Source organism: Lycium barbarum, chromosome 3, assembly GCF_019175385.1.
Source record: "Lycium barbarum isolate Lr01 chromosome 3, ASM1917538v2, whole genome shotgun sequence".
Taxonomy (NCBI): Eukaryota; Viridiplantae; Streptophyta; class Magnoliopsida; order Solanales; family Solanaceae; genus Lycium; species Lycium barbarum.
Window position 1 is genome coordinate 10,461,952 of NC_083339.1, and position 72,089 is coordinate 10,534,040.

The window sequence follows — 72,089 nt, forward strand, 5'->3', positions numbered from 1 at the left end:
CATACTAAGTAAAATTAATTCATCTCTTCTCCACCATACATCACCCACACGGCCACAATTCTACACACACACCCACACGGCCACACACAACACACATTATTTCCATGATTTTCATTTATTTCTATATACTACAACATACATAAACCTTCCATAACATATAAAAGAATGTGAATTCTTACCTTTTTCCTTAATTTCCCACTTGACTAGAATTGTGGACTTGCAACAAAGAGTAGTTTTCTTGCTCCAACAATTATACCACGTTAAAGAGGACCTTTGAATTAGTAAGAATACTAGAAGAATATATTTTTTGGATCAAAATTGAAGGCTTCAAAAAAAAAAATCTTTCTTTTTTTCTCTTGGCCGAAGCCCTTCTCTCTTTCTCTCAAGTTCTTCTTTTTCTTGAATGTTCTTGAAATGTGACGATAAAATAATAGTGGCCCTCTCTTTTTATTTACTTGGATTAAAATTCTCAAGTGGGCCTTGGCCCATCCCTTGGCCGGCCACACTTGGGCTTATTTTCCTTTTTTTTTTTGTTTTTCAAGCCCAATTATTTCATGGCTAATTTTTGTAATTCATGAAACTATTTTTCAAATTTTCAATTTTTCCCTTAGCCTTCCTCAACATTTCCGCATCAATATTTTCATGAACAACTTATGTATTAAATAAGATCAAAAATATTGCCTTATCTCTTACTAGTCACAATTATCTCAAATTATCCAAATGTGCAAAATACGGGATATAACATCCTCCCCCCCTTTAGAACATTCGTCCTCGAATGTTAAACTAATCTTATAGGGTCTTGTAAGCATTCCGGGGGAGTTTCTTTTTATGGACAACACATATAATTCATTCACCAATCAATATAACCAATTAAGGAATTTAGATTACTTGTAGGCATAAGAAACAAGTGAGGATACTCTTCTTCATTTCTTCTTCAGCTTCCCAGGTCATTTCCTCTCGGTTATTGTTCTGCCATAAGACCTTAACAGAAGGCACATCTTTGGTACGCAGTCTCCTCACCTGACGATCCAGGACGGCTATCGGCTGTTCTTCGTAGGACAGCTCCTCTGTTACCTGGATATCTTCTATGGGAAATATTCTAGAAGGATCGCCAATACATTTGCGGAGCATTGATACATGAAATACCGGATGTACTGCTTCCAGATCAGATGGTAAGTCTAACTCGTAGGCGACCTTGCCTATCTTCCGAATAATCTGATAAGGCCCAATATATCTCGGATTGAGCTTTCCTTTTCTGCCGAATCTCATTACACCTTTCATAGGTGACACTTTCAGAAATACCCAGTCACCAATCTGGAACTCCAAGTGTCGACGTCGATTATCTACATATGATTTCTATCGACTCTGGGCTGCTAATAACCGTTCCCGAATGAGGTTCACCTTATCGACTGCTTGCTGGATCATATCTGGACCAATTAATTTAGTTTCACCCACATCGAACCAATCAATCAGAGATCTGCATTTTCTACCATATAGGGCTTCATACGGTGCCATCTGAATGCTGGAATAATAACTATTATTATAAGCGAACTCAATAAGCGGCAAATGATCATCCCAGCTACCCCTGAAATCAATAGCACGGGCCCGTAGCATATCTTCTAGTGTCTGAATAGTACGCTCGGCCTGTCCGTCGGACTGAGGATGGAATGTTGTGCTAAGACTTACCTGAGTCCCTAATCCTTCCTGAAACGACCTCCAGAAGTTAGCTGTAAACTGTGCACCTCTGTCGGATATAATAGACGTAGGAACTCCGTGAAGCCTTACTATCTCTTTAATATACAACCCGGCATAATCCTCAGTCGAATAGGTGGTCCTGACCGGAAGAAAATAGGTTGATTTTGTCAGCCTATCAACAATAACCCATATAGAATCATACCTTCGTGGAGTGCGTGGTAAACCTGTAATGAAATCCATATTAATTATTTCCCATTTCCAAGCTGGAATTTTCATTTCCTGTAACAATCCACCAGGCTTCTGATGCTCGATCTTAACTTGTTGGAAATTTGGGCACTGAGCAACGAACTCTGCAATGTCTCTTTTCATACCATCCCACCAATATAAACATCTGAGATCATGGTACATTTTTGTGGATCCGGGATGAACAGAATACCGAGCATAATGTGCCTCTCCCATAATCTGCCGCCGCAGCCCTACAACGTCAGGTACACATAACCTGTCTCTATATAATAATACTCTGTCAGGTTTAATCTCGAACGGAGTCTTCTCCTTAGCAAGGGCTGCATCTCTGTACTGTACCATAATTGGATCCTCGTACTGACGTAATTTTACTTCTTCCGTAATAGATGATTCAGCAACTTCTCGGACAGAAACCCCAATATTCCCAGAATCGGCCAAACGGACTCCAAGACTGGCTAGTTGATGAATCTCACGAACTAATTCTTTCCTCTCTGGCTATACGTCGGTCAAGCTTCCCATAGACTTGCGGCTAAGTGCATCTGCTACAACATTGGCTTTTCCCAGATGATATAAAATGTCAACGTCATAATCTTTCAACAACTCGAGCCATCTTCTTTGCCGCAAATTCAGCTCCTTTTGCTTAAAAATGTACTGAAGGCTTTTGTGATCTGTATAAATATCAACATTAACCCCATATAAGTAATGTCGCCATATCTTCAAAGCATGAATTACCGCGGCTAGTTCCAGATCATGAGTAGGTTAATTTCTCTCGTGCGGTCTGAGCTGCCGGGAGGCATAGGCTATTACTCGACCATGCTGCATTAATACACAACCTATCCCAATACTGGAAGCATCACAATAAATGACATACCCGTCTGACCCCTCGGGAAGAGTTAAGACTGGAGCTGTAATTAACTTTTCCTTCAGCAACTGGAAGCTGCGTTCACAAGCATCGGTCCACTGGAATTTTGCTGCCTTCTGAGTTAGCTTCGTTAATGGTGCTGCAATTGAAGCAAAATTCTCCACAAATCTCCTGTGATATCCTGCTAGCCCCAGAAAACTACGTACCTCAGTCGGCGCCGTAGGCCTAGGCCAATTCTTTACAGCTTCGATCTTCTGTGTATCAACCCGAATACCATCTGCTCCGACAATGTGCCCCAAAAATGCCACTGAAGTCAACCAGAATTCACATTTGGAGAACTTAGCATATAATTTCTGTTGTCGGAGCGTCCCGAGTACTGTCCTCAGATAATCTGAATGTTCTTCTTCTGACCGCGAATAAACCAGAATGTCATCAATAAATACAAGCACGAACATGTCTAGAAACGGCCTGAATACCCGATTCATCAAATCCATAAACACTGCTGGGGCGTTGGTTTACCCAAAAGACATTACCCTGAACTCATAATGCCCATATCGGGTCCTGAAAGCAGTCTTTGGAATATCTGCCTCTCGTACCCGCACCTGATGATAGCCCGAGCGCAAATCTATCTTCGAAAAATATTTAGCACTCTGCAACTGGTCAAATAAATCATCAATCCGGGGGAGGGGATATTTATTCTTTATAGTCACCTTATTCAGCTGTCTGTAATCAATGCACATCCGCAGTGACCCGTCTTTCTTCCTTACAAACAATACCAGCGCTCCCCAAGGTGACGTACTGGGTCTGATGAAGCCTTTTTCTAACAAATCTTTCATCTGCTCCTTCAATTCCTTCAATTCTGCAGGTTCTGTAAGGAGGAATAGATATAGGCTGAGTATCTGGCAGCACATCCATCGTGAATTCTACCTCCCGTTCAGGTGGAAGACCTGGAAGCTCGTCCGGAAATACATCTGGAAATTCATTGACAACCGGGACTGACTGGAGAGTAGGTGTTTCTGCTTTAGTATCATGCACGCGAACCAGATGATAAATATACCCTTTCTGAATCATCTTACTGGCCTTAAGGTATGAAATAAACTTACCCCTCGGCGATGCTGTATTTCCTGCCAATTCTATAACCGGTTCCCCTGGGAATTGGAAGCGAACTACCTTTTTCTGACAGTCAACATTAGCATAACAAGACGCTAATCAATCCATGCCCATAATAACATCGAATTATGTCATATCTAATTCTACCAAATCGTCCTTGGTGCAACGGTCACATATAATTACAGAACAATCCTTATATACCTGCCTAGCTATAATAAAATCCCCGACCGGTGTAGCTACCTCGAACGGTTCTATCGGTTCAGGTGTTATCCCAATTTTACTAGCGACAAGGGGAGAAATATATGACAAAGTAGAACCTGGGTCTATCAATGCTTATACGACTCGAGAGAAGACCAATAATGTACCTGTGACTACATTTTGCGACGCCTCATGATTCTGTCGGCTAGCCAAGGCATATATGCGGTTCGAGGGACCGCTAGAATCAGAAACTCCGCTACGGCCTCTACCGCGGCCCGCTGGTGCTGGCATACCCCGCCCCATAGGGCGCATCGCTACAGAAGTGGAGGACGAACTAGTAGCTGATCCCGTCGGCTGAGCTGCACCACCAGAACCACCCGCCAACGGACAATCTCTCATAATATGGCCTTGGCGGCCACAAGAAAAATAGGCACCCGTGGCTCGATAACACTCTCCTGGGTGCGACCTCTTACAATAAGAACATCGAGGCATAGGTGGGCTCGCCTGGCTGGAACCTCTGCTCACCTGCGAACCCGAGGCTCTGGAACTCTGGCCTGCTCCTGAGTGCCCTGCACCATCGAATCGTCTGCCTATGGACTGTGGATGTGTACCCCGACCTGGCTGAGGAGGATATCTGCTATACTGCTGCTGAGGCTGCCCGCCACGAAACTCTCCAGAATGTCCAGCTAATCTAGCCCTCTTGGGTTGCCTCCTATCACGATCTCTATCGGGCTGGCCCCCTCTATACCGGTCCTCCATTCCTTGTGCATATGCCTGTAACCGGGCAATGTCCATCCCAGTCTGCGATGTCATCGCCATACATCTATCAATCAAGTAGCGATCCAACCCTATCACGTACCGATGCATCCTGTTAGCCATATCAGCTACAATGGTAGGTGCATATCTGGCCAGAGAGTCAAACTCTAGACTGTACTCCCGAACACTCCTGCCTCTCTGTCTCAGCTGCAAAAATCTGTCAACCCTCGCCCGCCGCATCTCGGGAGGCAGAAAATGGCCGAGAAAGGCGGCTGTAAACTCGTCCCACACAGCTGGAGGAGCATTCTCGCCTCTGGACAGCTCCCAGGACTCGTACCAATTAATCGCTACATCCCGCAGTCTATGTGAAGCCAGCTCGACAGACTCAGTCTCAGAAGCCCTGACTAGTCTCAGTGTACGCTGCATCTGTCGAATAAAATCCTAGGGGTCCTCCTCGGGCTTAGACCCGTAGAACTCTGGGGATTACAGGTCAAGAAATCACGAAGCCTCAAACTGTTACGTCTATCCGCATCATCACCCCCTAGCCCGCGTCTGCGAGCCTGTCCTGCTACTAATCTCGTCAACAACTGTACCGCATCTCTCATCGCCCTATCCTCCGCCCCTGGCTGGGGAGCTGGAGGCTCGGGCGCTGGGGCCTCTGGAGCTAATGGTGGAGCTGCCCCCTGATCTATGGTGGCAGCGGCTGCTGCTCCAGGCTCCTCTAATGGTGGGGGTGTAGCAGAACCCGCTGACTGGGGTGCAATATCGGGCATAGTCTAAGCACGAGCCCGAGTGACTCTCTGTATCTGACTGGTCTCTCCTGTCACTGCCTTGCCCTTCTGGGCCACCGTCGCCTTCTTCGGAGGCTTCACTGTAAACATAATAATCGGTCAGAAAGAAATTATCCTAATAGTACCGCTCTATCACACGATCTAAGATCGAAAGAAAGGTAACACCCTAAATGTCCTGTAGCCTCTTGTTTATAGATGTGGTGCACAACACACCGATAAACAAGACTCTACTAGACACGGCCTGTAGACATTCCGAGGACAAACCGCTCTGATACCACTTTTGTAACGACCCAACCCCGTGGGCCACGACTGGTGCCCGAGCTGGACACCCATACACACTCATTTACCAAATCGACATATCAAGGAATTATCCGTATTCAGCATACATTAAGTTATACAGATATTGAAATCAGATGTCGTCTTAAGCGGTCACATATAGCAAAGTACCATACGGAAGCCGGCAAGGCTGGCGGAAAACACATCGCCCAAATATATACATCCATACACATACATATGGGCCGTTTCGGCCATCACAGCACACAGGACCGCTTAAGACACAAATCACAGACATAACCAAACAATCACGACCCATGACCCACATATATGTCTACAGGCCTCTACAAACAACAACAGAAACATATGACGGGACAGGGCCCCGCCGTACCCCGAATAGTCATGTATATATATACAGAAACATATGCAACAAAAGATTTGTACCAAAAGTATGGGCTCCGGATCAAAGGAGCACTCCAAAGTAGCAGAATATGTATCCTACACTGGCGGGTCACCAGAACGAACGTCTGCACCTGCGGGCATGAAACGCAGCCCCCGAAGAAAGGGGGTCAGTACGAAATAGATACTGAATATGTAAAGCATGGAATACACTATCCAAAATCATAACGGAAATACAAAGTATGGAAAAGGAGTATAAAAATCACTATACCAATAAGCTTGTTTTAAAACACAAATGATGCATATATAAGAGTCATGCATAGGGCTCAGGAACGTGGTCGCCACTCCGACGCTGGCGCCACAACACATCATACTCCAGAAGGTTTCAAATCTCCGTACAATCCCGAACATATCGTATCATCATAACATATCACAACATCATAACACATCATATGCCATAACACATCATAACGTCGTATATAAGCGGTACCCGGCCCTATGGCGAGGGACTCGGGAACCGTAACACATCATACTGCCGAGTATAACATAGTGCGCACGATGACAAAACCGGCCCGGGACCCGGCGAACGATATAATAGTAGTATGCACGAGCAGAGTAGTGAGAAACCATATGCACATAAATCAAGACTCGATGGATATGTATACTCACCGACCCCTGAAGTCTCAGAAACAAGTTTCGGGTCAATCCGACTTAGTATGAGAAAGTTATGAGCGTTTGAAGTACAGAACGCTCTATAAGCGTTTCAGAAGCCATTTTTGGGAATTCAAAGTCATAATCATGTCAAGTACCTTTCGGATATCGTTATGGATCAAATCAAATAGAACTTTTGGAATCATATGTACGTATCAAAGTATGTCAAAGACTCGATGAAATAATTGATCGTGCTAGCATTTGAAAGTTCAAGACTTTAGTCAAATCATTCATTTCTCGAATGTCATTCGGAAACATATTGGCCAAACTTCAGACATCATAGACATGCATTAAAACCATACGAAACCGCTTATGTAAATCAAGAACGCTAGCCATCCTAGTGGCTCTAAGAATAAGAATCTTTCAGAAGTCATACATGTACATCATATACTTATTTCATAAGGATCATGCCAAAGAAGAAAAAGGGTAGGCTTTACATACCTCGCTCGCCTCCTAAGCTAATCCCAACTCAAGTCTCGGGCTCCCCAAGATCTACAATAACGTCATTAATTACCAAACGTTAGCTACAAGTACTTAGAAATTCAATTCTAACTAGCACTTGTCTACAGAAATTTCGGCAGCATCTCTCCTGTAAATACGACAACCCCGAGAATTCAACTCGGCCAAATTTATCAACAACCATACCAACAATCATTTCTACAATACCAACAATCAATTTGAAACATATTCTAACATTAGTAACCCGCACAACATTCAAAACAATTCCACCAACTCTATTCCACCCGAAACTCTACAAATGCAACGAAAGCTACAACAACACATTTTTCTTCTTTCAAATTCATAAACTACAACAACAATTCATACTTTAGTAACTTCATTCTCATAACTACATAAAACCATATTAAAATCACATTAATTCCTACAACAACCCACAACCAATTTTAATGCCGACTTGAACCATTACGCTTTCATTTGCACCATAGAGTCCACAACAACACAACTAACATACTAAGTAAAATTAATTCATCTCTTCTCCACCATAAATCACCCACACAGCCACAATTCTACACACACACCCACACGGCCACACACAACACACATTATTTCCATGATTTTCATTCATTTCTATATACTACAACATACATAAACCTTCTTTAACATATAAAAGAATGTGAATTCTTACCTTTTTCCTTAATTTCCCACTTGACTAGAATTGTGGACTTGCAACAAAGAGTAGTTTTCTTGCTCCAACAATTATACCACGTTAAAGAGGACCTTTGAATTAGTAAGAATACTAGAAGAATATATTTTTTGGATCAAAATTGAAGGCTTCAAAAAAAAAATCTTTCTTTTTTTCTCTTGGCCGAAGCCCTTCTCTCTTTCTCTCAAGTTCTTCTTTTTCTTGAATGTTCTTGAAATGTGACGACAAAATAATAGTGGCCCTCTCTTTTTATTTACTTGGATTAAAATTCTCAAGTGGGCCTTGGCCCATCCCTTGGCCGGCCACACTTGGGCTTATTTTCCTTTTTTTTTTTCAAGCCCAATTATTTCATGGCTAATTTTTGTAATTCATGAAACTATTTTCCAAATTTCTAATTTTTCCCTTAGCCTTCCTCAACATTTCCGCATCAATATTTTCATGAACAACTTATGTATTAAATAAGATCAAAAATATTGCCTTATCACTTACTAGTCACAATTATCTAAAATTATCCGAATGTACAAAATACGGGATATAACACCCTTCGCGTAGAAACCCTCAGGACCCAGACTCCGGCATAAAAATAAAAAATAATTTCACAAGGCAAGGCTTGAGGAAAGTTATGTCGGATCCGGCATAAGCGCCTTAAGGCATAACTAAAGTTATGTTGGATCCAGCATAACTTTAGTTATGCCTTAAGGCAACCTATGTAGCATAAGACAGACTCTTCTCAAAGCCTTGCCTTGCGAAATTACTTTTATTTTTATGTCTGAGCGGGGTTTGAACTCAGAACCTCAGTATTTTCGGCCACCTTTTTAAGCGAAGGGCAAAACTTAAACAAATTGAGGGGCAAAATTTAAAGACCACCCAAAATAAGGACAATCCACGCATAAAAATAGAAACGAGACTTTCACATAATGAAAGGGGCAATTCGCAGAATTGCCCTTCTTTTGGGGTGGTCTTTAAATTTTGCTCCTCATATTTGAAATCTTTAAGTTTTGCCCTTCGGCTAAACCCCATGGGTTCCAGGTTCGAACCCTCACACAGTCAAAATTTTTAAAAAAAATCGCAAGGCAGAGTTTAAATTCGCTATGCCCCAACCGGCATACACTTGTGAAGGAATTACCAAAGTTATGCTGGACCCGGCATACTTATGCCTTGTTGGCAGACTTGGCATAAGTATGCCGGGTCCGGCATAACTTTGGTAATTCCTTCACAAGTTTATGTCGGATCCGGCATAAAAGTTTGCCCATTAAAAGTATGCCCCCAACGGCATAAACTTGTTAAGGAATTACCAAACTTATGCCGATCCCGGCATACTTATGCCTTATGGGCAGACTTGGCATAAGTATGCCGGGTCCGGCATAACTTTGGTAATTCCTTCACAAGTTTATGCCTGGTCCTTGTCACGCCCAGAATCATGGCCTGGACGTAACACGGCACTCGGTGCCTGACTGCATGTGACCGAGCGAACCACATGGCTTGCTGAATCATCATGATACATAACATATGCGGAATATAACGTGAATGCATGATAAGCCTTTATAAAACATGTTAAGTCATAATACTTAATAAAATACTTGTTTAAACATGAGTGAGCCAAAATGGCTATACGACTCCAAATGTCTGACATGACATAACTGACTTGTCTAGTCTATGAAACCTCTATCATGAGTCTGACTGGAAAACATACTTACTGGGACAAGGCCCCCAGCATACCTTTAGATGCATAATTAATCATAAAATAAACGTTGACTAAACCCCGAATGAGATGGGGCTCACCAATAAGCTGATACGAATGTTGTCCTACTGAGCAGATGTGTCGTCCTGTATATCAGTACCTGCATCGTGAAATGCAAGCCCCCGGGCAATAAAAGGGGACGTCAGCACATTGAATGTACTGGTATGTAAAGCAACCGAAAGAAACAACATGGGACATGGAATAACATGATAAGAACTGAAACTGAAAACCTGGACATGAACATGGGCATGAGTGCATATGTATATATATATAACATAAGTAAAAACATGATAAGTAGGGAGAGCAATAACTTATAACCGATCCATGGTCTGGTGCTTGCGTCCCGCCAGCAGAACACTCAGTCCTTGCCAGGGAACATGAGATTTGATAAAATATGAAAGGATCCAATCATTATGAGAGATCGTCCGGAACATGGGTGGAGCGATCCTCATCCTACGGTGGCTACGTAGTTTCAGGCTATCTGAAGCCCTCCTCGGTAATTAATGCAACTCCCAAAACATGAACATGAAAAATAGTGGCACTTGCTGCCCATGGTATATCATGAATCATAACTTGCTTGTACATAGTGTTCATGAATCATAACTTGCTTGTACATGGTTTTCATGAATCATAACTTGCTTGTACATGGTTTTCATGAATCATAACTTGCTTGTATAGTTTCATAAGATAACTTGTCATAGTCTTGCAAAACATGTTTTCCGTTCATGAGTAATAACAATAGTTCAAAATCATATATATATATACTTGTCTTGAAAACATGCTTGTAACTTGCTGGATGAAATCATAAAGTTTCATATAAACATAATGAGAACACATGAGGAAGAATTCATGATTCATGGATTAAGCTAGGATTTCCTAATAACCGTAATGGAAGATTAGGAATGCAATAACGAATATAGATACAAAATTCATGCACATAAATACATAATTACGGGCTACCAATATGTTGGGTTTAATGCCCTAGGATTTGAACTTCATGGATTTTACGAAACCGATCATGGGGAAGAACATAGAGATTCCCACATGTGGATGGAAGTTATACATACCTTAACTTCCTGCTTTTGAGTGTATCACAATGTCCTTCAATCCCTTCAACTTTAATCTATAGCAATACAGGTCATAGGGACTCTATATTAGCAACAATATCCATGTTTTGTTCATCTAAGCATTTTATCAAACACTTGGTGGGCATGAAGCTCCACAACCTTCATTAATGGTGTTTTCTTCCCCCAATCCCCATTCTATTACTTCTAGCTGATTCTACAATCTCAATTAGATGTAATTGACATCATTCTTCATCACCCATATGAATACAACAATCCCAAGTCAACAATCCAAAAACCCTAGCATAGTTCATATAATTTTCTTTATCAAACCCATTTACTATTCTCCCAAGAACTTATCAACACTTTAATCATCAGGAAACATCATAAAACTTACCTTAGTTATTGTAGGAATAAGCCTTGAGTTGAAATGCTTCACTTGAACAAAACCCTAGTTCCACCTTCCATGGAATTTCTTGACTTGAATGGATTTGATGTGTTTCTCATACTTAGTTTTGGTGGATTGATGAAGTGGATCTTTTGTTTCACTTGGATTCTTGCATATGAAGTGTTTGGATGGCTCTAGAGAACCCTTGAGTCGTGTAGGAGAAATGGGAATGAAAAAAAATGGGTTTGGGTCTCTTATTAACATCTTAAAATCTGACCCATCGGGCAATTCTACGCCCATTTTTACGTTCCGTATAATGGTTTTACGGACCGTATAACTCACCGTAAAACCATTCCAGTGATTTGGATATTCTGTGCTCATTTTACGGTGTGTTTTACGTCCCGTATAATGGTTTTACGGACCGTATAACTTACCGTAAAACCATTCTAGTGATTTGGACATTCTGTGCTCATTTTACGGTGGTCTGAGTCAATTTTACGGACCGTATAATTGTTTTACGGACCGTAAAATTGAACCGTAAAACTGACCAACGAAATATCATTCTCTGTGACCATTTGACGGACCGTATAAATATTTTACGGACCGTCAAAATATTTTACGGACCGTCAAATGGTCCGTCAAAATTCTTCTGCTCGGACAGTCTGTCGTATAATGGGCATAACTCTTTGCAAAGATGTCCGTTTGAGGCCCATAATATACCGTTGGAAAGCTATTTCAAAGGGCTAAAACTTTCATCAAGAAAGTTTTCCCAAATTCCAAATTAATAATGGGGTTATGATCGTTGGAAGTAAGGTCATCTATAAACTCACTTGCAAACATGCCCCGTAGAGTGGTTTTCAACTTTGTTTTGCCCAAAGACTCTTCTCAAGTCTTGATTGGGTTTCAAACACCATTTATACACTACTAAAATTGGGTTCATTATACCCCCATCTTATAATACAAATCTTAACCCGAATGCACGAGGTGTTACAGGCATAAAAGTTTGCCCATTAAAAGTATGCCCCCACCGGATGAGGGTACCTAGGAAGAATTTCATTGTCCTCCTTCCAATATTATTACAGAAATAAAAGGCTTCATGGTAAAAACTTTGTGCGTGGCCTCTTCCACTCATCATTATGCAAATGTTGTCAACAATTATCATAGTGTTAATACTCATGAAAAACTAGGCTTAGATATAATGGAACAAAATCACGACAACTACTCTTTTCTAACACTACCCCATAATATATTAACAAGAGCAGTTATAATATATCCAATACAAGAAATGTAGCAAAGAAAGTCTTTAGGCCACATTGACACAAAAACCACTTGAATTTTAATAGAGCATTTTGATGTCACTAAAAATCTGTAAAAAGTTGACATGAGATCTCAAAGTTATGCCGGACCCGGCATAAACTTATGAAGGAATTACCAAAGTTATGCCGGACCCGGCATACTTATGCCAAGTCTGCTCATAAGGCATGAGTATGCCGGGTCCGGCATAACTTTGGTAATTCCTTCATAAGTTTATGCCGGGTCCGGCATACACGCGACAGTTTTTGGAACTAAAGTTGACGATTTTTCCTTTCTTTTGTTTGGTACTTCCAACAAATTTAGTACTATGTATATTTATGGGTTTTATGACTGTTTTCTTCTATAGCTATTACATTAACAGAAAATTTATACGACTTGGAAGAGTGTAACAAGTAACACAACTTATCACTCGATAGAAGAAGTATAAGATCTTGTTTGAATTTTGAAAACTAACCGTAAATGTTGCGCCCTCGTTATATCACTAGCCACTTGTATAATTTTACTCGGTTTTGCGTTCAAGACTTGCATTTGCTATGAATTATGGGTGGCAATGTACCCCTCTTATTTCTTAAATTTATACCTATGACAATTCCCAAGAGTAAAATAGGGCGACCAGCGCACAAAATATCCAGCATTCAGCAAGATCCGAAGAAGGGTTGCATCCTAAGAGTATGTTATGTAAGCCACCTATCTTGATGCAAGTATCAATAGTTATTTCAATTCTCGAACTCATGACCTATAGGCCACACGCGTTGTGCCATCCTCCCCTTTACAACAGTTCCCAAGAGTATCTAAAATTAATAGGTTACTGCAAGAAAAAAGATATTTAGTGATCAACACCCCCCTGACACCTTTATTACAATTCCATACAGGATACCCAACCAAAAGCATATCAGGTTCACTATATCAGTTTGATAATGGCACACATATTTCTCAGTATGTTCAGAGAAAAGAGAAATGGCCTTTTGTCCATTGTGACAATAAGCTATCACCATTCTAAACCAGAAATCATTTAAGCTTGTGCATTAACACCTGAAACCAAACAAGAAGGGCACCTTAATTTATCCCCATGTCACAAACAGATGCATGAATAAACCAAATAGCTATTATAAGCAGAAAATATTCTGCGGAAGAGCAATTACAATCGATATGAAAACATGACACTATTGAAATCACACATCTTTAGAACAGAGCAATTATCACCGATAGGAAGTTCATGTCCTCATTTCCCTTATTAGCGTTATCCTTTCCTACTTGGCATTATTCATGTTGAACCCCAACCACCACCTCCTGGGGTCAGAATCTGAAGTATTTCTCCAGTCTGCACCTCGATTGTGTTTTTACCACCAACATACACCTTCCTTTTATCTTTTGTGATGAGGAAATTAGCACCCCGGGCCCCATCTTTTCCACCCATCAGACCCCTTGGCGCATGCACACGCCTTTCTGATAGGATACTTACAACGACTGGCCGCTTGAATTCTATCTCCCTGATAATGCCATCACCTCCTTTATGTTTTCCAGCACCACCACTATTCTCTCTTATTCCAAACTTATGCAATATAACCGGGTATCTTTGCTCAAATATCTCTGGATCTGTCATGCGAGTGTTTGTCATATGGCACTGGACTGCACTCGTCCCATCCCAAGTAGGTCCCGCCCCACTTCCACCTCCAATTGTTTCATAGTAACCAAAAGTGTCATCCCCAAAGGTTAAATTATTCATGCAACCCAGTGAACAAGCACAAGCTTGGAATGCAGTGAGAACGACGTCCGTGACCCTCTGTGATGTAAGAACATTACCACCCACCACTGCAGATTTGTCACTCGGAGAGAGAAACGAACCCTGAGGTATATAAATCTTTACAGGAGCCAAGCAACCTTGATTAAGAGGAATATCAACGTTCACCAAACAGCGTACACAGTAAATGACTGCAGCAGCTGTTACTGCTTCTGGGGCATTCCAATTACCATAAACTTCTGGACTCGTCCCGGAGAAATCAAAAAATGCTTCTCCCTTCCGAGAATCTATAGTAAGCTTTAAGTGTATGGAAGATCCATCATCCATGTAGTCTTCCTCTTCAATAGTCACTAAGTCTCCCTCTCCAGACCTTTTAACTCTCGCAGCAACAGATTTGAGCATTTCTCTCACGGCTTCTTCGGCATTAGCCTGCACATAGTTCATGTATGCCTGGACAGTTTCCAGACCGTATTGCTCAATAAGCTCGTTGATAAGTGTAATTCCTCTCTGATTTGCAGCTACTTGTGCATGAAGGTCGGATAAATTATCCTGAAGCCTGCGCGTTCCTGGAATGTTATGAGTTGATTCTTCAGAACGGGGGTAACAAAGAAGTTTGGTGATTCCTTCTTCTTGAAAAAAACCCTTCTCAACAAGCTTGAATGTTTTTATTGCTGCTCCTTCCTCCCATATAAATTTTGAGAAAGGCGGCATACTTCCTGGAGTAATACCACCGATTTCTGCATGATGCCCTCTACTTGCGACAAAGAATATCAATCTACCTTTGTTAAAAACAGGTGTAATAACAGTTATATCAGGCAGGTGGCTACCGCCAGCAGAAGGATGATTAGTGACTAAAACATCTCCCTCATTTAGATTATCGCCCCAGTGCTTCAGCTGCCATCGAACAGTGCTCGACATTGCCCCCAAGTGCACAGGAACGTGGGGTGCATTTGCCACAAGCCCACCATCAGGGCCAAAAAGTGCACAAGAAAAGTCTAGCCGCTCTTTGATATTTGTTGATATAGAAGTCCTCTGTAAGGTGCGCCCCATCTGTTCAGCTATTCCCATAAACCGGTTGTTGAAAATTGAGAGTTGTACAACATCTGCAACTTTTTCATCTAACTTTGCCGTATTGGATGTCGACTCTATCTCTATTTTAATGTTGCCATATTTAGTAATAATAGCCTTGCAGTTAGGTTCAACAATGACAGTGCTATTGCCGTTCATGATAATTGCTGGGCCAGGAATAACATGCCCATATGCCAAATTTTCAAGTTTGAACAAAGGAGTGTCATTCCATCCGCTCTCAAAGTATACCTTGTAGTGACTTTCAATTTTAGGGGCACCAGGGGCAGAATCTAGGGCTCGAGGCTTCAGTATGTTGGTGACTCCAACACCGCGAACTCTAACATCACATATAACTATACTCCTGTTTTGAAGTTTAAATCCATATTCCCGTTGGAACAACTTGACAAATTCAGCAGCATAATCACCTCCTGATCCATCATCATTGATCGGTCTTTTTACCATGATTGCTGTGTCTGTTCCCTCATACCTTAAGTTTAAGTATGTTTCGCAGGTGATACTTTCTTCTCCGAACCCTTGCTCCTGAAGCTTTGTCTTCACCTGGTTCAGCAATATAGTTTCTCTGCGAGAGGCTTCAATTACGGTATCAGGGCCATAAATAGCTGAATATGGCTCTTGTGTCTCTTCTACCACATCAGCTAACCCCATACCGTATGCACTTAAGATACCACACAACCTGTGAATGAGAACTTCCTTCATTCCAAGTGATCTAGCAATGGCACAAGCATGTTGAGGACCTGCACCTCCAAAGCAAGCAAGAGCATGGTTGCTTGTTTCATGGCCCTTCATTTCGGTCAACTGTCGTATTGGGCGACACATGGTTTCATTGGCAACATTAACAAAGCCTTGTGCAATCTCCTCAACCGTCATGTCCTTCGCAGATGAATCCTGGCTCTTTCTGTAGGAATTGATTTGCCTCGCTAATTTTTCAAACTCTCCCCTGGTAGCATCAATGTCTAGTGGCTGGTCCTCATTTGGACCAAAAATGGAAGGGAAAAAACCAGGAATGACATATCCTAAAATAAGATTTGCATCTGTAACTGCTAGTTGCCCTCCTTTCCGGTAACAAACTGGTCCTGGATGTGCACCCACTGAATCTGGTCCCACCCGGAAAGAACCAAACTGAAATTTCAACTTTGATCCACCACCAGCAGCGACCGTGTTTACATCGAGCTGAGGAGCTTGAATTATTGCACCAGCAACCTGGGTTTCTATAACTTGTTCATAGCTACCAGCATATCGGCTAACATCAGTAGAGGTACCACCCATGTCAAAACCGATTAGGGCTTTGTCTGTTTCAATCCCAAAGAGTGTTTGAGAGTAACCAACTACACCACCAGCGGGACCAGACAAAATTGCTTTGTGGCCTGAAAATCTATGTTCTGGTGCAAGCCCTCCATCTGATTGCATAAACAAAACATTCAACTTCCCTAGTCCTTCATCAAATTTAGACATAAAACCTGACAAGTATTCTTTAATAACTGGAGTCAAATATGCATCTACACTTGCTGTAAATCCTCGAGGAACAGCTCGAACCATAGGAGTTAAAGCAGATGATATAGATACATGCCGAAAGCCCAAACTAAGAGCTAACTTTTCCAAAAGTATTTCATGCTCGGGGAAAGTATAAGAATGGAGCAAAACCACAGCCAAGCAACTAATACCCTTTTGCAGCAAAGCATTCAGCAAAGGTTTCAGAGCTTCCTCATCGAGTGGCTTTACGACCTTGACAAGCTCGCCCGAAACACCTTGAACAAGTGATGGAGAAGAGTCCAAATCTACTCCATCCTTATCAAGAACAAGCTCAACTCTCTCATCAACCTCTACAACCTCCTCATAAAGATTCAATGGTTTTGATACAGTGAGGTCAAATATATGTGGACGAGCCTGGTTACCGATCTGGAGCAAATCCCTGAAGCCTCGAGTGACACACAGTGCAATTCTCTCCCCTTTCCTCTCCAACAATGCATTTGTTGCCACGGTTGTACCCATCCTCACCCATTCGATCTTATCAGTAGGAAGCTTCGAACTACGGGGAATTTTATTTCCAGTAAATTCCTCCAAAATCCTCCTTATTCCTTCAACTGGAGCATCATCATAATTAGAAGGATCAACTGACAACAACTTCATGACACGTCCTTCCGGTTTTCCAGGAATATCTGCATAGACATCAGTAAAAGTGCCCCCTCTGTCGATACAAAATTTGAGTTTTGCTTCACTTTGACTCCCCATGCTAAACTACAGGTACTGCAAGAAATGACTTGATTATACAGAAGATATTGCAATAACCTGGTCCTGTAAAAGAGAGTAAAGAAAGGGCTTTGGTCACAAACATGACAAACTCAATTACCCAAAGAGTAGTAGCAAAACAAACACAACATCGCTGCAGGCTATGCACCACAAGAAATTGCAAAAAAGAGGAGCATCAAAAACTGTTCAGAAGGGAAACAATATATGTACTCAAGTCCTTGAATGTTAATATACTTGCATCTAAATATCAATAAATCCAGATTTCTTAAAACTAACGAAAAAAGACACAAACTAACGCCACCAGCTGCTGAGCTAACATAAAGAAGACTTAGAGAAAACTTTTCTTAAATTCGCCTGTTGTAAAGAGAAAAATCCCCACTTTCTTTACTTGGCTTTTGGCGTCAAAGTGCAGGGATACAGCAAACAAAACAAAAAAAAAAAAAAAAAGCACAGAGAAAAACTAAGATCGTAATAATCTAGTTTAAGAGCCTGTTTGGATGGGCTTATGCCTATAAGCTGTTTGCAGCTTATAAGCTAAAAAAAATAAGTTGGGGTAGTCTAACTTATTTTTTGGCTTATAAGCTATTTTCAGCTTATAAGCTGCTTTAGATAAGCTAAGTCAAATGGACTCAATTAATTTTTTGAGCTTATTTTAAGCACAAAATAACTTTAAGCTGGCCAGCCAAACACTCAAAAAAGCTGAAAACAGCTTATAAGCAACTTATAAGTCAATCCAAACGGGCTCTAAAGGCATTTAAGGAAAGTACATTTACAGCGGGAGGTTCAACTTCTTCCCAACTTTCCTGTTTGCACCAGCAACAAAGAAGTATAATGCATCTCAGCTTTCATTGTATGAACAGATCTCTATTTAGTTGCTACAGATCCACTTTCGTAATCCCGTGGCCACCAAACACGATTTATTTGAAAGAAAAGTTCCAAACTAATCTATGTTGCTCGAACTCTCCAAAAATGATGCCGCACCCGTGTCGGATCCTTCAAAAATACACTACTTTTGGAGGATCCGACACGCACCCGTGTCCATTTTTGAAGAGTCCGAGTAACATAGAAACTAATATACTTACCTTAAAATTGCATAGGTTAGGGCTCAAATTGCACAAATTTTGCACAGATTAAGGCTTGAAATACAATTTTCCTTCGATTGAACTTCAATTCTTCGAGCATTAGAGCATTAGATGAGTCCTTTAGTTATCTAGGGATTTTGGAAGATGAGGGGGTTAGTGTCTACATATCGGCATTAGTTTAACTGTGTCTTTTCTGTTATATGTTGCACTAAAGCTATCCATGATCTTTTATGTTCAGCTCTATACATAAAGGATCAAAATATTTCTATGTTCATACTTAAAGGACTATCCTGGTTTTTTGCATTAAAAAAAAAGGAAAAAGAGCATCAAACACTATAACTGAAGGATAAGATGATGTACTTAAGTGTTTGAGTGTTGATATTCTAGGATGTGAGAATCAACAAAGCAAGCAACCCAAAAACAAGAAAGTGAAAGAAAAAAAGAGAGACAATGGTAAAAAAACACAACTTTACTATCACTTTTTTCGCAAGTTTAGCACCTCAGTTCCCTTTTCCTACCTAAACTATAACCATCTATATATCAAAATACACCTAATTAATAGTTCAGGTAGAAAAAGGAAACAAACAAGCTTCAAGGTGCGTTTTAATACATAAATGGTGATTGTTCAGGCGGGAAAAGAGAATAGCTGAAACTTGAGGTGTGAAACTTGAGGTGTGAAACTTGAGAAAACCTGATAATTCAGGTCTGTTTTTGACCATTAACTCAACAAAAAGAAAGACCACAATAGTTATGACTTTTTTATGAAGACCATCAAATACCATTAACTAAGGGAGAAAAACAATAAATAATAAATTCCCCCCTACCCCCCCCCCCCCCCACACACACCCATAAAAAAAACATAAATTACTATAACTGAAGTGCTTGAGTTTTGATATTTTTGAATCTGAGAATGAAGCAAACCCAAGAAGAAGAGAAGAAACGAACAAAATCAATATACATGGGTTTGCATCTATTTAATTGCTGAAGTGTTCATTTAGTTGCAAAGCAACCCAAAAACAAGAGACCACTTAACAAACAAACAGATGGGTCTGAAATACTAGCTTTTTATTTCAAGATAAATACAACCCAACAATTAGTTCTCAAATCTGAATCAAATTCCAGATGTAAAATGAGATAATTATCATTGATAAGCAAAAGGTACCTCTTATCAAATTCAACGAGAAGCTGCTTTAGTTCATCAACCTACAAATCCAAAAAATGATTCGATATAATTGACTAGGAAAGAATATGATAAGTGTTGATATTCGATAACTATATGGAACTTAGCCGAAAATCGAGTAACATAATTAGTGGATTAGTTATGATGAGGAAAAGGCATATAATGACGAGGCCACCTTGTAGAGATAATCACAAAAATATATAATCTTTGCTGCAAAAATAATAGGGAATTATTTTTCCAGAAAAAATATAAAAATAATTTCGTATTATTTTTGCTGGAAAAAAAAATTCGGGTCGTTTTGAGTTATTTTAGTGGATAAAAAATTATTTGAGGGTAAAATAATTTTGAAGGGCTAAGATGATGCCACGTGGCAGCCGTTAGACATAAGGGTATAATTGACCCTATAGTATAACTGTAAGGGTATAATTGGCCCTAAAGTATAACGAAGGGTAATGACGAGGACACCTTGTGGAGATAATCACAAAAATATATAATCTTGATTTATTAATTAAATACTCAATATTTCAGCAGCTTTGTACTTTTGAATTCGTTAAAAATAAGTACTCCCTCGATTCACTTTTACTTATCTAATTTTTTAAAAATAAATTTTCACTTTTAACATTTCAAAAGAAGACAATATTTTTTTTCTGTTTTACCTATAGCATTAATTACTAATTTTAAATTATTTTTTCAAGTTGATTAAAATTATGCACCAATTAATATGGATATGATGGTAAATTATAAATTTCATTTATTATTTTTTAAGGGGAGTAGTACTTGGACTGTCTTTGTCTTCGTCAAATATTTAATTGATTTTATGTGAGAAATTTGAGGGGAATAGTGAAAAAACAAAAGTGGGAATTTATACTTGGAGGCGTAGTTTTTACTATTTATTGGTATATTTTTTGTTTTTCTAGAGTCCTATAATTTTCTGAGCTGTAAGTTTTGCCTATTTTGATCAATTATTGGTGAGTAGTGCACCTCTTTGTATTGCCGTTTTTAGAATTTGATCAAACTTTCTTGTAGTTTATCACTAATTTTTTTTCCACAACAACATAATCAATGTAATCTCACAGTTATTGTCAAAAAGAAAAAAAATCTCACGGTCGAGATCTGAAAAACGCAGAGTGTACACAGACCTTACTCCTAGCTCACAATTTTTTTGATTTTCATATTCGTTTAAAATTCTGTTATATGTAAAAGAAAAAGAATTGAACAAAAAAAATAAAAAATTAAACGAACAAGCATAATACTCATTATTAACCCTTTGTCTTAATTCTATCATTTTTTTGTGCGGATTGCCCTTCTTTTGGGGTGGTCTTTAAAATTTGCCCCTCATATTTGTGGCCTTTAAATTTTACCTTTCATATTTGTGGTCTTTAAGTTTTGCCCTTCGCTTAAAAAGATGGACCAATACCTGAGCTTCTGGGTTCGAACCCCGCTCCGGCATAAAATAAAAAAATAATTTCGCAAGGCAAGGCTGGGGGAAGTGTATGCCGGATCCGGCATACATTCCTTAAGGAAAAACTAATAACTAAAAGTCTGTCCCATAAGACAGAACTTTTCCTTAAGGCATAGACTTTGCCTTATAAGGCAAACTTTTAGTTATGTCTTAAGGAAAAATTCTGCCTTATGGACATACTTTTAGTTATATCTTATGGGGTACACTTTTAGTTAAAGCATAATTAAAAGTATGTCCCAAAAGGCGGAACTTTTTCTTAAGGTATAACTAAAAGTTTGTCTTGAAAAGTAAAATAAAATAAAATATATGCCTCAAGGCAAAGTCTGCCGGAAGGGACAGAGCGAAATTCAAACTCTGCCTTGCGATTTTTTTTAAAATTTTTTACTGAACGAGAGTTTGAACCCGAAACTCTTGGGTTTTAGGCGAAGGGCAAAACTTAAAGACCAACAATTTGAGGGGAACCATTCTATAAGAAACTAAACGGGTATAGCCCGTGCTCAACATTTTATATTACCATGTGGTGGAGCTTTGAAGTCATTTGGTGAAGCGAGATAGCAGTAAAGAATAAAAAAAACATAGAGCTAATATTACACAAGCTTATACAACGCAGGTACAACACTAAAATACTGTCTAAGAAAGAATGTGAATATCCCATTTTTCATTCTGCAAAACAAACTGAAAGGAGGATATCATTTAACTGGTAGTTTTAGTACATCAGTATGTATGCAAGAAGTTATCCTTTTTTCCTGGTTGTCTATTTGAATCACTAATGTCAAGAGAAATGAATTGAACTACATGCAAATTTAGCGACAGTTTTCCACCTCTCTCTTCAACCTTTCCAACAAATATAAGAATTGTTTATATCATCAAGTACAACAGAAGCAACTCCAAAAGCAAGCTGGAGTCCCAAGATTAATAGCCAGCTTTCTGCATCCCAAGAACTACAACATTGAGAGATTTTGAGGTACCTGGAGAAACAGATTAATACAAATCAACTAAGTAAATTGGAGTTTAAAGAATGTATATATATGAGTTATGAAGTAAAAGGACGAACAATGAGTATGTAAGTATAAAAAACTTTGTATATGCATATAAGACCTTAAATTGTCCATTCATACAGATCTGCATAAATATTAAATTACATACCTAGTTAATAATTTGTTCAAGCAATAGAAATTACTTGAGAAACTTATGGATGAATGGTAAAAGGAAACAAATAATACATGGACAAAAACTTCTTATCAGGTTTTCTGATGCCCCTCTCCTCATTCATAAGAAAATAATGACAAAAACAATCGTACACTACGTCTACATACACTAAAGTATAATCTGAAATCTCTAAATGTTAAATCAATCTAGCAGGAAAACATTAAAAGAGAAAGATGATCTTAGATATACCTGAACTTCTTGGTGGATTACCACAAATATGCATTAGCTGATTCGGCCATATGACTCTGAAAGTTTTCTTCTATTTTCATATTCTTAGCTTTTAAAAGCTTCCCTACAATACATTAGATCACCAAAGGAGTAACAGTGATCACAGAAACCTCCACTACCACCAAGATAAAGTTGAGACACCATACAGGAAATAAGACAAACATAATGTGAATATTGTCAAATTACACTCAACTTAGACATGAAAAAAGTGATCCATTGGATGCATGGAAAAAGAGCTCTGATAACTCGAATTCTACATATCAAAATTTATCAACTTCAAATTTGATGTAAAGATTCATTAACCATCTGAAGGAATTTCACTTATATTACATAGAAGTATAAACTTGCCTTTTGAGCACATGCAAGAAGAAGTTGCATCTAGAATCATCAGTGACGCTTCCCTTCAGATTTCAACTTTCATTTCCATTATAGAGTTGGAATTTGGAAGGGCGCGGTGCCGAAGGATTAGCATCTTGGAAGTTACAGAGACAAATCTCAATGAGGACAGGTGGGAACATATCAAAGTACCACGCAATGGTACAAATGTTAAATTCCGATTATAATCTTGTTCGTCCCTACTTTGATGGTGCAACTCATATTATTTTTAGTACAATGATTCAGTGCAGCGTTCGTCCCATACAAACTCCCATTTCTAAATTAAATTAAAAAAAAAATAGTAAAGTAATAGTAATTAAAGGAGAACGTTAGGATGGACGCTTAATAGCATTGTACTAGTGCTACTACTACCAATGAATTACGAGTATCAAGAAAGAAAACAAAAAAAAAAGATTGATGCTTGTGATCAGCATAATAATAGTCATTATTTTTATTTTTTATTAGCAATTTATATCTTTTTTTAAACTCAAAATTTATGTATAGAAAGAGTTCTTAATGAATTATATATTCAATTTTAAACAAAAGTAGTTCTTCAAGATCTTATTGAGTTGTTGAAATGTCTGGAAAATGGTAGTATTGGTTTAGAGGTAAGTGATACTTTATAAGCTTGTATAAATCCACAAAGTTATATCTTTCATCATTTACATAGATATATTGATGTTGAATGATATCATCTAAATTCAATTAGGTTATCTATTCATCTATCACAAAATATACTACTAAGAGTAATTAATTAGAGGTTTCTAGATTACATCACATGGTCTTGAAATATGAATCATATCTATTCACCCTCTCGTGCAACAGTGCAAGATATATGTTGTGTTTTTGTTAAGTTGAATGGGAAATATTTCTGAAAAGATGCAACTAAACTGAAAAGTTGCAACTTTTGAGTTGCACCTTTTCACTAAATCAGACCAATGGCTATATAAATCTGTTCAGTCCTTCAGATATTCCTTACAAATTTTCTGATTTCTCCTCTCTTCTTCTTCTTGCACATCATTAAAATTCTTGTGTGGTTTACTATCATCGAGTGAGTTCGCCGTTCACCGGGGTTTGAGGTACCGCTACGCTGGTGAGTTAATTCGTTCTATCTTGGGAGGATATATTCCATAACCTCGGGTACTTGAGGGGAATAATTTCCTTAAGGAAACAGAATTAAGTGGGCTCAAATTTATTTTCCTTTCTTTTCAGATTATGTTTTAGATTGTTTCCTCTCTTTCCAGATTCAATTTTAAATTATTTTCCGAATATAGATTTATAACAATCTTAAGGAAATTATTAGTTTTATCTATTCTGTATTCTGTCAATCTACTAGAATCTTACTCTTTTGACAAAGAAGAAAGTAATTATTTTTTTAGAAATAAAAATACTCTTTTCTGAGTTATAAAAGTATTCTTTCAGAAATAAAGTACTTTTTCAGTTATTTCTACCCCAGTTTTGGAGACTAAACCTTGATAAGATTGGAGAAGAAAGTTATTCTTTTCAGGAGAGGAAAAAGTACCCTTTTCAGAAGAAAAAAAAACTTTTCAGAGATAAAAAGTACTATTTTCATAAGATAAAAAGGTACTCTTTTTGGTGACTAAAACCTTTGTGGTTTTCTGCTCCCCTGTTTGGAGATTAAAATCTGCGTGATTTTCTACTCCGAGTTACTATTCGGTTTAAAGAAGACAAAAACTTTACCGATTTAGTAACTTTTAATTGGCTTGAAGATATTAAATCTTCGCTGATTGTTTATTCAGTTTGAACAAGATAAAAACTTCACCGTTTTATAAAATCTGTTTATGTTAGAGATTATTAGGTTTGAAGATATAAAAATTTCGTCAGTTTATTCTCTGATTAAGAAAACAAGTAGATAAAAATCGAAATTTAATTTCGATAGACGACATCAAACAAAATTGTTCGGCCATGGAACAAGTTTCTTCATTGTTGTATTAATTATTGTACATGACTTTGGTGTGGCCAACCACATCAACAACAACAACATACCCAATGAATCCCACAACGTGGGGTCTGGGGAGGGTAGGGTGTACGCAGACCTTACCCTCACCTTAGGTAGGAAGGCTGTTTCCGGAAGACCCTCGGCTCAAGAAAAAGCAACATCGTCGAATTAATTTTATGACACCAACAAATTACGTTGATGGCATTGGTTTAATCACCAACTAGTTGTGTCGTTTGAGAAAAGGGTGTCAGGCGTGTATCTTTTGTTTTGTTTGGGTATCATATTTTTCCATGATCAATCTAACCATTAAAGTGGTAATTGACATAGAGTACTCCTGCAAGCCATTTGTGCGTTTACTGCACATTTGGAGAGAGTACTACTCTTTACATAAGAGGAAAGTAAAGAAAATGAGAGTGACTCTCCGGTCATGAATTCAAGGTTTTGAAAATTGAGAATTAATTCATTTTGATAAGGGGTCTTCATGATTTGTTGCGAAGGAGAGTTGTTATTTGGTCTAATCAAATTTGTGTTTTCAAAAGGCACGTACATATATTAATATAAAAGTGCAAATCCATTTGTGGTGGGGAAAAAAAATTATTTCATCAAGTTTAAAAAATTTATCGTCCCTCTGGTCTAAAGTTCGTGCAAATGGAGCACATGTCACAGAAACATGTGCTTTGCTTCAAGGATGAATCTATTCAAGAAGAAAGCTGCAAAAATCGGGTTCTACTTTCTTTGCTCTGCTCATCTTTTAATTTTCTACTCTATATGATTTATGAAATTCAGTTTTTATAAATGTTAGGGTAAACGTTTATTATTTGATGATCTCAAAATGTATTCTATTTGTGTGCCACAAAATCAATTAGTTGGTATACAATTTGGTAGCACGCTTAAAATATGTGGAATATTATTTCAAGGTAGTAAGACATGAATTAGGCTTACTTTAATACTTGAAAGTTGTTCTATAGATAATATATTACTTTGGCTCAAAGATTAGATGAATTTCCCTGAACAACTTTTGTAAAGCAAATTATTTTGTTTTTGGGCGTATGCCAAAATTTTGAAATCTGTCCAGAACTATGTTTTAAGATGAAGAAGAACGAAACATCTTCTTTGATTCCTAGACAGTCACTATCTTTGGGGTTAAATGTCTATACATAGACTATTTCATCACATTTACAGAGAGTATTCAGTGATGGATGGAAGTTGAATTTGTCTGAAAAATTGCAGCGGCATTTACAAGTGAAATGAACAATAGGCATTTTGTTTCATACTTATGTTAAGGGCTACCATCTCAATTAAGTATACTGATAGTGGGTAATATGTTTTTTATCTATTTCAAATGTGTCAGTGTGAAGGGTATTTTGACCATGTCGAATGAAAAATAATATCATGCAATTTTTAGCAAAATTTGGTGACTTTCTAACAAGTTTCTGCCTTACTTTTATATGGGTAATATAAGATTTTTTCTTGAATCTATTTGATAAAATAGAAAGGTTGAATTATAGTTGGCAGAACTATAAAAATAAAAAAAATGATGGCCTCATGCCCTAGTTGGCAGAACCATAAAAAGAAATGATGACCTAAATGCTTTTAGCAATTGATTTAATTGTTCCAATTTGACAAGTTGTTGTTTGACATTTGAAGCTGGAGAACTCTATAACATCATTCTTGCATATCATCTTGCAAATGAAATCAATCACGAGATAAGACACTTCAAAGGAATTGTTAAAACTACAAGCCACGTTTGGTAATAAGAAAATTATTTTGTGTCATACTTTGTCTCGTATAATTGCAGGATGTTGCTCCCAAACGCACACGCAAGTATACGTGGTCGTACAAGTAATATAGACTGTTAAGTCCAGATATCGATCCCACAGAGACTTAGATTCTACTGTTAAACTAATTCAAATTCGAATGAAACTATTCAAGAAAGTGAAAATCAAGATGTTTGTTGTACTAAACTAAAACTGAAAAGTAAACAATTTGTGATGGGTGTTTTTGTGACTGGGACTATCTTGACAAAAATTGTAAGAATTTTCAGATGAGAGAAAGATCTAGGGTTATGGCTTTCGACAATCCAGTTGATCTTCAGACAATTCCACCTATTTTATTTCCGGGGTTACTAGTTGACGGGTTGATTATGCTTTATGATATTCTCTCGAACTACTCACAAGCCTGTAGATGTTACCTTAATGCCTATATCTCTATGGTCATCAGATGTAACAAGAACGCCTTTATTCGACCGTATTCAACTAAGTAGGGCTAACGGGTATATCTCTATCCTAAGTAGCAAAACGATTAAATCGAACAAACTCTATTTATTCTTATTACGTACGTGAATTCCCTTTCTCAAGTTTAATCCACGCACCACAGATAGTGTCTAACTATTGGCCAGATAATCAAACAATTAAAACCAAGAATAAATAAGCAACCCACAATATGAAAAATCAATAGATAATAATTGTCATCACATCAACTTTCAAGTCTTTCGCCACAACCCTAGAATTAGGAGATTAGCTACTCATGGTTCGATCATAGACAAAAGAAGCCATGAATAAACTAGGGTTGAAAAAGATGAAAAATAAAATAACCTAGAAAGAAAAAGGAGAACGGTGGCTTACAAATCCTTGAATAATCACAGAATACCGTTCTCAGCTATAAAAACGTGTATATATAGGCTAGGGTAAAAATAATAAATAAGGAATCCAAATTCTAGTCTAATCGGGAAGCTGCGCAGAACCCCGCTTTCCTTCCGCATCGCGGAAGGATCGCGCAAAGTACTGCGGCCTCTCGCTTTCCTTCCGCATCGCGGAAGGATCGCCTGATGGTTGCTGCAATCTCAATTTTTTTGCTTCGGTCGGTGGCTGCCAGGTGTGATTCCCTTTGTTTCTTTTGTTCTTCACTATGCACTTTGTTCTCTTACTTTTTCAATTCTCGTGCTCTTTTCATTTATTTATTCCACCATTCCTTGTATGTATTCAATGATTAAATTATTGTAATCCCTCCATTCAACTGCTTGTTTCTTTATTTATTTTGTTCTCAATTTCAACACTTTGCATCTAATTTTGATCCAAGTTTCTTCATCTTCACACCGTTTTATTCCTACAAAATAAAATATAATATTAAGAACAACTCATTACAATTAATACTCAAAAGACAATTAAAAGTACTAAAATGTGAGACAACTAATAGCTAAATATATGCAACTTTAGACCAACATCACAGGATAACTGAAATGGCTTGATGAAAACAAAAGTTGGGTGTTTTGTGATGTTTTCTGAAGAAAAAAAAAATGTTTGACACCAGTTAAGAATGATTGCTTAGCATGAAGTTTGGTTAATAAGATTCTAACGTCAAAATGTTTGGGGGCATTTTTTTAATATGCATGTTGACTTAGAATCATTAATGTGCATTTTGATTTGATGCTATGGAGAGAAATTCTTCATATGCCCTTTAATTTTGAGTTGCCCAAGAACAGAGTACTTAATTATTTGAAATGTGGGGGCTTCCTGACTTATGATAAAGTCAATATTAGATTGAGTGTTTAATTTAGAATAACAAGAAATATGAAAAATGATGGCATTCTTGTATATTACTCCAAACGAACAAAATCTTTAATGGATTTTTGATATGGTGGTCATTGAGATTAACTAGTACCAAATTGATAATTTGTTATATACTTGTTCAGAAAAATTATGTTCTTTCATGAAAGGGTGTCACTAGAAATGTCGTGACTTTTCATGAAAATATGTGTATTTCAATACAATTATCTGTATTGACATGGATGTTGGTGAAAGGCTACCCGTTGTCTATTGTTTGATAAACATGACGTTCAATTAATCATTGATAAAATGAATGTCTTGTTAATAAGTTCTTGTTTCCCTGTAGAACTTGTAGGGGGAAGCTATCCTTATGATTACCAAAATACTCAATCGAGTGCCTATAGAAAACACAATTTATTCCATATGAAAAATGGAAAGCCCAATTTGAATTACTTCAAAGTGTGGGGGTGTTTGGCTAAAGTGTAAGTTCCTAAACCTAATAGGGTAAAAATTGGAAAACTATTAATTGTGTTTTCGTAGGATATGCCACAAATAGTAAAGGATATTGGTTTCTGGTTCACAAATCATAAAACTTCGATAGAATCAGAAAATGTTGACTTATTAACAATATTGTATTATGTCAACCCCACAATATATGTCCTTTTTGGTATTGACATGGTATGCCTTTGGTGGTAGTGAAATATTCACATAACTCGTTCCATCTTGGTAAGGACTAGTTGTTCGAACTACTAATTTGATGAGATTGATCGTATGTCTTTCATTATAGGTCGTGTTCATTAATTTCGTGAACGGATGTCATTTGAAAGTTTGTGAATTTTCATGATAAAATGTATATGCTGAGAGACAACTCTTTGAAAAGACAAGACGGTTCATTGAATGTATAAATTCATTGGTTTATAAATCGAAGAACCAATTGATGATAATGATAAAAATCGGCAGTAGCTTGCATTTTCACATCGGTGAATGTGCTATTAGTTGGATATTTGAAGAAGTAGACTTACAAGAAGTGGAATGGTTGAGAAATATATATATTCTTAAAAGGTTGTGGCCACAACTGATGTCAACCATCCACAAATATCATGATGTCACTTTAAGTGTACTCAGTGGTCTGCGATATATCCTATTTTATAAGTTTTGTTTTGCAGTATAATAAATATCCCACGGTTATTAAGGGGTATAATGATGCAATTGAATCACTGGGTCAGCCAAAATTAAATCCACAAGTGGATATGTTGTTACCATTGGTGGAGGAGCAATGTCTTGGAAGTCTTCCAAACAAACTTGGATCGCCCGCTCCACAATGTAGTCTAAGGTCATAGCTTTAGACATGATCGGTGAAGAAGCTGAATCGTTCTGAAATTTCTTGAAAGATTTTTCATTCTGGCCCAAACTGTTGGTACCAATATGCATACATTGCTATAGCCAAGCAACTATAGGAAGGGCGGGGAGCATTATGTATAACGGGAAATCTCGTCACATACGACGAAGACACAATACCGTTCGAAAACTACTCTCTAGTGGAGTTATCACTATTGACTATTTAAAGTCTAGAGATAACGTCGCGGATCCGCTTACAAAAGGCTTAACTAGAGAGGTAGTTGAAAGATCATCGAAGAGCGACGTTCCGCTTACAAAAGGCTTAACTAGAGAGGTAGTTGAAAGATCATCGAAGGGAATGGGTTTAAGGCTTAGGACAAGTCATTATGGCGGTAACTCTACCTAGCAGACTGGAGATCCCAAGAGCTAGGTTCAAAGAGATCAAACAAAGTTATGAATGACGGTTCGACATTGTCAAATAACTCAATCCATTCTCGTGATGAAGACAATGTTCAGGAACAAGGATACAACATTAAGGCTTTTTAACGAGTTAATAAAGTTTAAGTTGTTTAATGTTTGTAAATCACTCACTCATCCGTGCATTCCTTTTTCTTATAGCCATTCCCCATTCATGTGGGGGATTGTTGGGTTTTAGTTAAGTTGAATGGGAAATATTTCTGAAAAGATTCAACTAAACTGAAAAGTTGCAACTTTTGAGTTGCACCTTTTCACTAAACCAGACCAATGGCTATATAAATCTGTTCAGTCCTTCAGATATTCCTTACGGATTTTTTGATTTCTCCCCTCTTCTTCTTCTTCTTCTTCTTCTTCTTCTTCTTCTTCTTGCACATTATTAAAATTCTTGTGTGATTTATTGCCGTCGAGTGAGTTAGCCGTTCACCAGGGTTTGAGGTACCGCTACGCTGGTGAGTTAGTTCGTTCTATCTTGGAAGGATATATTCCATAACATGGTACTTAAGGGGAATAATTTCCTTAAGGAAACACTGTGAATTCAGTGGGCTCGAATTTATTTTCCTTTCTTTTCAGATTATGTTTTAGATTGTTTCCTCTCTTTCCAGATTCAGTTTTAAATTATTTTTCGAATACAGATTTATAACAATATATTCATTTTTTCGAAAAAAAAAATCAATTAATCAGCGCTTGGCCATAAAAATTTCAAATACAACTTGAAGTGTTATTTGAAATTTAGAAAACACCTCAAAACCTGTTTTAACCTTTTTTTCATCTCACTTTTTGTTTTTCTTTTTTCAAATTGTATCCTATATTTTTTTGCTTTTATAAAAACGAGACCATTTCAATTTAATCAAGTGTTGGTCACCGGTTTGGGTATTGGGATCGGGTCAGATCTGATCATTTTAATTGAGTTTTTATTTATTAGATAGATTAAAAAAAAGAGTAAAAAGTATATTAATAATGACATTTGAATTAGAGAAGCATTTTTTTTTTTGTACTTAAAAAAACATATGACATTATGTGATTATTTAACAACAACAACATACCCAGTGTCCCTAAATCCCACTCTGTGGGATTACACATGGGTCTGTTTGTTATTGTTGTAGAGCAGATTTGCTTGTATGTTTCAGATAAATTAATCAAGTTGGGTGATTTTTGCTAGTTTTTAGAAATTGAAGGTATAAATCTTATTTCACCTTTTTGTTTTTAGGAAAAGCACACTCAAACAACCAAATATTTTTGCAAAAAATATAACCAAACACAACTTCAACTCCATCAGCAAAATGTATAACGAAACACTTAAATGAAGTGAAGAATATTTGGTATCCATAGCCAAACTTCCACTAAATATAACACAGAGGATCCTAGAGCTCTAACATCAAGTGGCTGTAGTTTAGTGGTGAGAATTCCACGTTGTGGCCGTGGAGACCTGGGCTCGAATCCCAGCAGCCACACATCACCAACATTTTTTTTTCCTACACCAAAATTTCAAAACGACGTCGTATCACAAACCACTAGGTTAAATAGCTCCAAAATCCGATCTAAAAGTCTTCACTGCAAGGAAGAAAAAATCGGAGATCGTACCTCTTTTGGGTTCTTCGAATTCTACACCAATTTTCCGTTTCGTATCACTGTAAGTATTGACCTGATTTTTAGAGGCGACTTATGTTTTTTGGGGGGTCAATTTTTTTCTTCTTCTTGTATTTCTTTAGATAATTTATTGTTGTTTTGTGCTATGAATGCTTGATCTATTGCTTCCTGTTGTTTGTATTGTTATTCCTGAGTGAATTCATTATGTCGATTTGGGTAATTCAATTACATACATTTTAAGAGAAAATGAATTATGTAGATGAACTAGATAAAGAAAAATATATATACACCCTTTGTCCCAATTTATGCGGCACAATTCAGATTTGGAGAGTCAAACCTTATAATTTTGGCCGTGTATTCGGAGAAAGAATCTTTTAAGTTTTTTTTTTTTTTTGAGATAAAATGTTCATATTTGAAAACAACGCAGCAGTGAGTACTATAAGTCACAATAAATGACATTTCAAAATATTTAAAAGACGTGAAAAAATTGTGTTGTTTGAAACTTTGAATATCAAAATCCGAAGGTGCCACATAAATTGGGACGGAGGGAGTACCCGACTATAACTTTCGTTCCTATAGTGCTTAAGAAGCTCTGCAAACAATCGGAAGGCTTAGGGTTTTGTTTCATATGATGTAAAACAATGCAAAATGTTTACAAGGGAGGATAGTTTCTAAATTATTTTCTGTTGTTTGCTTGACATGAAGTTTCATGGCATGTAATAGTTTTTTGTTGATAAGTAAAAGGGGAACTCGGAGTAGTTTGGTGGCGTACAATGATGATGTAGAGTTGGAACTGGGGTATGTTGGTGGTGTTCTATACTCCCTCCGTCCCATAATAAGTGTCACCTTAGCTTAAAACACGCATATAAGAAACTAATAGTGCAATGTGAAGTTTACCAAATTACCCCTATATTACTTTTTCTTCTTGATTAGAGCATGCACAAGTAGTAGACTCTTTGACATTGGGAATCCAACAATACCATGTTACTATGTGACTTTTCCAATCATCATTTAGATGTTACTTTAACTTGTCAATTTTTGTCTAAGGGTAGAAACTAGCCAATTTATGTCTTGATTTCCTGAGGTGACACTTATTAACAACAACAACAACAACATACCCAGTTGGATCCCACAAATTATTATGGGACAATTTTTTTTGGCTAAGGTGACACTTACTATGGGACAGAGGGAGTACTATCTTTGTGTGTTTGAAAGAGTCAAAATATTGGTGAAGTGAGTGATATTAGTATGAGTGAAGAAATCTATTAGAGTATACTGGCTCTATGTACCTCAAAAAGATAGAAGCCATGTTTTGCCAATTTGGGTTGATTATTTGGCATTTCTACTCATGAAAAACTTTGAGCTAAACCAGTTTTGCCAAGAATGTTCTCATCATACCAAACTGATACTTTGTGATGTGGAAAAGGTCTTTGCATTTTGCTCGATATTTTAGCTCAACCTGGATCATACACCTCTAATTGTTTGTATAGCTTTAGCATGAATCAAGTTTTTCGTAGTACGTGCAATCCCCTATGGGTCCAAGGGGATGGAGACAATCGGATCAAGACGGGATTTCAATTTTTTTTTATTCCAAAGGACAGGTGTCACGGTTCATGTGAGAAGATCCTAATTAACAGCTAAAATCAACTAGTGTTCAAGCAGGTTGCATCGGGTTCAAGCTTAAGAATTAGAAATCCATAGGATTAAACCCTCCATCCCTGAAGGCCCTGAAATTATTCCAAACCAATAATGTCTGGACTAAAGATATAAGAATGGAGACCCTGCAGGATAAAAGAATAGAGAGAAGAGGAAGAGGGAGGGACGAGGAGTATTAAGTAGTTGTTTTAGGATTTGATTGGAAAGAGACGAAGGTATGTGTAATGTGACAGTAACACTTAATGTAATTTGTTCATTAGCCTAAACAAATATACTTTACAGACAGCTTCATTAAAGGATGTTATGGACTTCATTTAAGGGAAGGAAAGAAAAGAAAGGAGATGAGAAGAACTGCTAAAAAATTGTGCTTGGTGTTTTTATTTTGTTGTCCTTGTTTTTTTTTATTCCGCATTTCTAATTTTGGCCTTTTCTTCTGCTGCCTTTAGCGTTTAGTAGTTTCTGTTGAACAGCTTGGCTGACTAATTATCTAGTTGAATAATATGTTTTCTAGATTGATAGAAAACAGTCATTACTTGGAGTTTGTGGCTGCATACAACCTGTAAATATGAATTCTAAAGTTGGAGTGGTTAAGAATTTTGGATTGGTAAAGTGAAAATGGGTAATCAAGAAAGAAACTTAGCAATAGTCTCCATGATGTTTTAACTTTCAGTAAGAATGACGTACTAGAACAGAACCTTCTCTTTTTACCTATCCTTTTCTAGAGTGTTATTGTCCACATTTTAAGCGACAAATATGTCGTTGATTTGTCTGATATGTTTTTCTTTTGTGCATGAATGCTGCAGATGATTGATGACCAGGACCTCGGCTTCTTCGCCAACTTTCTTGGTATCTTTATCTTTGTGCTGGTCATCGCTTACCATTATGTGATGGCAGATCCAAAATATGAAGGCAACTGAAAGTTGCTTATTCGAAATGAGCTTCGGCAACAATAGTTATGTTAGTTGCTTATTTCAAATTAGCTTCGGCAACAATAGTTATGTTCATTTGCCTTTGGCCGCTCTATATGATAGATATTGAGTTTTGATGTGGTGAAAACATTTATTACTGGGCATTGAGTTGTATCTGACTGCTTCCGGTCCATAGATAGCTTGGCTAAAACTATTGATCGGTACATTGCTGTCTCTGTGATTTGCACCTCTAAAGGACTAAACGTTAGTGGCACTAAAGATTTGGAACTTCCAACATTAATAAAGATCCATAGTTGCCTGCACTTTTTTCGACCAATAGCATGTGGCTTGTTAGTATTAAGATTCAAAAAATATTAAAGGCTAACGACATTTTGGTTGTTTAAAGTATGGTCTGTTTGAATATTCGCCTTGGGATTTTCTATGTTTTGATGTTATATTAACCATTTGATATATTGGGTAATTCATGATCTTAGATTGTTAGCTCTACATAGTTTACTTATGCCATCACTTTTACAGCCATAATCATCACTTTTAATGTTATAACTTATAGCCATAATATAATTCATAGTTTAAATTGCCTAGATGATTATATGCTTAATAAAATGTAGACAAGATTCAGAATAACATATTATGTTACCTTTATCAAAAAAAAAAAAAAGATTCAGAATAACATATTGCGTTTGAATTTGAAGGAAAACTAAGAGGAAAAAGTAAGAGAGAAACAACTATAGATGATAAAATGCTAAAGCCCTACTTTAGATATACAACTTTATGTTTTGTTACCATTATTCTATAGATTTGCTTATAGTAACTATAAGAAACTTGTAGCAGATTCTTATGAACGAGTGGGTTCACCCAAAGGATCTTCCCATCTCACCAAATCCTTTATTCCTATGTCGATGTCTCTTACTTCTCTCTCCAAAAAGCTCATGCAAAACTCTAAAGAACACAAACAACCAACGATCGTTCCTTTAAGCTCCATACCTGCAATGTCCCTCACTTTACCACAAACCTCCGTTGAGTTCTGAAGAAAAGAACGCACAATCATCTCCATTTCTTCATCATTTCTGGAAGAAATGATACACTCATCTGGACGTGATGAATTCCCTGCTTCGAGATCATTCAATATATTCTGCTCTGGCTGGATTTGAGAAGTTTTTAACAGTCTGATAGAAATGGTTTTCTCAAAGCAGCTCACTAAAGAGCTTAGGGCATCCTTAAAATGCTCTAGTTCCTTGTTTATGTATTGTTGAAGCTCCCTTTTATCAGGATAATACCTATCGAACGCTTGAGAGAGGAATTCGATTTCATATCCCATGAAGAACAGAACATCTGCCATCTTTGACAAAGACTTTTGGAGCTTCTGGTAACAAGAAATTGGAAAAGGAGAAAACCAGAAACTAGGTTCCAAGACTGCATCTTTAATGAACTTTTCCAAATCATGGACTTGAGATTTCAGATTCTTTTGCTTTTCCATTAGCCCGTTCTCCTTCGAATCAACTACCATGTGTTTAGCGCAATCCTTAAGTGTTCCTTGGATCAGATAGAGATGTTTTTTGACTAAATTGGCTGAACTTGTAGGTTGCAAAATAAGCTCAACGACAACGTAACAAGCTAGTCCAATGAAGGCCTCGGTGAGTCTATAAATGGCAAATTCACTAGGTGGACCATAACTCTTTCTGCCCAAAATCAGTAGTGAACCTATTAGTGCTGCTGTTCCCCCTCCTTGAGTGAACATTCTACTATGCCTTAGAAATGTGGTGAAAATAATCCAAGGGAGTAACGATAAGAACCTTATTTGCGCGACTTTTTGAAAAATAGTGCAGCCAAGTACACCATAGACTGATCCTATAGCTGTTCCTTGTGCTCTAGCATTTGCTTCTGTGAAAATTGCTTGTTTTCCTGTAACAAAGCTGAGGGCTATTGTGAGGCCTGACCAGTATCCATTTTCAGTATTAAATAGAAGACCAAGTAGCACGGCTAGCCCCAATGAAATTGAACACTTAAACGCGAATACCACCATTCTTTCGTTGATCATTGGCATAGTCCAATTGACACAGACTCGTCTGTAGCACGATTTGTTACTACTACTTTCCGTTGTATATATTGATTCTTCGGTTATAGGTGTGATCGTGTCAGAATCACTCGCACACATTTTAAAACAGGATAAGAAGAAAAGTGCTGGTTGATCTTGTTTTGTTGGTAAAATTGGTTCAGGGTTCTGCCTAGAAGACTCCTTCTCAAACTCCATTTCTGTTGCTGAATGATGTGGTAAAGAGGATCTATCTTGCCCCATTTTTTCACCAAGAAACATCATAACATGATGGGAGACTTTAAAGAGCTCTTTATCTATCATTCTTGTGGGAAAAGAAGGGCAAGAAGTTGAGGCCACTTCCAATCCTTTCATTGAGATCTCCATGTTTTGGAAACCATGTCCTGGATCTGCGAAATAGGGATTTAAGTATCTCAGCCAAGGTTTCTCCCATTGCAAACCTTCCTGCTCAAAGTAAGAGGTTCATTTAGATTACTGAACAAAAACATGTACATTTCACGTATAGGCACTGAACTTTATTTACTTGTCAAAACTACGGTTTATCACATGAAATTAAGTGAAAGTCAACTCACTATAACAACTAAGTGTCACTATTTTTTGCCATTAAATAACTGAACATTACCCACTATGATATTAACTCCACATAACTATTTTTGTCGCATTAAAAAATGAACTTTGCCCACTATAACAGTAAGGTCACCAAACTACTTTTTTATCACGCTAGAGTGATTGAACTTTACCCACTATGAGAGTAAAAACACAAAATTTTACTTATTATAAAGTACATTGTAGGTTTTTGTTTTGGTATAGTGGGTTAAGTTTGGTGACTTTACTGTTATAGTGCATAAAGTTTTGTTACTTTAATGTCAAAAGAAATAGTTTGATGACTTTGTTGTTATAATGGTTAAAGTACAGTAATTACTTTAAAGTGCAAATATGATTCTGTAACTTTACTGTTATGGTAGATAAAATTCAGTGATTGTGTGTGAATTTAACCTGAACAAGAATTCATGTTAAGACTAACACGCATTCAAAATCTGAGAACTTTTGGGGGGATCAATGAGCTTACCTCCAACAATTTGATAGTGTCAAGAAGCTTAGCTCCTGTATCAGTAAAGGGCTTGGTTTGAGATATTAGCTCCATGGTTATCTGATCATCTTGAGTATGGATGGCTTTCAAATATAAATTTATTCTACCTGAAACACTTTCTGCATAAATTTGGTATAGTTTTCTCACCTGTTGGCAATGAATATTTACAATATACATTAGAAATCAAATTTGCATTACTAAAGGACACAAAATATATTACTCCTACCCCCCTCAGATTCAAATTAGCAGGCACTTCAGCTTTAAAAAGTTGTCCCAATAATTGTTATTTAGAAATTCAAAGATTGAAGTTGACAATTGATTTCAATTATACCCTTAATATTTTAAAAGTATGCACAATACTTAAGACTAGAAAAAAGCAATCACTTTTATTAAATAAAGGTAATTTTATAAACTATATATACATTGGCTAGTTGTTTAACTACCGGACAATAAGTTCGACAGGGCACAACTTGAGATTGACTAACATCATTTTCTTTATTTTGTGATTTACTTGGACATAAACAATCTAACATCAAGTTTGGTCCAAGACTGTGGTCCTATGCAAAAGGCAAAATCAGGATTTGAAACTTATAAGTTTACAATTTTAGTCCTTTTGTGTTACTAGGTTTTAAATTTTAAATTTGTACATATTAAACAAATGACTTTCTTATGACAAATACAAAAATTTAGATCAAAATTATTGAGTTCTGCCGAACCTGCTTGTTACATTCTAGCTTCACCCCTGGTCTTACACCTTATAGGAGCTGTATGAGGTGAAAATCTTACACATTTTCTATAATAGTGACATGACACGATGATGTTTTAAATTCAATTATCAAAACATTGAATGAAGCAGGCAACAACTATATGTACAAACCCCACACATATTTACTCCAAATGTGCCTCATCTCTTTCCCCATGCTTACTATTTTGATCAAACAGACTGGAAACATCTGTGAAGTTTATGGACCATGCATAAAACTTAAAAGAGAACATACCAAGCAAATTAAATAATATAATCAATCGAATTGTCATAAGAAGAAGGGCATTTCTATCAACCACACAGTAAGTTCAGTATGCATATGTCAAGTTGAACATCAAGAAATTTTAATCTTTACGTAACGAGTTTTTCCCTTTTCTGTTGCACTATGGTTAAGTGATTCTCCAAAGGACTTAAGACCCTTGCCTTGAGTAAGAGAGTTAAGTTTCATTCACCGACAATGTAAATAATATTTATATAATAAGGTTATTTATAAGGCAACTAATTACGGATAAATTTCTATGACAAGCCTTATTTGGTAATTTGATAAAATAATAACAAACTACTATTGTAGCTCACAAGTTAGACTACATCGAATGTCTACGTTGCTAGTGTATATGACTTAATACCAAACTCGCGTATTCTGCATGAGGAGAAAAAACAATTGTCTCCAAAAAGATTTGTTCCAGGTTGAAAAAGCAAGTATTTGAAGTTAAAAAAATATTTTGTAGTTCATGTGAGTGAAACCCATCATATTAGTTGAAATACTTCCCAAACAGATTTTTTTTTTTAATTTTAAATTCTTTATTTCAATTTGAAGCTAAAATAATCGAAAAATTGCAAAAACAAACACCAATTTGCATATAAAATGTATGTCCAAACGCCGAGTGGACATTTTCCTAGAAGATCCAAACTCTACTTGATTGTCATTTTTGTCATTGATCTACCAGACTAAGTCTACACCGATGGATTTTCTAAACAAAAAGGAAATTACTAAATAGACAAACTAAACCATTGAACAAATTAAAATAATATATCTAAATGAAGAATTTACAGTTAAAACAAGTGCTTTACTGACTTTTCAACAGCTGAAAACCTCTGTTACATCGAAGGTATAAATACAATTTAAATGGTCAAGATGTACTGTACATATTAAAAGTATCAATTTCTATACTCTTAAAAATTAATTAACAATATAGTATATTCTGGTTTAGAGATCTTCATTTTCAATTAATGCTAACAATCGGTGTGTAAATTCAGACTTGGGTACGTCTTCTTCCTCCTCGAACTATATTTTGTTTATTGGTTTTGTCTCTCTTCATAATTTATCAGTAAAACAAGTCATCTGGGGAGGTTTTACTAAAGAGTTTAACTTTTATATACTGATTTTGTGAAAGAATTTTTACACTATGATCATATCACAAAAAAGATATGAGTTTAACGTAATTTTACACCATCAAAATATCAAATTAGCTTTACCAATTGTAGACTTGTACAAGTTAACTTGTCTTATTTTAAAATTATACACATTCATTTTTTCAGGACGTTTTGTATACGGTAAAAACCGGATGCGAGGCAAACCGGTGGAGCGTGGGGACCGACTGATCTGCCTTCTTCGTCATTGGAACGACCAAGCCCGGTGACCCGAGCATTCGTGGCCGTTGGTCCGTATAGCCGTTGGTCCGTACGACTGTTGATCCGTATAGCCGTTGGTCCGTACGACTGTTGGTCCGAGTAGCCGTTGGTCCGTGTGGCCGTTACACGCGAGCCGCGTGCCAGTAGCGTCCTGTCATGGTCAACTACCCACCATGCGTGTGTCAGACGGCGCCGTCAGTCTAATCCCACCAAATCTGTGCAAAGCTGTCCTTATTATTATTATTTTATTAATTCATATTGGATGAAACCCATGGAAGTCACACTATAAATGGGGCATATCCCCCTCCTTTGTAAGGGTTGGCTTCTTTATTTTCCAAGAACACTTGCAATAGAAAAATATATATGCAATCTCTCTCTTAATATCTGATCCGGCCAAGGCCGTTTGTTTCCATTTACGTTGTGTTTCTTCCATTAAGTATTCAACATGGCTTCTAAACGTTCATGTCCATAGCAAATTAAGCAAATCACCGTTACTAGCCGTTTTATTACCAAATACTCACACGCTTATTTTCCGCTATCAAATATATATCAAGATCCAAGCACATATCCTATACCCGCGTACAAATTCAATTAGTTTCCCAATTTCGAGGTAAACACGTTTATCTGTAAATATCATTTGGGTGACCGATTGATCGGATAGTGTAAACAATCTCGTACATTGACATTCTATATAGCTTAAACTCAAAGATGTATAAGAGTTTAACTTATATATATTGGCAGTAACTTTTTTTACACTATTAGATGCTGACACTACGAGAAAGAAGACATTTGGCAACAATTTTTTTTTGTTGCCATAAATAAGTTATTGTTATAAAAAGTACTTTTGGCTATAATTTTTTTTTGTTGCATAAACTTTTCTCAACGGCTGTTATTGCAATGATGTGCAACAACTTTTTTTTTTAGTTACTAAAAGTACTTTTTACAACAATAGTCAATACTATATGACAACAAAATTAAATTTTTGGTAACAAAAAAAAGGTTCATTTTTAATAGATTCATCATATATGCCAACAATAAAATTAAGTTGTTGCTAAATATTGACTGTTGCCAACTATATTATTTTTATTGCCAAAAAAGCTGTTGCAATTTCTATACTTTCTTGGGATGTGAAGATGACCTAATAGTATAAAGATCGTTTTGCGACCATCAATGAAGATTAGTTAAACTCAAAAGATAACCACAAGCAATCATTTATATATGTGAAAGAGGTTTTACAAGTTTGATACTTGATTGAAGTTCATACATACCTCATGATAAGCTAGCCAAGGATAGGGCAGCAACAGAGCCAAGATAGAAGCCAAAGCTCCAAGTACAGTGCTAAAAGCAATTCTAAGAGGATGCATAACCGGAGAATTGGCATAAACCCCATGAATAACAGCATCAACATACACTATAACAAGCTGTCCAAAAGCAATTCTCTTACACATCAAGTCCGTACTCTCCGGCAACGCCACCAAAAATGCGCTCACTGCCATCATCAGGGCGGCTATCTCAGGCGAGAAGTGGTCATCGACGACATAGTCATGAAGCCATAAGCCTAACATGGAAAGTGGCATGACTTGAAGTGTGGCAAGACATGCATGCCAACATCCCTTTAAGGCATGTCCTAACGTGGCATCGGACATTATGAATATCGATGTAACGTAAGAAAAAGAAGGAAATGCTAGTTGCTTCGCAAGAGAAGGTGGACTATATAGGGTGATACACCCCACTATGGTGCATGCCAAAGCTGTTCGAATGGCCGAGTGTAGCCTCATCCACCACATGGCTCGAGCTCGTTTCGCCACCATGGTAGTTGGCATGATTAGCTAACTAGCTAGCTAGAAGATTCACCTGCTAGTAACAAGACAACTACTCTTTGCACGCCACTAAACAACTAATTAGAAGATTCATCTGACAGCAACAATATTACTTCTCTCTGCACGCCACTAAATGACTAGCTAAAATTTCACCTGCCAGCAACAAGACTACTATTCTCTGCAAGCCACTAAACGGCTAGCTAGAAGTTAAATTCACCTACTAGCAACAAGACGACTACTCTCATCACATCACTAAACGGGTAGACATAAATTCACCTGCCAACGACTACTCCCAGCACGCCACTAAACTAATATATAGACATTTATCAGCTAGTAACAAGACAACTACTTTCTGCATGCCACTGGACGGCTATATGGAAATGCACGGCGCAAATGCAATGCTTCAGAAAGGTATATAGGTTGTAAAATCAACAAGAGGAAAATAGAATGAATTTATGTTAAGCAGGCTCACTAGTTTATAGAATAGAGAATGGTATTCTAATTTTAGGTTGGTGACAAAGCTAAGTATAAGAAGTTGGTCTCTAGGCTTGAGTTGGAGAAGTATTTATAGAAGCTAAAGTCACACTCATACATCTGGAAATCCAACTTTTTAGCTCAATTAAAGAGTAAAATTAAATATTGCTCAAGGAATAAATAAAAGAGAGTAAAATATTTCTAAAACTAAAAAGTTTCAGCAGATGTTTAATTGTGACCTTGAGATGTAAGTATATGTCCCTCTTCAAGTTCAAGGGAATATTCATTTTATCTGAGTTACTTAATTATCTCTAATGGAAGAACAAAAAGAATATAAAGAAAATAATGAAGTTAAATTTTCATCTGTATTCCTTTTTCTTCCATTGGTTTGCCAAGGGGCCGGGAGGTATTGGCCATTATTTCCTCTCTCCTTTTCTTTTCTTATTTTGTAGTATAGTATTTAATTACTCGCTTTGTGTCCGATTTTAATTTTCTTTTTAGTCTGTTTAAAAATATTACTGATAACTCTTTAATCTCAACATATCATGTGACGTGTTCAGATAGGGTCAGATTTTAACAGTAACATGCGGGCTCACAGAAACCCGATAGCCTTTGCCCGTATTCTGTATATGTATTAAAATATATGTATATATTTGATCGTGAATTCAGTTATTATTGTATGATAACTTGAGATCATTGTAAATTCATAAACATCAAATCTTGCATTTGTCTCTGTGTTTTAACTAAAATATTCAAAAGATATTTTGATATTATTATTAAAACCACAAAATAATTAAAATTGTTCCATATCTTTCTTAAACTCTTTCTGTCTAGCCAAACTAAGATACATAAAATAAAGCGAACAAATCCCTCCATCCCAATTAAGTGTGTAAGTTTGACTAGGCACAGGTTTGAAGGAATAAAAGAAACTTTTGAATCTTGTGGTCATAAATTAACGATGTGCATAATGTACTAAAATGTCCGTTGAATCATGTAGCTTTAAACTTGTTATATAGAATGTTTGAATTGTCAACTTACTAAATATATAAACAGATATTTTTTTATGATAAATTAAAAAGAAATGTAAGACACTTAAATTGAAACAGAAGTAAGACGCTTAAATTGAAATTGAAATTGAAATTGAAAGAGTGGACAAATTACAAGGAAATGATTAAATATAAATGTTGATACATATGTCAATCAGTAATAAGTATGTAGGCCCTCATCAAAACTTGCAGGGCTCTCATATCTACCCGTTCAGTGAGGGAACCTTTAAGCTTTGTGAGCCTCTCACCACTCACCACGCGTACGTGGGCGGTGAAAGAGTACTAGAAAATTGTTCACCTCGTTCAGGTTGCAACTTTAATTAAACACACTTATTTTTCATTTAGATCTACATTAGATTTAATATACTAGATATTTCAAAAACTTAAGAAACACTATCCACACTGCTAAGTTATCTTCGAAACTGTTGAGTAAATCTTAAATTTTCTTGTTAGTTATATATCCTTGAGGTTTGGCATGGTACTTCAAAACTAGGTACATAGACAATCTTAGCTATCCTTTGTATAATGTTGGTTATACCTACAGATAAATTTAGAATTTAAAGTTTATAGATTTCTACATGAACCTTAAATTAATATACAATAATAATTGGATTCATAATCAAATATATTTAATGAATCTCTTAATTCATATAGGGGTCTCGGGAATATTAGAGTTTATGTGAACCCATATATTACACGCTAGACTGCCTCTGGCTATATTATATTACACTTGGAAATTGGACGAATTCAATTTATTTATACACTTGCATCGTACTTTGTTTTATATAAAATTACTATAGATTTATTGGTTGTAACAGGTCAATTAATACTTTTTGCATGTTACAGATTGATCTGTGCATGATGTAAAAAGTTACTTTTTCCATAGTTAATCAAATATTTCGGGTTCAAATCATGAGAATGAAAAATATCGTAATAAAGCATGCTTCCTCCATTAATGGCATTACGCGGTGCAATTTTAAATTAATCAGAGTCCCAAAAGGATATTAGACACCCGTAGCTGGGTGGAAAATAAAAACAAGAGTTTCACAGGGTTTTCATCAAATTTATCTTAGAATAACGATTTCTAAATTCTTGAGTCATTAACCTCCTTAAATTTTCACAGGTTTGTAGTCCAACCCAAAAATGACTTGAGAATAAACAAACCATTTCTAGTTTTCTACGGTACGAAGCTGACGTATACAGAAGAGAAAAAGAAATTTTGAAGGCTATTAATTAAGTGCATCAATGACGATGATAGCTTTATTTACATTTTTTTTTTTTTTGGTTTCTTCGCATCTTTGGCATTGTACTTCTAATTTTGATAAAATACAAACAGAATGGCCAAATACACTGGACTGACTCAACAAAGAGTAAAATAAATTATAGTTCGTCTTAAAATAAATTATAGTTCGTCCAAGAGTCTTGGAGGATTATTAAAATAAAAAAATAAAAACTCTAAAATATTCGTAAAAGTAAAAATAATACTGTGTGAAGATGACATTCTATTTTAATTTGAAAGAAAAAGTCTTTTCCTAATTATAATGATAGAGAATTGAATAAACCAAGAAAAGAGGAAGTGCCACTTATTACTATAATATAATAACTTTCTTTTTTGGGTTTGTGAAGCCTAATTAAATGTAATCTCAATTTTTGTATTCGTTTAACTCTTCCTTTGGGCAATCAAATAATTGTGATACGACAACTAATCACCAATTAGTATAACTAAGCTTTACCAATTAAATTCTACCAAAATTAAAATGAAACAGGCCGACTAATCAGCCGCTAAACAAAGGTGTCGAAATTATGAGAATTGTTTATTTTTTCAGAATATAGAAAATTAAGTAATCTGATACAAACACAAAAAAAATATTTTGTTAGCGTTCACAATCATGTCGAATTATTTAAAAGGGAATTCCCTTTTTTGCAAGGCACACTAATAGAGCAGACGAAGATGTCGATATATTCAACTTGTGTCACTATTATCGAAGAATTCTGTCTGCACCATGATTGTATTTATTTGGAATGTGGTCATCTAGTTACACAATCAACTTTTTTTTTTTCTGGTAAATTTAAATTTTTACTCATTAGCAAAATATGCGAAAAACTAGTTATATATAATCAATAGCTTGGTAAAATAGTAAAATAAACTGTACTGCTTATATAAAAAATGTTTTAACTATTAAGTTATATATGAATCCTATTCTTAACGAATAAATCCATCTTAATATGATATTATATCATAGCACAACTGTACAATTATCAATTCTAAACAATCTCACATTAAAGAAATGAAGATTCAAAATCTCCATAAGGACCATTCAGATCAGGATAAAGTAGCATAAATAGAAACGTATAGTTGCATATAGAATCAAATTCTAGTCCTTATTTCTCAGGACAGATGGTATATACTGATGAAAAACAGAATGTTGTGATAACGTCATGAAGAAAACCACAATTTTATTTTATTTTTAATTCTGTGTAGGTATCAACTATATTGCCATATTTAAATGGACTTTCTAATGTCCATAAGATAGGAAAAACAAAAAAGCAAACTACATATTCTAGTTTAATTTGGTAAGTGTGTGACACTAACACGCGAAGAAGAATGCATGCGCCGTATGATTATATTAATTTTCCACAATTAAGTGCTAATTAATTGAAGTAAAATCCAAATTAAATTACTTGATTGAATGATAAAGCATATGTAAAATATACATGTCATATATTTATAAGTTTGATGCATTTTTTTTTCTTAATGGAAATGGAAGATGTTGGATACTGAAAAGGGGAGAGAAGTATTGTCTCCGAAAAATATTTACTTGGTGCGTGTAAGTTTAGAGATTTGGAAGCCCATCGATATATAGATACAAATAATAAAGTGATGTTCTATTCTCAAAGATACAACGAACCTCTGAAATCTTTTTTTATGTGTACTCCAATACAAGTTCCAGAAAAATTCCCTCGTGTTTATGAGTTTGTTGAACACATCGTAATCAATCTCCATATTAGGATCTGTAGAGTTATCGGATAACACCTCTAGCACTATCAGTATTGCACCAGTGGCCCCTAGAATTAAATGTAGAACATTTACAGTGAACTTAATTGCCATTCAATTGTCTTCCCTCTTTGCTTGGGAATGTTAATTAAACCACATAATCTTATTATGCTGTCATTTTTCTTCTTATAGATTCGTACTAGTCGTGACGTTGGAGTATTATTTTGCTGCATTTAAGAAGACTTGGCTTCTCGAACTTTTTCCTCTTACCTAGTGGTCACTGAATTAATGTTTTATCCATCGCAAGTAGATCCATTTATCTTTTTCTCTTTTATATTTCCTTTTTTTCTAGAGGGAATGTCATGCACGACTTGTTTACTTATAGACCCAACATTTTTCCAGTAGGGAACAAAGAATTATGTATATCTTTATAAAATATGCTCCATCTTTTTAGATAATATATAGTTTTGTGGATTGATTTGTGTTCAAACTAATTGCTATACATGGCGGGCTTGCTAAGTTAGAAGAGCCAGTCGCCAAGGCAGAAATGTCATCGAGAGGATTCACAAAAAAAGTGCTCTCTCGTGTCTAGGAGATTCAACGATTGACATATACGCAAAAAAGGAATTTCACCTATATTCCCAATGCAATTTTCTTCCAAAAGAGAAATTCAATTGGACCCTCTCCGGTAAACATTGCTCCACAACTTAGTATATAAGAGCACCATGGCCTCAACCTATCAGGTTTAGAGTTTTGCACCATGGAGACAAACAATGCTATGTGATTTCTTCTCATATGTCTGAGTTTTGATGGGTGGTATACGATACCTATGCAGGTGGTAGGTGGCAAGTATTTGTTGAAATGGTTGAACCACGTGAGTTGCTCAAACCCCGTCCACCATTATCTCAGCATTGTTAGCCACTTTTTAGCTATTAGTTTTGGACCCGATACCTATGCAAGTGACATGTACCAAGTATTTGTTGAAATAGTTGAACCACGTGAGTTGCTTAAACACTGCCCGTCATTATCTGATCAACATTGTTAGCTGCTTTTTAGCAATTAGTTTTGGACACGTGCATCATGTGTGTTCCACGTCAATCAGTACAAGCTTTTAAAAATGAAATAAATGTAATTAAAATATATTTGTAAATATAACACGCAATTTGAAGGAACATATATAAGCTCAAATTCATGAATTATGAGCTTATCTGACTAACTTGACAATTGCAAATGAAATGGTCAGAAATAGTATAAAGCTTTGTAGCTAAACAACTATATTTTGTTAGCTAAATACGATGTCGATGTGTAATGAAAAAATAAAAAATGGAAAAAATCCATAGCCCCTCACATACTCCAATTTAATCCAAACGTCTGTTCCAGTCTAATAATTTTAAAACAAATTTTTGTTCGTATTTCATTATGTTGGTCATTGTATCAACTTTGTCCACTGAGGACACCCTCAACTTGGGCGCATCAACCAGAAAAATAAGCACTATATGCTTGAAAAAAGCAGTTCTAATAAAGGTTGTGTTTCTTTCCAACACCAAATAATCTTACTTCAAACTAATTATTTAAAGCCCGATCTTTTTTAGAAGCAGGGATTGTGTGTGTGTTTGGGGGGGGGGGGGGGGGGGGGGGGGCGGCGAGAAGTATTGCTGAAGATTTATCTAATATTCATGGGACCTCTACTAATTTTATAAAGGGAAAAGGGTCAAAAATGCCCCTCTACTCTAGGAAAAGGGCGCAAAAAATCCTCCATTACAAATTTAGGTAAAAAAATATTCCTCCCGTCATTAAAGTTTTCAAATATACCTCTTTTTAATGGAAATCCCCAATATAACCTGATTTCATTTTTAAACCCGCTCCATTGAAACCTGACTCAACTAAATAAAAAACCCACATGCGACCAACTTGTTCCCGAGTCCTACATCTGGAGCCACTAGGCACAGGACCGTCCACCATTATCTCAACATTGTTAGCCGCTATTTAGCAATTCCTGTCTGAATTGTTGACCATCACCTGACCTCACACAGGAGGCCCCAAGCCGAGTGATTTTACCCAAAACACTCTACATGACCTCAGATGGGAGGTCTTGTGCTGAGTGATTTTTACTACTAGAAAATCACTATTTTCCCATTGAAAAACGTTCAGTGGCTATTCCCACATAAATCAGTGAGAAAAGAAAAAATAGTATTCCCTCCGTCCAATTTATGTGATATAGTTTGACTAGGCATGATATTTAAGAAAGAAAGGAAAACTTTTAAAACTTGTGGTCTAAAATAGGTCATGATATTTGTATGACTGTAAATCATTTCATTAAGGGTTGATATGATCCTAAGGAGCTCATTGACGATTATAAAGGCTAAAACCCGCGTTAAAGCTTTGAAGGTGTATTTCCATGCCAAACACCCTAGGATGAGGAAGATAGGGCCTTTGGAGACCATTGAAGAGCAAGCCACAAGGGTGTGGATGATTGCTTGGAAGAGACATGGAGATAAAGGCCCAATCATGGAAGCCTCGCAAAGTGGCTAGGAGCGCAAATATGGCTAAAAGTGCAATTGTGGCCTCGCGTTGCAAATCATGGCTAAGAACCCAAATTCAAGGCTAGGGATGCAAGTTGGGCTATAATTGCAAGGCAATTGATACTTAAAGATGAAGATCCCATGTTGGTTTATTCATGCAAAGGGGTAATTTCCGAATTCAAGCCATCATCCAAGAAGACCAAACAAGGCTCTTACTTCATTAAGGGTATTGATGTAATAACTAGTTTAGTCTTCTTTAGCTTGTTAGTATAATTACTAGCCTTAGTTTATTTTATTAGTTAGCTTGGATGAATATTGAATGAGAGATTCTCTTAGTTTCAAGATTGTAGTGTTAGGTTAGTGCTAGGATTAGTGTATGGATTAATCCTTTTAACTCTTCAATTGGACCTCTCTTGAATGAATCCAAGTTGGTGGATTGAGTCAATCACTTGATTTCAATCCCTTCTTTCTTCTATTCTCCCCCCTCTATTTCTTCTATCAACCCTATCTTACTTTGTGTTGTTTAATTTCCGCATTTTGATTTGATCTGGTGTTTCCCTCAAATCGATTCGTATCAAGGGTAAAAGAGAAAGTTTAAAGTAAAATTATTTCTAAACATAGAAATCTATCATTTTTTTAATACAGACTAAAAAGGAGAGTGTATCACATAAATTAAGCCAGATGGAGTAGCGTTTTCAAACGGAAAAATTATGAAGTTTCCCAGCATTTCACACTACTAAAAAACTGGCAAAAACCGACAGAATCCGTCGATTTTTCAATAATTTTTTTAAATCTTTTTTTTTAAAAGAAAACGGACGGACTACGTCGGTTATTTTTCTATGATTTTCAAAAATAAACTGACGGACTCCGTCGTTTTTTTTTTTTTTTTTTTTTTTTTATATAAAAAAACAAACGGACTCCGTCGGTTTTTTGGAGCCAAAAAAAAAGTATAAATTAAATCAATGTAAGTATTTGAATAAAGACATGAGTGGTCTAGTGGTAGAGCCCTTTAATGCCAAGGAACTTACCTGGGTTCGATTTCAAGTTGCTAAATTTAATTATTTTATTTTCAAAAAAAAAAAAACCGACGGAGTCCGTCGCTTTTGCCTGTTTTTTAGTAGTGTCAATGAGAACCTATTTTCACCATGCGTTTTTCTAGTGAGCTGGTTCGACGAGATTGAGGTGAGAAACATCATTTTTAAAGAACAAATTTCTCACTCATTAGCGGTGGAAAAAACCTTTATTTCTAATTGTGTCTAGCAAAAATAACTGTTCATGTGATGTTTTCGAAAACAGAAACATGTGATTTAATTATTAGAACTCATTGTGGATGCAACCGGGGGACAACTTTTTTTTTTAAAAAAAGATTGGTATCATGTGAACAGTATGTGAGAAAAATAGGAGATGCTACGTCGTCCTTAAAGGTAACAACAGGAATGATACAAAGAGATGGCTGCAGTGTCTTCTTGATATTGTGAATATATTCCTAATAATATAAAGGAATTGCAATAAGAGCAAAACTCACGATTTAGATGCAGAAACCATTCGATTCCATATCCAAAGAGTGAACTGTAATTGGCTGGCTCACAGAGTTCCCTTCTTTACTTACTATCAAATTCTCTCTATTTAGATTTAGCTAGGGTGTTAACAAAGTTGCTAGAAAAAAATTGCAGTAAAATATCAGGGAATCATTTTTCAGAGTAAGAGGAAAGCTCATTTAAACAAGCACTTTTTATTTTGCAAAAGTATACAATTTTTGTAGAGGCAGTAAGCATTTTCAGACAGCTTCTTACTTACCTCACATATAAAAAGATGCAAAAGGAGAGAAAAGAACAAAGTTATTTTAACAATTTTCCTTTCCTAGCAACCAAACAACACCTATCAAATGAATCCAAGAATTGGGGAAGATTCGCAAATCCTTTCTTCCATAAGCTTTACCTCTAAAATACTAAATATGAAGGAAAAATACATTCGAGAACGGAAGGAAGTTGCCCTGTACCTGTGTCATGTGTTAGGTATTTGGTGTGAATGGGAAATGAAAGTTTTATTTCCTTTGCCTTTTTCGGAAAAATATTTTTTTTGTCGAAAAGGCACATACCTTTTCAGAAAAGACACACCTATTTCGTTAACAGACACCTGTTGTTGGTTATAAATATCTAGCCATCCCTTCAGATTTTCCTAATGAAAAATTATGAATTCTTCTATCTTCTTCTTTTGCACTTCATAAAAATTCTGTGTGATTTTACAACCTTCGAGTGGTTCGCTGTCACCAAAGTTTGCAGTACCGCTACTACGGTGAGTAAATCGTTCTATCCTGGGAGGATATATTCCATAACCTCGGGTACATTGAGGGGAATAATTTCCTTAAGGACACACTGTGCATTCAGTGGGCTCGATTTAATTCCTACACATATTTTCAGATACTGTTCTTCTGATTTTCGTTTCTGAAATTTGCTTTTGTTTCTGTTTAAGTATATTTTTGAATACAGGTTACTAACAATCTTAAGGAAATTATAATTTTTATAGTCTGTGTTCATCGCTCTTCTGTTTATTGGAAACTAAACAAGAAAGAGGAAATTTTTGTCTATGAAATAGGACAATACCAACATCTGAAAGATCCCTTCAGTATACGGATAAGCATCTATAATATTGATGCTTTCCCTTTTTATGATTTCAAAATAGTAATGTAGGAAGGGACAAAAAATAGCGATTCACCATAAAGTCATTTGAGCTTTCTCATTTGAAAGACTTGAGACGTTGATGCTCTAATAACATTTGGAAAACAAATTTGGCACCGAATGGAAAGAAATTAGTTGGTGCTGCAGCATACACGAAGAAAGTTTTTGTTTCAAATTCGAAACAATGTCTGTTGGGAGACTGATTTAGTGTCTGGATATTCACATGTGTCTTTTATTTAATGATATTATTTTTCTGTGTCCTGCTTTGGACTAAAAAAAAATAATAAAAAAAAATGAAAGGATGGTTGATGTGACAGATGAGGAGCAATGCCTCAAGATTCGATCTTAAGTGAATGTGATGTTCTTCCATTAATATGCTCCAAATGTTTAACTGAATATGAAGAGTTGTCATCAAATGAATTAACCGATGCAATTTTTCGGGCGTAATTTGTTTGTTATGGTTACTGTTGGGAGAGATTGGAATGACATTAAAATTGAGTTATATTTTATTCACTCCCTTGTCATTTAATCTCCTACCCTTATGATTTATTAAATTCATGTTTTATACATGTTAGGGTAGATATTTATTATTTGATGATCTCAAAGTATATTCTATGGAAGAAACATTAGTAATACATGGCAAGGTGCTGAAAATTTATGTCATCAACTTAACTTGAAATTTCATTCATTGAGATCATCAGTTATAATTTTCAGGAAGTATGGAACCAACGATGAAGTGTTTTTCTTTATAGTCTACTTAGAAAAGAAAATCACTCTTTTGGGGGGGGGGGGGGGGAATAATACTCTTTTTGGAGACTAAAACCTTTGTGGTTTTCTACTCCACTGTTTGGAGATTAAAATTTGTGTGATTTTTTACTCCAAGTTACTACTCGGTTTAAAGAATATAAAAATTTTATCGAGTTAGTAAATTCGGTTTAAAGAATATCAAAACTTTGCTGAAGTTAGTAAATTGTGTTGGTTTGAAGAAATAAAATCTTCATTGGTTCTCATTGTTTTGAAGAAAAAAAAAGTATTTTTCCAGAAATAAAAGTACTATTTCCTGAGATAAAAAGATATCTTTTTCCAGGAATAAAAAGTTACTTTTTTGGAAATTAAAATCTTCAGATTTCCTACTCTAGTTTTGAGATGAAAGTTTTCGTAACTTTCTACTCATTTGTTTACTCGATTTGAAGATATAAAAACTTCATCGAGTATATATAAGTTTCTGCATTCGGTTTGAAGATATAAAATCTTCACTGATTTATTAAATCTATTTGTGCCAGAAAGTATTAGGTTTGAAGATATAAAAACTTCACCGCTTTATTCTCTGGTTAAGTGGAAAAAAAAACTTATGATCGTAAGGATGTTCATTGCATTCTATGGTACGACTGACTGATAGAGATGAAAATTAAAGGAAAATTCTAATTGGAGGTTTAAAGTGTGAACGGACACATTTTTTTCTATAACTCGTTGTGATTGTCCTTCAGATTGCAAAATTCAGTGGCTAAGAATTTATATGAAGAGGATCATATTAATTGCTGGACATTAAATATGTCCATGTTATCTATGTTCATGGCAAAGCCTTCTTCATCAGTCACGTTTCCTGTTTCCCTAACAGTCTCAAAGAGATTCAGGCCATCAATTTCTTACTGATAATTTAAGTGTTGATAAAGTGGTTATGATGCAAGGAGCAGGAGCTGGTTTCTTTAGTTCTCCTTTTACTAATGGGTGACTAGTACATACGAGACTGATTCACGGGAACTAAGTCCATACGTGTTTAATGATGACGTTGCATTGTGAAGGAACAATTTAACATAGATGGTAAATGCCTTATAAACAAGTTCTGGTTTGCCTCAGAACTTGTGAGGGGAAGCTATCCTTACAGCTAGTCGAATACTCAATCGAGTGCCCCATAGTAAAACACAATCTATTCCATATGAAAAGTGGACAGGAAGAAAGTCTCATTTGAAATATTTCAAAGTGTGGGGGTTGTTTGGCCAAAGTGAAAGTTCCTAAACCCCAAAGGGTAAAAATAGGACTTAAAACCGTTGATTGTGTTTTGATTGGATATGCCACAAATTGTAAAGCATATCAATTTTGGTGTACAAATAAGAAAATCTGACATTCATGTTAATACGGTAATTGAATCATATAATGTTGAAACTATTTATCCGTATAAAAAGGAATGTGCGACGTCTAGTGAAAGATCTAAACGATCTTGGAAAGAAACAAAGGAAAGTACACATAACAGGAAAATCCAAGGAATAGTAAACGTCAAAGGATGTCTATATTCTTTGGACTATATTTTCTTATATTTTTGTTGGAAAATGAGCCTCAAACTTTTTAAAGAAGCTATGATTTCTTTTGAAGCTTAATATTGGAAAGAGGCAATCAATAGTGAAAATTGAATTCATATTGAACAACCATACATGTGAATTGGTTGATCTTGCTCCTAGGGACAAACCTTTGAGTTCCAAATGAATTTTGAAAGGAAAATGAAAGTTGATGGCACTATTGACAAATGCAAGGCAAAATTTGTTGTCAAATGTTATAGACAAAAAGAAGGCCTTGAGTATTTTGGCACATACTTGCTAGTAACAAGGATTATATCCATACGGGTATTAGAAGCATTGACAAATGTGTATGGTCTTGAAATCCATCAAACGGATGTTAAGACAACTTTCTTAAATGGAGATTTGTGGAAGCAATTTACATGGAACAACGTAAGGGTTTTGTGGTTCCTGGTAACGAAAAGAAGGTGTGCAAACTTATTAAGTCGTTATACGGACTAAAACAAGCACCCTTAACAATGTCATGCTAAATTTGATCAAACAATGTTGGCAAATGGTTTAAGATTAATGAGTGTGATAAATGAGTTTACATTAAGAACTCTCTAAATCATATAGTCATTGTTTGTTTATTTATTGATAATGAGTAAAGACATTAATGACATAAATGCTACTAAGCGTATGCTTGTTAGAAATTTTGATATGAAAGACTTAGAGGTTGTCGATTTAATTCCAAGAATTAAAAACCATCGAACTTTTTAAAGTCTAGCATTGTCTCAGTCTCATTATGTTAAAATGGTACTTGAACCATTCAAGTATTAAACGCCGATTAATGTAAATCTTGCTATTGCAAAGAATATTGGTGACAGCAAGTCTCAATTGGACTATATGCTTGGGTATTAAAGAAGCAGACTTGAGTGTTACAATGAAATCTGAATTATTGAATGTGCAGCTGCTGAATAGAAGTGGAATGGTTGGAAAAAAAAATATTGTTAAAAGTTGTGGCCACAACTGTTGCCAACTATCCACATATATTGTTATAATGATGCTACATCAAGTGTAGCTAATAATCAGATATGTAAACTCAAGATGCATGAGTCTTCGACATACTTAAAACTTTATATTGCATTACAATAAATATCTTGCGGTTGTTGAAGGATATGTTGTTGCAAATTGGGTCACCGGATGAACTGAATCTAAATCCACAAATGAATATGTTTTCACCAATAGTGGAGGAGCAGTATCTTGGAAATCATCCAAATAGACATGTATCGCCCGCTCTACAATGGAGTCTGAGTTTATAGCTCTAGACAAGGTCGATGAAGAAGTTGAATGGCTCCGAAATTTCTTGGAGTGTATTCTTTTTGGCCCAAACTGTTGGCACATATATGTATACATTGTAATAGCCAAGCGGTAATAAGGAGGGCAGGGAGCATTATGTATAACGGTAAATCTCGTCACATACGATGAAGACATAATACCGTTAGACAACTACTTTCTAGTGGAGTTATCACTAGTGACTATGTAAGGTCTAGAGATAATGTCGCGGATCCGCTTACAAAAGGCTTAATTAGAGAGGTAGTTGAAAGATCAACAAAGGGAATGGGATTATGGCCTAAAACAAGTCATCATGGCGGTAACTCTACCTAGCAGATTGGAGATCCCAAGAGCTAGGTTCAAGGAGAAAACAAAGTTATGAATGACGGTTCAACATTGTCAAATAACTCAACCCATTCTCGTGATCAGACAATGTTAAAAAACAAGGATAAGGCCTTAAGGCTTTTTAACGAGTTAATAAAGCTAAAGCTTTTTAATGATTTCTAAGTTTGGCATATGACCAAATAGTGTATCTACGAGATGACACGTTTAGGAATCACCTATGTGAGTGTGAAGTGTAAGCCGCTTCAAGGAGTATGTTAAGTAAAGGCCCATGCTCTACGCACTCATGAAACCATGCGGTGTTCATAGCTAAAACGAACACAACCGTGAGAACCATAGACGGTTAAGGGTTAATTGTGTGACATATGGTTGTCTAGGTATACACCAAAGCTCGACGGTTCAAAGATATCAAATCTACCGATTGACCGAGTATATCCGACATATGTTCACTACGGAAAGTTCAAAGGGAAACCTACTTATCCAGATGCAATTAATCTTTATTTGTAAATCACACAATTGTCCGTGCATTTTTATATCATAGAGCCATTCCCCATTCATGTGGGGGATTGTTAGGTATTTGGTGTGAATGGGAAATGAAAGTTTTATTTCCTTTGCCTTTTTCGGAAAAATATTTTTTTTGTCGAAAAGGCACATACCTTTTCAGAAAAGACACACCTATTTCGTTAACAGACACCTGTTGTTGGTTATAAATATCTAGCCATCCCTTCAGATTTTCCTAATGAAAAATTATGAATTCTTCTATCTTCTTCTTTTGCACTTCATAAAAATTCTGTGTGATTTTACAACCTTCGAGTGGTTCGCTGTCACCAAAGTTTGCAGTACCGCTACTACGGTGAGTAAATCGTTCTATCCTGGGAGGATATATTCCATAACCTCGGGTACATTGAGGGAAATAATTTCCTTAAGGACACACTGTGCATTCAGTGGGCTCGATTTAATTCCTACACATATTTTCAGATACTGTTCTTCTGATTTTCGTTTCTGAAATTTGCTTTTGTTTCTGTTTAAGTATATTTTTGAATACAGGTTACTAACATCATGTGCTCGTGGGAAGTATCAAGTACGGTCGAATAGTCGAGGTTCGCGCAGGCTAGTTCAGACATCATCTGTTTTTAAGAGAGAGTTGAAGACTTGAAATCTTAATTAAATAACATGTCTACTGTCACCAATTAAAAATGTAGAAGGGAACATAAAGCATATGGATGAGCAAAAGTTTTAGCAAATATGCAAAAAAAGCTAATCACTAAATGTGGATATTGCATAAAGAGGGCCAACCCTTTATAGTGTGCTTCTGTACACAGAATCTATGACATCTACACCAAGCTATTCTCATCATTTACAAAATGTAATTTACCTTGTACAATGTAGGTTTGTTTATAAAATGTCACTGATTTCTTTCATTCCACAAAATTAATTTCCATAGCCATATTGTTCGGATGTGGAATAATCATCCTGGATGAGGATTTTGAAGATAGACCTGATTGTAAACTTTCCACAACAAGTATGCATCTAAAGAAGAACATTTGATTTCAAGTGTGGCCTAACCTGCCACAATTCCATGTCAAGTCATGCTTAATTCCATGTCAAGTCATGCTTTCAACTTCAAATACTAAGTAATTTCTTTTGAACCTCACATTAATTAAGGGATGCTTAACTAAATATACCCTTCGGCATCTAGTTTACCAAACTTGGCCGTAGAATACACTACCTATACACTTCCGCTGTATAGGTAGTGCATAGATATGCATAGATATGTATATTATATGTATAGGTATGTATAGTATATGTATATTTAGTATAAACTATACACTACCTATATACACTGTATACATATTTTGTAAACTAGATGACCAAATAGTATTTGGCTGTAATTTTCCCATTAATTAATTCAATCCTTAATGATCACTTGACCAAGTTGCTTCGGCCTGCGGGCTGCTGCAAAAATGATGCATAAACAATCCTGCTATGAATGACTTAGAACTTCCATATTTTTCCATTCAATAGCAATCTTTGCTTCAGTGAAAATTGCGTAGCTTAGGGAAAGCTCAGTCTTCTTTCATAATGGTAGAACAGGCTGCACCAGCTTTACCAACGTGGTTATTCTCTATAATTTTACTTGCTAGTAATTAATTGTTTCCGATTATTTAAATAAGTCAATTAATTGATTTAATTCTAGGCAAACAATAATTAGCTATATGCTCCAAAAATCAATTTTTATGCAAATAACAAACAGCATTACAATGCTTGGAGATTTGGTGAGGCTAAAGGAAGCTGACTTAATATATGGACAGAAGTAATGAAACCAAAACAGAGATTTATAAGCTGGCTAGCTAGTCAGGACCAACTTATTACCAAAGAAAGATTTAACAGGCTGCATATACCAGTGGAAGATGAAAAATGCTGCCTATGTGAGGAAGGAGTAACAGAAACTCAATTTCATTTGTGTGCTGAAGAGATAATGGTAAAAAACACACCTCAAGTATCACGTTTTTGTGAGTTTCCTACCTGAACTATCAGGTGTTTGCGTTTTCTATCCAAACTATCGCCAACTGTTTATCAAAACACACCTGAACTATCAAGTGTTCGCACTTCCTACCTGAGCTATCACCAACTGTTTATCAAAACATACCTCGACTAGTGCTGGAAACTCGCAAAAAGTGTTTTTTTTTTTTAAAAAAATTCAATTAATTCCTTTAATTATCCACATGGAATACCATTTGGCACTATTTTTAAACCAAAAAAAAATGTATACCACGCAGCATCAGATACTAGTCGAGGTGTGTTTTGATAAATAATTGGTAATAGTTTAGGTAGGAAACGCAAGCACCTGATAGATCAGGTAGAAAACTCACAAAAAAGTGATTCTTGAAATGTGCTTTCGACCATTATCTCTTTGCTGAATGAACTGAACTGCTAAAGTAAGGAATAGATTTTCTACATGGTCGGGCATACAAATCCAGCAGAGGGGAGTTAGGCAGAGCATACAATGGATCAAGAGGATACACTGGAGGCAACTTAAGAAGGAGATAATGACTGCAATATTGGGTGCACTGATCTACTATACTTGGCAAGTTAGGAACGGGAGGCTGTTCAGGAATACAATTGCAAATACCAATTTTTCTATAGCAAATATACAAAAAGAGATTAGGTAAAGGATAGAGATGCTACAAAATTCAAAGAGAGCTCATAGATGCTAATATTTATTTCAAAAATTATGTAATTAGTATGGTTGTTTCTACTGGAGGCCTAGAAGACTATAACACCCTTCATAGAAGGCTATGTTCTAGATGCTCTATAGGTGTATTAATATTTGGTTAATGGTAATATCTCACAGTTATTACCAAAAAAGAAACAACAATTGTGTAAATAAACAGATATAACTACAAAAAGTATAATAAGGTAAGATCATGCAATCTAAACAGGTTCAGTATCTTGTACAGTGTCGATTAAATCTTTCATTCAACTTTCCTTATTTCTTGTTTGTGTATTTTCAAATATTGGTTATGTTTAAAATGTCACATTGGCAGAAAACAAAAGAAAAATCAATTCAAGAGAACACACTATTTCACGGGTTTAAACTAAACACTGTGCCTAGTATAGTTAACCGTCTTCTTCTTCAGTTAGTTGAACACTATTTTCACCTTTTGAATTCGATATATTTTCTAAACCTTTACAATAAACTTCTGCTGCAATCTTTTAGCTGATTTGTTCCCTTCAGTAGTTATTCAGCTTTTCGAAGTTTAATTTCGACCCCTTTATGAAATACTGAATAGGTTAAACCTTCTAATGCTTGAAGTCTCTCACATTTGTCTTTAGCACATGTTACTCTGATATTGAGAAGTCCATTAGCCTAACTATACTAGGCTGGTTCTTTTTCCTTCTACAATTGTTGCAAAATCGACAAAGTCATAATAAATTCCCAATCTTATCATTAGTTTCACAGTTATCTATCCATACCTCAATAGGATCTTCTATAAATTTCCGTTTTACCCTTATTCCCCCGGCCAGAAAGAGCATTTACGTGATGTGTCAATGAAATCACCCCCTGATTTAGAAAGAATCTACATAGATATAGCTAACATTTTCCAGAGCCGAAGTTTCAGGGTCTGGCGCTGTTTGATGAGTTCTTGCTGACATGTTGATCAAGTATAGCTGATTGAATCGCCATGACATGAACTGAGATATTGACAAGAAGCATGGACACTAATGAAGCAAAAAAAATAAGAGGAACCTGTCATCAGTAACAACTGAAATTTTGACACAATGTAGACGAAAGAACTGCATCAGCAAGAGAGCCCTGGAATCACTAAACTCCTCTTCTGCTTGCGCATCTATCTGTAGGCTGGTTCCTGCGTTGACTAGACGTCTCCAGTCATTTTGCAACATAAAAGACTTGGGAAGTGTCCATCACTCATATTTCAAGTTGCTATTACCACACAGTTTATTTGTCTTAAAAATCAAGTGTATTGGTCCTAAAACTTAACCTGTATTGTTGGTGTAAAAGTAGTTCACCGGAAAATATGGAACAGTATATGGAGTTTCTGGAGGTGTTAGGAGGGAACCTATAATAGGCTGCTCTAATGCATTTTTCTGTTTTCTTGTACTCTTCTGTACCTTCTTGGCACTTTTTCTAATAAGACCTTTACCTTATCAAAAAAAATTGGTCCTAAAGTACACCTATATAACACAAGAAGCAAACACATGTAGCTGAGTACCAAGTGCTTGGTAAAACAATTAGCATTTTTTTGTGATAAATTATTAATTGGAAGAAGTATGATTTTTTTTTTTTTTAACACATGGATTGCTATTGCAGTAAATTTCCAAAGAAAGTAAACATCTGGCTGGTAAAACGTTAGTAGTTCATTATGTATTGCATTAAGCTATTAACCTTGTCGAGCAAATTACTTTGATTCCTACCACCTTTTTTTCATCTAACTTTAAATCCATCGCAAGTTGAAGATGATTCCTAGGCTTCAAAGTGGAGCAAGCGGTCCGCATGGAAAGCTATAAATACCGGGTTGACCTTCTTCACTCCATCTCCTCTCATCGAGATAGATTCGATTGGGCCTACAGCCATTTATCTCATCAAGTTGGATAAAAAAGCACACACGAGCAAGAACACCAAAGAAAAGTGCTCTGCTACCCAACTGCTTAACTCGGACACGCTTTTTTTTTGGTAACATCAATCTTGTGAACATAAAGTAGGTCAGTATTCTTATCGTCTATTCCAACTGTGAATACTTCCCCACTAACCTCGGATTCTACTAAAAACACGCGGTCAGGATCAAAAACAACACGGCTTGGTGGTTTCACGACCACCCATTGTTGCACCACTGGGACATGATCGATCTTCTTGTCCCAAATTACAACAGTCTCATCGTAATCCATGGTATAAAGCTGGTTGTTGCAGCAAGTAATGGACACCCACCAGTCGTCGGGAGGTTGATAATGGCCTACTAGTTGAGTAAAACGCCTTTTCCAGGTCTCCAAAAAGCCAATCCACTTGTGAGAGATTGCTTGTAAAGGACAAACAAGGTGTAATTTGAACAAGAAGAAGAAGCCAATCCGAGTAACTTAGCTTGTAATCATGTTCAGGGAGAGTGTGTACATGGGGTAAACTTATTTGGCCACGAGAAAATGGGTGGAACGGACATGTGTCTTCGTGCTTGCTAATGGCAAACAACCATCCCTTTGACGCGAAGTAACGCTCCATATAAATTATATTATTATTTTTACATGAAATTACTGTGCTGTGAATGACGGGCGGTGCTGCAAGTGGTAAAGGGCAGTGTTTTAGAGGGGAACAAGTTGAGGAGGAGCATGCACTGCACAAGCAATTTGGGTAATTCCTAGGGCGAAATTTTCCTTCCGGGCTGCGGATCTCCATGTGGAGCACACCCCCCCAAAGTTAACAAAATCTTGGATAAGTCTAATTTTGCCAGCAATTAGACCGATTCCCCTCTTTCGTTGCTTCTGGGGATGTCTGTAGATACCCATATATATAGGCAGGCAGTGAAATTCTAACCCTTTCCTTTTAGGAATTGCTTCAAATCCTAATGTATGTGGCAATATGATTTCCGAACCCAGTGAAAGCTTAGACAATTACCAGACAAATCACACCACATTCCAGTTTCACGGTAACTAGTTCCATAGTTTAACCGTTATAGAGCTCAAGAGAGGGAAACAAGGTAGATTAGCAGCAGCATTCCAGCAGTTTATACTTTGGTACCAAATATATCATGGCAAATATGCACTAGCATTAACTGCAAAACCATGTCCAGGTTAACTTTAACAGCGGTCATGATTCGGAGCTCATTGAGACTCGATTCAACTTTTCGCACATAAATCACCATTATAATATTCATTGCGATTAGGAAGAATTTTTTAAAAACACACGATTTATGATGTAGGTGGAAAGGGGCTAGGCTAGTAGTAACTTCTTTACTGTATTTATGGACAAGGAAAAACTTGCATTGACAAGAAATATGATAGACTGTGAACTTTTGTTCTGTTTTAAAATGCGTAAAAAACTTTACAAGCACTATATTTTTGGGACAGTTTAACGAAGTAGCACCAAATTTAGAAATCAAGTAATGTTATATCCAAGTTAACCTTCAAACTCTAGGAGGGTGGTCTTCAACCATTATAAGTTCCAACAAACGAATGTAGGTAATTTGGAACATACGATCAGTGAAATACAATTCGGACAGAGTTAAAGTAATCGAAAGCAGATGCAAACCTTATGCTGTGGAAGATTCCCTTTCATATGAAGATAGGGACTTGTTTTAACACATGAAGTTTTATATACTACATTCGATTGCATCCCATATGTGGGATTAATCTTCTCATAAATTGGTCGTCCCCAACTTCACCATACATTGAGAAAAGGCAAACAAGAAGAATAAGAATGCCTATATCTCTGAGCAAACCTTTTCCCTTTGCTGTCTAGTTAAGAATTTGAATGAAACCAAACAACCAGCAATTGAATGCTATCTAGCACATGAAAAATTCCTTTGTTACAATGTGATACTACTGAAAACGAATAAAGAATCTCTTCTAATCACAGTACAAAACAGAAGAAAGATAAAGAGCACATATTTCAAACTTCAGCCTCCAACATGCTATGTTTGCGCTTTCGACATTGACGGTCCAAAGAGGGCGAATAATGCAAAGGATAGACAGCTCGACAAGTTCTTGAATAGCCATGGCAGTAGACAGCTTGTATGAAAGGCGTGCGAACAATAAGTTGCAATCACTTCTTTCTCGTCTTTAAACTTATCTTGACAAACAGGGCAAGTGTCATCCATCAGACCTTCGAGCCTAATAGCCGGACTTGCACACCAAGAAATTTGACATGGCTTGACTTCGACAAATCCTCTGGCAATGTCCGTTGCAATGGGTGGTTTAGTTGGAAAAACTCCACCTTCACCCGTATATTCCCTTAACATGTTGAGATACTCGACGACATTATCAGTGTATGTATCATTCGGATCATTCATGTAATCAGCTGCGCTCACACTGGGTTCGGTGAAAACCTTTTGTATTTCAAACCGACGATAAAACGGTATAGGGGGAGGCAATGCTCTTAAATTGGGCAAAGCATCAAGATCAACATTATCATCATAGTTGGCATATCGAGTCTGGGATATGTGAATGGCGATTACGTAAGTAGGTCGTGGCGCGGGGAGTAAAGCTTGAGAATCTTGAAACTTTGTGAAAAGCTTGTCAGAGATGTCGTTAGCCAAGTCTGGTATATCTTGTGGGTCAAATTGAAGAGTAGCAGATAAAAGCACGCGAAATAATGATGCGTCTTTGTTCAGTAGCTTTGAAAGATTAAACGGGATAACAGTAAGAGCTCTTCCTCTTCATAGCTGTGAATTTTTTACGTTTAATTTTAATGAATGTACTGTTGATTATGAACACGCATAAGCCTTCGGATTGTGAAACTTGATTCCTCGTAAGCTTTTCGTTCCATAAGAAAAGCCCTAGTCCGTTGCATTGAGAGAAGTCACTTATTTTCGCCATTGAAATTGTTAGTTTTGGTTGTCAAATATCAAGAATGCAATGGTAAGCTCTAGTGGAGGAAGTTAGTTATATTGTAGGTGTAAGTTTTCCGAATCCTGTTGTGATTGGGAAGTTTCCTTAAAATAATAGGGTGAAAATCATTTTTCGCCCTCCAATTTTACTTTAAAAATCAAACTCTTTCCTCAATTTTGAACAATAATCATTCTCTCCCCTTTATTCTGATAGACTTTTGAAAATTCCTATTTTATCCTTATATTATCAACTTGTCTTTTTTTCTTTTACTTCTTTAAAATCATGATTTCTTTTAATCTCTTTAATCTATGTAACAAATTTCGTATAAAAAATAAATATTATTTTCCAGACGGAAAAGGAAAAGTGAAAAATACTAGTTAAGTATATAATTTAATGTCGTTCGATAATGAAATAAATGACAATAAAAAATTAACTAATGATCAAAACTCTAATATCTATTTGTACAAGTAAAAATAACAAGTAATAATAACTTTATAAATATATTTTAATGTAGGTAATGCAAAATAATTAATAAAATAGAGGTAAACTCCATAACAAATTCCTAAAAGATTATCTATTTATATTAAAAATGAATTTTAAATTATAATTTAAAATATTCCATTAATGATGACCAAAGCTCGTTTATGTGCTGGCAATAGAGAATAAGAGAGAAGTGAAACTTAAATAACAGGTAATATACACACACACATACACATGCATGTACATACATGATATACTTAATCCATGTAATACTAAAATATCAAACATTAAAAGTAACATTACATTTTGTAATAAATTTATAAAAGGATTATTCTATTTATAATATGAATTTAAATAAAAATCTATACATACCTAGGTTAAAAAAAATATATGCAATATAAAAAGGTATTACATAGATGGAGGATTGAAAATGTCAAGGGTAAAATAGATATTTTATAGGATAAAGAGGAAGAATATTTATTTTTCATAGTTGAGGGGGGAGTTTGATTTTCAAAGTAAAGTTAGGGGGTGAAAATCATTTTCACCTAAATAATATGGACGTGTTTTTTATTTGGGAAAACCACGCGGCTTTCTTTTAACCTTTCACGCGGGTATATGCTTTAGTTACCTCTTTTTATTTACTGAACCAATTCTAGAGGATAAAAAATTTAAGAAAATGACAAAAGTTAGATACTTTCTCCATCCCAATTTATGTGACATCTTTTCAATGTCGAGATTAAAATAATTTTTTCTTTGATCACATTTTTTATAACTTTTAGATATTTTGAATTGTCAATTATTGTGACTTATAGTAGTCTTTTTATATAGTTTTCAAATATTTAAATTTTATGTCAAAAAACTTGAAGATCCTTTGACCGAATACACGGTAAAAATTAATAGGTTTGACTCTCAAAATCTGAATTGTACCACATATATTGGGACAGAAAAAGTAATTTAGAAAGTAAAATAGGTATTTTGTTGGTTGGGTAAATAAGTTATTTGGCTGGTTGAGTGGCCTTACAAGTGCTATAGGCATGATAGAGTAATTTTTCTGTTTTAAACAAAAAAACATGATTTTACAATATAATTTCGAATAGTTAAGTGCCGTAGGCATGTAATTAATAAAACTTTAAAAAAAAAAACAGAAATAAATTTAAAAATATATATATATATATATATATTAAAAAAAAAAAATCAGGAATAAGTTATTTGGGCTAAAGCCCATTTCAATGAACCGGAAACAAAAAGGGGATTAGGGAAAGGGCTCACGAAGCATATAAGCTTCTGTGGCAACAAAAAAAAATAGAAAAAGGTCATAAGCATATTATTAACGTTGGACTATTGAAATTGAAAAGATAGAGAATTTTTTAACATCGAAGAGGGAAGGATAAAGGAGGATTGAACAAATTGATTTTTGCTGCAATCTTTTGGCGTGAAACAGAGAAGCGAAAGAACACTATTGAAGTTATATTCAATTCAAGGTAAACATATATTTTTGCTCCTATCTCAATTAGTATTTTTATATATAGAGGGATTTAGAGATTTGGGTTAAGTTAAATTATGATATTGAGATTGGGAGTATTGTTCAAGTGTATAACCTTAATTATGCATTCTCATGATGAAGCAAATTAGCACGAATGATTGGGAATAAAGAAAATGGTAAGGAATAAAATTTACTAGGTCCATCAATAGCTTAAAAGTGATCTTTTTGAGCGAAATTGAGATATGGGTAATTGGGATCATGATGGGTTACCACTTGAATTTATTGGATTTTGGAGTTAGAGGATGATAACAGAGAAACTTATATTGATTTATAGATTCACACACGAATTGAGCAATTTGGATCGATAAAGAGTCGAGCTTTGGTTAGTTGGCATCGAGAGGTGAGTAGTAATCTTACCACAATTTGTATTTACATAACCTTCATAGTTTATACATGATTTTGAAAATAAAATGTGTTACTGATGCTTTGAAATTGCATGTGGGACAAGTCCTTTACTTGATATAGTACCGAACAGTTTACTTGAGATGGTTACCGGTTATTCTAATTGTTTTCACCGTTACTAGATATGTTTTACCGTTACTTGAGATATGATTACCGTTTCTGAAATGCAATTACATGATTTGATAAGAATTGAAATGCCCTGTATTGTTTGAAAATGCTTTCATATGAGTATTTATTCTTTACAAAGAAAAGTATTAATGGGAGGAGACTTTGAAGGATCCCGTAGCTAACGGCGGGTTCGTTAGACCTGGTGCACCTTGTATTTACAGATTACTGTTATAGCCCTCGCTAGTGGGAAGGTAGAACTAGCATACATGTAACATTTTCCCTCGAGCAGGGATCGACAGTTATATTTGACTCCTTTTTACGAAGGGGTCCACATGATACAGATTACATGATCCTTTCTTGGAAACCTCCCAGATATAAGAGTTGATACGACAGTATTCACCGAGTTTATTATTGAATTGTTAAAGGATATCTGCTTATATGAAAATAGAGAAGATTGGTTATTGCTACTGTTTTTGCAAAAAGGGCATTTATTCGTGATATTTTATGAATAATATATAAGCATGTTTTCTGACTTGTCCCCAATAAAAACGGTTGTGGTTAAGTGTTATTACTCAGTGAGCAAGCGTCTCACTCCTCGCTAGTTTTTTTCAGAGACCGCAAGTGACGTTGGTGAGGATTACGGTAACTAGAGAGCACGAGTTGAAAGTTCCTGGTGAGCCCCGCACTTGTCCGCGTGAGCCAAGATTCTATTATCTATGATGGTCTTTTCTTTTGAATTCTTAGAGTTGCTCCATAGTCATTTGATTTATTCCATGAGTATTCTTTATTCATTATAGACTGGTGACTAGTATTAGGCGTTTTTCCCGTATTCCAGAGATGTTTAGTATCATTATGTTGGAAATGGGTTGATTGCATTTAGTTTGGTTGAGATTGGATGTTTTTATTGTTGATTTTGAGACAGGAAAATTTTGGATAGTCATAAAAATAGGGAAAACTCTGTCCGATTTTCTGTAAATTCTTGTTAAGGCTTACTTTGGGAATCCTACCCCATAGCGCCGGTCATGGTCCTAAATTGGGTCGTGACAAAGTTGGTATCAGAGCCTAGGTTATTTCGGTATGACTGATGGAGCATATGTTAGTCATAGAATCTCAATTATGGCTATGTGCCGGCCATTCCCATAATCGTGATTCTGCGAGAGCGTGATAGGATGTGTCTTGTCTTTCTTTCTTATTCCTCCTTACGTGTGTGACGTTTAGGGTCAACTAGATGAATCTAACATTATTTATTTTGGTAATCAGATGGCTAACACTCGATCATCTTCTGGCGGAGCTAGGACAGTTGTTCCACAAGCACCTAATGCCACCTCAGGTAGGCAGCCAGCCTCCACCGCTAGGGGAAGAGGCGGAGCTCACAGACGGGGTCGAGGTAGGGGCCGCGGTACCACCACGAGGACTCGCAGTACCGCCACGAGGACTACGAGGGATCCCACTCCTGAAATGAGTGCTAGCCCACCTCCACCATCGCATGAGGGTGTCACTGCCGAGGCACTTATATCTATGCAGAGAGTTATAGAGGGTTTGGCAGACAGAATGGATAGACAAGAGAGGATTCAGCAACAGAATATTGCACCTGCTCAGACACAACCACATTCTCGGGCACCTGCTCAGACTCAGACTTTTGGGAACAACGAGGTATCCTTGCAAAATTTCCTGAAGTTGAAATCACCAAAATTCACAAGTTCTGAGAATTCAACAGATCCTCAAGGGTTCTTGGATGGCTCACTTAAGGCACTACGCGCTCTCGGATGTTCCAGTGAGAGAGCCGTGGAGCTTGCAGCATACAAACTAGAGGACATGGCCTATACCTGGTATGAAACTTTGTTACTAGGGAGACCTGCAGGAGCAGCACCACTGACATGGGACGAGTTCACTAAGTTGTTCATGGATAATTTTCTTCCTGACAGTCTGAGACATAAATATGCTAACGAGTTTAAGAGACTGGTTCAGACTCCAGATATGGATGTATCGACGTATAATACCAAGTTTTGTAAGCTGGCTAGATATGCTCCTTACTTGGTGCCTGATGAAGTTGCCCGAGTGCGGAGGTTTGTTGATAGGTTGGTTGGTCGTCTTTACAATGCAGTAGTCCCACAGATAAAGACGTTGACCTACTCAGAGGCAGTTGATCTTGCTAGAAAGATTGAAAACAAGGGACGCGAGGAACGTGCAGCCAACAATTTACGTAAGAAGGCCAGGACAGGGGGATCTTTTAGTGGCGGCTTTAGTGAAAATCGCAGAGCAGGGAATCAGGGACAGCAGCAACAGGGTTCTCAGACAGATTCAGTTTCACAGTCTGCATATAGACCACATCATAGACAGGGTACCATGGGGCCATCATTATCATCTTCTGGATATCGTAGTTTTGGACAGATGTATGCCACTACTCCATCCTTCCAGACCTGCGGCAGACCACATTTGGGCCAGTGTCGTGTTTTGACTGGAGGGTGTTATCGGTGCGGCCATTTGGGACACCACATGAGGGACTGCCCTCAGCCTCCGAGGAATTCCGGCCAGGCTTCCGTTCAGTTAGCTGCACCTACTCATGCTACTCGTAATAATTCAGGTACTGCTGGTACAGGAAACAAAGGTCGAGGTGCTGGAGATCGTACTACTGGGAATCATGGACAGAGTAATGCTGGGAGAGGACAGGCGAGAGTTTTTGCACTTACTAGACAGGATGTTCAAGCCTCGAATGCAGTGGTTACAGGTATTCTTTCAGTTTGTTCATTTGATGCACTTGCACTGATTGATCCAGGATCTACCCATTCCTATGTGTCCCCATACTTTGCTTTAAGGTTTGACAGACAGCCAGACATGTTAAATGATCCTTTTCTTGTTGCTACTCCTGTGGGAGCTTCTCTATTAGTTGAATATGTGTATCGTGCTTGTCAAATTCGAGTTGAGGGTAGGGATACTCTAGCTGACTTGATTGTACTTGATATGGTTGAATTTGATATGTTGATGGGCATGGATTGGTTATCTCCTTGTTATGCTACTGTTGATTGCAACGCCAAAATAGTTAAGTTTAAGATACCCAATGAGCCCACCTTTGTATTAAAAGGGGGTCAAATTCCAGAGGTTAGTAAAGTCATATCTTTTATGAAGGCTCAACGATTGTTGAAGAAAGGTTGTGTAAGCCTCTTAGCTATGATAAGTGACACAAGAGAGGAAGCACTTAGCTTGGATAGTGTACCAGTAGTGAAAGAATTTTTTGATGTATTTCCTGATGATTTGCTAGGATTACCTCCAGTTCGAGAAATCGACTTCGGTATTGATTTGGCACCTGACACATTGCCAATATCTAAACCTCCATATCGTATGGCCCCAGCGGAGCTGAGAGAGCTAAAACAACAGTTGCAGGACTTACTAGATAAGAGTTTTATTAGACCGAGTGTATCACCATGGGGTGAGCCAGTATTGTTCGTAAAGAAGAAAGACGGGTCTCTAAGAATGTGCATCGACTATAGGCAGCTAAACAAGGTAACTATACGCAATAAGTATCCTTTGCCTCGTATAGATGACTTATTTGATCAGTTGCAGGGAGTTGTTCACTTCTCAAAGATTGATCTTCGGTCTGGTTATCATCAGCTTAGAATCAAAGAAGAAGATATTGCAAAGACGGCATTCAGAACTCGATATGGGCATTACGAATTCCTTGTGATGCCTTTCGGGTTGACCAATGCTCCAGCTGCATTCATGGACCTAATGAATAGGGTGTTCAAGCCGTTCCTGGATAAATTTGTGATAGTGTTTATTGACGATATCCTGATTTATTCGCGTAGCCAAGAAGAACACGAGAATCATCTGAGGACTGTGTTGCAGACATTGCGAGAACATGAGCTTTATGCTAAGTTCTCAAAGTGCGAATTTTGGCTAAACTCAGTTTCATTTCTTGGGCATGTTGTATCCAAAGATGGAATTATGGTGGATTCTAAAAAGACAGAAGCTGTGCAGAAATGGCCCAGACCTACTTCTCCTACAGAGATCGTAGCTTTCTGGGTTTGGCAAATTACTATAGGCGTTTTGTACAGGATTTCTCCAGAATAGCAGCCCCATTAACCAAGTTGACACAGAAAAATGTGAAGTTTCAGTGGATAGAGGAATGCGAGCAGAGTTTTCAGAAGCTCAAGACATGTTTGACAACCGCACCAATATTAGCCTTACCAGCAGGTTCTGGAGGATTCACGGTATTCTGTGATGCTTCAAGGGTAGGATTAGGATGTGTTCTCATGCAGAATGGTCTTGTTATAGCTTATGCTTCGAGACAGTTGAAGAAGCACGAGCAGAACTATCCTACGCATGATTTGGAGATGGCCGCAGTGGTATTTGCTCTAAAGATTTGGAGGCATTACTTATACGGCGAAACTTGTGAGATTTATACTGACCATAAGAGCTTGAAGTACATTTTCCAGCAGAAAGATCTAAATCTTCGACAGCGTCGGTGGATGGAACTACTCAAGGATTATGATTGTGCTATTTTGTTTCATCCTGGAAAAGCAAATGTTGTGGCTGATGCACTGAGCAGAAAATCTATGGGTAGTTTGGCACATATAGCTCCAGACAAGAGACCGTTGGCGAAGGATATGCTGAAACTTGAAGGTACAGGTGTTAGGTTTGGTGTGGGAAAATCAGAGGCATTGTTGGCTTATGTTCAAGCCAAATCTTCATTAGTAGAGCGCATAAAGGCCACACAATATGAGGATGTGCAAGTGTGCAAATACTGAGATCAAGTCCTCGCTGGTAAAAGTAAGAAAATGACTGTTGACCGTGATGGCGTTCTACGACTGGGTAAACGGTTATGTGTACCGGATGTAGATGGGTTAAGAGGAACTATTCTTGGGGAAGCTCACAACTCCAGATATACTATACACCCTGGATCCACTAAGATGTACCATGACCTGAAACAATTGTATTGGTGGGAAGGTATGAAGAAAGATGTTGCTAACTTTGTTTCTAGTTGTTTGACTTGTCAGCAGGTTAAAGCCGAGCATCAGCGACCCGCGGGATTACTACAGCAGATTGAGATTCCAGAGTGGAAATGGGAAAGAGTTACTATGGATTTTGTGATCGGACTACCGCGAACCCTTAGAGGTTTTGACTCTGTATGGGTAATTGTAGACCGACTAACAAAATCAGCCCACTTCTTGCCAGTAAAAACTACATATGGTGGAGTGAAATATGCACAGATATTTATGAATGAAATTGTCCGACTTCACGGAGTTCCAGTATCCATCATCTCTGATAGAGGATCACAATTTACCTCCCGCTTCTGGAAATCTTTTCAAGAAGCATTGGGTACACGAGTAGATCTTAGTACGGCATTTCATCCGCAGACAGACGGGCAGTCTGAACGTACTATACAGATCTTGGAGGATATGTTGAGAGCCTGCGTTCTTGATTTTGGAGGTAGTTGGGATTCTTACCTACCCATAGCTGAATTTGCCTACAATAACAGCTTTCATTCAAGCATTGAGATGGCTCCATATGAAGCCTTATATGGAAGGCGGTGTCGTTCTCCTATCGGATGGTTTGAAGTGGGAGAGGCTAATGTATTGGGACCAGACTTAGTACAAGAAGCTATCGACAAGGTCCAGTTAATTAGACGGAGGTTGCTCACAGCTCAAAGCAGACAAAAGTCTTATGCG

At 36.6% G+C, this 72,089-nt stretch overlaps 3 protein-coding genes and 1 non-coding gene across 6 annotated transcripts; 2 read left to right on the forward strand and 2 right to left on the reverse strand.

Moving 5' to 3' along the window:
* Positions 1-13,715: 13,715 nt before the first annotated feature.
* On the reverse strand, positions 13,716-20,215 carry LOC132630294 (5-oxoprolinase 1). Of its 3 annotated transcripts, none has more exons than XM_060345880.1 (2): positions 20,029-20,215; positions 13,716-17,781 (listed from the first exon to the last, which is right to left on the reverse strand). In XM_060345880.1, exon 2 carries the CDS (start codon positions 17,764-17,766, stop codon positions 13,972-13,974), a length of 3,795 nt encoding a protein of 1,264 aa, XP_060201863.1. In that variant the 5' UTR covers positions 17,767-17,781; positions 20,029-20,215; the 3' UTR covers positions 13,716-13,971. The 3 variants fall into 3 exon arrangements, with proteins under 3 accessions (XP_060201863.1, XP_060201861.1, XP_060201862.1); XM_060345878.1 differs by having other exon boundaries at positions 13,716-17,829; XM_060345879.1 differs by lacking the exon at positions 20,029-20,215 and adding an exon at positions 18,867-19,171 and having other exon boundaries at positions 13,716-17,829.
* An 11,804-nt stretch (positions 20,216-32,019) lies between these two features.
* TRNAH-GUG (transfer RNA histidin (anticodon GUG)) lies at positions 32,020-32,091 on the forward strand. The gene has a single exon. It is a non-coding gene; the product is annotated as a tRNA-His (tRNA).
* A 25-nt stretch (positions 32,092-32,116) lies between these two features.
* LOC132630296 (dolichyl-diphosphooligosaccharide--protein glycosyltransferase subunit 4A) lies at positions 32,117-35,114 on the forward strand. The gene is made up of 2 exons (XM_060345883.1): positions 32,117-32,270; positions 34,687-35,114. The coding sequence occupies exon 2, from the start codon at positions 34,687-34,689 to the stop codon at positions 34,798-34,800; it is 114 nt and encodes a 37-aa protein (XP_060201866.1). The 5' UTR covers positions 32,117-32,270; the 3' UTR covers positions 34,801-35,114.
* A 409-nt stretch (positions 35,115-35,523) lies between these two features.
* LOC132630295 (uncharacterized) lies at positions 35,524-42,711 on the reverse strand. The gene is made up of 3 exons (XM_060345882.1): positions 41,619-42,711; positions 37,935-38,102; positions 35,524-37,309 (listed from the first exon to the last, which is right to left on the reverse strand). Exons 1-3 carry the CDS (start codon positions 42,171-42,173, stop codon positions 35,648-35,650), a joined length of 2,385 nt encoding a protein of 794 aa, XP_060201865.1. The 5' UTR covers positions 42,174-42,711; the 3' UTR covers positions 35,524-35,647.
* Positions 42,712-72,089: the final 29,378 nt, after the last annotated feature.

Bases quoted from the DNA above. Each gene is read 5' to 3' on its own strand.
- LOC132630295 (XM_060345882.1), bottom strand. From the start codon at position 42,173: ATGCCAACTACCATGGTGGCGAAACGAGCTCGAGCCATGTGGTGGATG. The intron at 38,103-41,618 runs GTATGTATGAAC...CATTGCCAACAG, and splicing joins CTTGGCTAGCTTATCATGAG to GTGAGAAAACTATACCAAAT. The intron at 37,310-37,934 runs GTAAGCTCATTG...TACTTTGAGCAG, and splicing joins ACACTATCAAATTGTTGGAG to GAAGGTTTGCAATGGGAGAA.
- LOC132630296 (XM_060345883.1), top strand. From the start codon at position 34,687: ATGATTGATGACCAGGACCTCGGCTTCTTCGCCAACTTTCTTGGTATC.
- LOC132630294 (XM_060345880.1), bottom strand. From the start codon at position 17,766: ATGGGGAGTCAAAGTGAAGCAAAACTCAAATTTTGTATCGACAGAGGG.